Here is a 72,089-nt window from a genome sequence, read left to right on the forward strand (position 1 = left end):
CATTCAGTTAATCAATTGTAATGTTGGAAGTAGTGTACAATATAATCCTAATATGGAGAACATTATACATTTGTATGAGATAATAAATATACCCAGATTTCCCTCACTGATCATGGAACTGTGTGATGACAATGGCCACGTCTTGTGCCGTGCTTCAAGTTCAAACTAATGGTTTGCGCTCCGTAATGATTTAGTAAGCATGTCCCAATTTATTTTTACTACAATTTGTATTTGGCCTTCATTAAATATTATCCACTATTACTTGACCTTCCTGCAAAAACAAACAAGGACATGACAGTGTTCATAGAGGAAATAAAGAAAGGTAGGCTAAATCAAACGATAGAATGGAATGATACCAATGTAGGGTACACTACCAACTGAAGGGAACTAACACTAAATTGCCATACGTGGTTATTACTTTTGGTCGGAACTGAAAGTGGCTAATGATACTTAACATATAGCCGACAAATGAAAAGAATCAGGAAAAGTCAGGACATATGTTTATAACATTCTGGAGAGCAGAAAGTTTCAATTAGGCGCTACACATTTCGCTTGCATCTCCAAATATAATCCCTGCAAGTTATAAGGCCAGACAATTAAAATGATGCATAACAGCACAGCATTTCATACTTCACTGTGGTAAATTGGCATAAATACCTGTCATGTTGATATGCTTTTAAGTTTCCTACCATATGACTGGTTTCACATTGGTCTCCTGTGATAATAAGGTCAAATATATCTAAAACAATTGTAATTTAGCTCTTATCAAAACGAATTACTAATTTACCTAGCTCTTATCAATAGCTCTTATGAATTTATAAATTACAGTGCATGGATAATACTGTTATTTCTATTAGAAAAAAACTGTTTTTACACTTGGAACTGACAGGTTCCCTCAACCTTATTTCTGGTTTCCTTGCCTGTGAAGGTGGTAGAATTATTGGGGAATTAGGTCAAGGTCAGAATAGGCACATCTGTAGGCACACCTCTGCCACGCCTTCATTTCTGAGACTTCCACTCCAAATGCATGGCTGGCTGGCACATGCATTTCCCCATGCTTAAGTTCAAGGTTAGAATGTGAGCAGAGATAAAAGTGAGTGAAAAAGGAATAACGCACATCCAGTAAACTGCCAAAATAATGGAAACATTTGGGGAAATGAAGGACACAAAGTATATTGAAAGCAGATGATTCCTGAGTTAGTTAGCCCATACAAACACATTGAATATTGATTCATTGTAATTACTTAACTATTATTTCATTAACTAGGCAAGTCAGCTAAGAACAAATTCTTATTTACAATGACAGCCTACCAAAAGACAAAAGACCTTCTGCGAGGACGGGAGATTAAAAATAAAAATATAGAACAAAACACACATCACGACAACAGAGACACCACAACAACACATAAAGCAAGACCTAAGACAACAACATAGCATGGCATCAACACATGACAACACATCATGGTAGCAACACAACATGGCAGCAACACAACATGGTAGCAGCACAAAACATGGTACAAACATTATTGGGCACAGAACAGCACAAAGGGCAAGAAGGTCGAGACAATAATAAATCACACGAAGCAGCCACAACTGTCAGTAAGAGTGTCAATGATTGAGTCTTTGAATGAAGAGATGGAGATAAAACTGTCCAGTTTGAGTGTTTTTAGCAGCTCGTCCCAGTCGCTAGCTGCAGCGAACTGTAAAGAGGACCGACCCAGGGATGTGTGTGCTTTGGGGACCTTTAACAGAGATGATCAATTTACAGAGGATTATAGAATGCAGTGATGTGTCCTATAAGGAGCATTGGTGGCAAATCTGATAGCCGAATGGTAAAGAACATCTAGCCGCTCGAGAGCACCCTTACCTGCCGATCTATAAAATACATCTCCGTAATCTAGCATAGGTAGGATGGTCATCTGAATCAGGGTTACTTTGGCAGCTGGAGTGAAAGAGAAGTGATTACAGAGGAAACCAAGTCCAGATTTAACTTTAGGCCTGAGGCTTTGATTTGTGCTGAGAGAAGAACAGCGTACCGTCTAGCCATACTCCCAAGTACTTATATGAGGTAGAAACACCTCAAGCTCTAAACACTCAGAGGTAGTAATCACACCAGTGGGGAGAGGTGCATTCTTCTTACCAAACCACAGGAACTTTGTTTTGGACACGTGTTGGACACTAAGAAAGGTTTGTTGTAGAGTGTTTAACACAAAATCTGGGAAGGGGCCAGCTGAGTATTAGACTGTATCATCTGCATATAAATGGATGAGAGAGCTTCCCACTGCCTGAGCTATGTAGTTGATGTAAATTAAGAAGAGCGTGGGGCCTAGGATCAAGCCTTGGGGTACTCCCTTGGTGACAGGCAGTGGCTGTAGATGTTCTGACTTTATACACTGCACTCTTTGAGGGAGGTAGTTAGCAGCCCAGGTCAAACACCACTCAGAGACACCAATACTCCTTAGCTGGCCCACAAGAATGGAATGGTCTACTGTGTCAAAAGCTTTGGCCAAGTGAATAAAAATAGCAGCACAACATTGCTTAGAATCAAGGGCAATGGTGACATCAATTAGGACTTTTAAGGTTGCAGTGACACATCCATAACCTGAGTGGAAACAAGATTGCATGACAGAGAAAATACTATAGACATCAAGGAAGCCAGTCAGTTGATTATTGACTAGTTTTTCCAACACTTTTGATACAGGGAAAATTTGAAATTTGCCTATAACAGTTAGGATCAGCTGATCTCCCCATTTTGTCACACCCTGATTTGGTTCACCTGTCCTTGTGATTGTCTCCACCCCCTCCAGCCCCTCCAGCTGTCACTTATTATCCCTGGTGTATATATCCCTGTGTTTCCTGTCTCTCTGTGCCAGTTCGTCTTGTTTGTCAAGTCAACCAGCGTTTTTCCTTGCTCCTATTTTTCCCAGTCTCTGTTTCTAGTCCTCCAGGTTTCAACCCGGGCCTGTACTGACTCCGAATTCGCCTGCCTGACCACTCTGCCTGTTCTGACTACCAGCCTGCCTATCCCCTTTTACTGTTTTTGGACTCGGATCTGGTTTCTCACCCCTGCCTGGCCTAACCTCAAGACTGCCTATCGTCTGGTACTGTTTGGACTCTGACCTGGTTTATGAACTCTCGACTGTCTCCGACCTGCCTTTGCCTACTCCCTTTGCTATAATAAATATCGGAGCTCTACCATCTGCCTCCTGAGTCTGCATTTGGGTCTTGCCTTGTGCCCTTATGCCTTTAAATAAAGGACGAACCGTGGCTGCCTTCCAAGCAATGAGAACCTCCCCAGAGAGGAGAGACAGGCTAAAAGGGTCAGAGACAGGCTTGGTGATGATAGGGGCTCCAACCTTAAAGAAAAAAGGATCTAAACCATCTGACCCAGATGTTTTTTTGAGGTCAAGTTTAAGGAGCTCCTTTTGCACCTCAGACTCACTGGCTGCCTGTAGGGAGAAACTTTGTAGCGGGGCAGAGGAAAAAGAGGGAGGAGCATCAGGGTTAGTCACCTTAGGAGTTGGAGATGAGGAAATGTTGGATGGGCAATGAGGCATGGCTGAGTCAAACATGAATCCTGACTTAATGAAGTGGTGATTAAAGAGCTCAGTCATGTACTCCTTGGCAGTAACAACCACGTCAACAATAAGGGACATGGGCAGCTGTGAGGGGGAGGATTTATTCTCCAGGTCTTTAACCGTTTTCCAGAAATTCTTGGGGTTAGACCCACAGAGAGAGAACTGCTCCTTAAAACCTGTTGAGGATAGAGGGCGCTATTTTCACTTTTGGGAAAAATCGTGCCCAAATGAAAAGGCCTCGTACTCTATTCTTGCTCGTACAATATGCTTATTATTATTACTATTGGATAGAAAACACTCTCAAGTTTCTAAAACCGTTTGAAATATATCTGTGAGTAAAACAGAACTCATTTTGCAGCAAACTTCCTGTCAGAAAGTGAAAAATCTGAAATCGAGGCTCTGTTCCAGGGCCTCCCTATCAATTTGCTTGAAGTTTATGACTATACATGCACTTCATACGCCTTCCACTAGATGTCAATAGGCTGTGAGAGGTGAAATGGAGTGTAATAGCTATATCTATGATCAAAAAAAGAGAAGTCTTGGAATGACAGGACCCCAATTTCCTTTGTTCAGGAAGACGCGGGATGGAGATCAGCTTTGGCTTCTGAAAAGCTTTCCTTATAGACTGCTAATATCTCCGGCTTTGATTTTATTTGATAAATGTGACAACATCATCGTAAAGTATGTTTTTTTCAATATAGTTTTATCAGATTATTGAATTTTTTTCGGGAGTTTTGGCATGTTCCGTTCTCTGCGTTTGTTCACGATGGACAGCTTCGCGCCACTTGGCAAGTTTTGCTTGCTAATTCGAGAGGGAAAAAGGACATTCTAAAACCAAACAACGATTGTTCTGGACTAAGGACCCCTTGTGCAAGATTCTGATGGAAGCTCAACAAAAGTAGGACCCATTTATGTTATTTCATATTTCTGTCGAAAATGTTTACTATTAGTTTCCGCCCAGATTTTGGGCGCTCTCTCGCTATAACGTAAGCTGCATGTCGTACAAAAGGTTTTTTTTTAATTCTAACATGGCGATTGCATTAAGAACTAGTGTATCTATCATTTGCTGTACAACAAGTATTTTTTAGTAACGTTTATGATTAGTTATTTGGTCAGAATAGGTGAGTGTCAGAAATATATCCGGAGATTCTGGAAAATAGTTGCTACATTTTCACAATGTATAACCACGGATTTCAGCTCTAAATGTGCACATTTTCGAACAAAACATATGTATTGTGTAATATGTTATAGGACTGTCATCTGATGAAGTTTATGAAGGTTAGTGAAATAATATCTTTTGCTGGTTTTGTCGCTATCGACTGTTGCCTTGAATCAATGCTGTTGTGTGGTAGGCTATTGTAGTAAGCTATTATAATGCTATATTGTGTTTTCGCTGTAAAACACTTAAAAAATCTGAAATATTGGCTGGATTCACAAGATGTTTGTCTTTCATTTGCTGTACACCATGTATTTTTCATAAATGTTTTATGATATGTATTTAGGTATTTCACGTTGGTCTCTATAATTACTCTGGCTGCTTCGGTGCTATTTGTGATGGTAGCGTTGATGGTATTTGCAATGTAAAACTGATTTATACCTCAAATATGCACATTTTTCGAACAAAACATAGATTTATTATATAACATGTTATAAGACTGTCATCTGATGAAGTTGTTTCTTGGTTAGTTTGGTTGGTTCTTGGTTAGTTTGGTTGGTTTTGTGCAAGCTACCTGGGCTGTGAAAGAAATGTCTGTGCTTTTTTGTATTTGGTGGTGAGCTAACATAAATATACGTGGTGTTTTCGCTGTAAAACTTTTTTAAAAATCAGACATGTTGACTGGATTCACAAGATGTTTATCCAGCCAACAGCAGGGAGCCCAGCTGTTGGCTGTGCCATTAAACCCCTACAACTCATCCAGAACGCTGCAGCCCGTCTGGTGTTCAACCTTCCCAAGTTCTCTCACGTCACCCCGCTCCTCCGCTCTCTCCACTGGCTTCCAGTTGAAGCTCGCATCCGCTACAAGACCATGGTGCTTGCCTACGGAGCTGTGAGGGGAACGGCACCTCCGTACCTTCAGGCTCTGATCAGGCCCTACACCCAAACAAGGGCACTGCGTTCATCCACCTCTGGCCTGCTCGCCTCCCTACCTCTGAGGAAGTACAGTTCCCGCTCAGCCCAGTCAAAACTGTTCGCTGCTCTGGCACCCCAATGGTGGAACAAACTCCCTCACGACGCCAGGACAGCGGAGTCAATCACCACCTTCCGGAGACACCTGAAACCCCACCTCTCTAAGGAATACCTAGGATAGGATAAAGTAATCCTTCTTTAATTTGGGCATGCATTTCATCCAAAATTCCGAATTCTGCCCCCTACCCTAGAGAAGTTTTAACTTAATGATATATATATATATATATACTGTATTTTTTTTAAACATTGTTTGCAAACTGATATGTGACACGTATTAATGCCAAGATAACATGCAAAATAGGAAAGCCCAAAACATTTTAATTTTATATTATTCTGAAAATGTGGGGCTCCACTTGTACCTTTCATGCGTAAAATATTGATAACGCATTTCGTTTTTTCTTACTGTAAAAAACAAACAATAAATGCCCTGTGTTAATTATAGGTTGGAAAATGATATACTGGTGCTTGCATAGCCATCTAGTGACGGCTGTGAGTATCTTAGCCGGTCCTCCGTTGGGACAGAAGTGGTACCAAAAGAGCGCGTGGGCAGAGGGAGGGTCCCAGCTTGCACAATTTGGTATGCTGTGCTTGAAGCACTGCATTAGACCTCATACATGCTACAAAGACATCGAGGGATGTGGACCAAAGCCCCTCTAGAAAATAATCTGTGCGCACTAGTTGCTGTGCATCACGTTGGAAAGGCTGTCTTTATAATATGGTAAGTACATGAATATTAATTATCGTATCTTAATGTTATAATTTTGATCATGATTAGTAAGTATGATTAGAATTATTATTTGTAAGATTATGGTGATTATTATAATTAGTATATTATTAGTAGCCTATTAATATGGTTGACATTGATTGCTGAATTGGTTAGTCTAGTAATTGCACATATCATACATTTATTTATTCATTTATCCATGTTTGATCTTTTAGCCACTGACTTGTAAAATGTAGGCTTCTTTTATTTGTTTTTACCTAGAACATATCTCCCAGAGTCTACGCCTAATTGGGACACCTTACTATTGGATTTTACTATGCCTTTGGTAAACCTACCGTCCAAGAGACAAACATGTAAACAGAAAAAAACATCTTAATAAACTTTGCAATAACGGGAAATGATAAACAAATAAACAAGGAACAGATGAGGAGCCAATCAGTCACTTCACCGATGTCTGGTACTCGATAATAGGCAGTGTTTTTGGGCTCCAGGTGAAACACACTATGCAAACAGAGCGACGGAGCATCGTATAGTTCCAAAAATTGTATTTCACAAAAGCACATAGAACTACGTAGAAAACGGAGCTTGTGTAAGGTGGCGAGTTTACGCATGAATGATGGAGGACCTTCTGCGAGACCAAGACTTGTGGGCGATTATAAATGATTCACGGACCAACTCGAGTCGCGGTGGAAACGATACCAGTACTAGGAACCAGTCCATCGTGAACCCCTTGAAGCGGAACGAGGAGGTGGCCAAAGTGGAGGTGACCGTTCTTATCCTAGTTCTGCTGCTCGCGATGGTTGGTAACATTTGCGTCCTTTTGGCTATCCATACGAGCAAGCACAGCCATTCTCGGATGTATTACTTCATGAAACACCTCAGTATTGCGGACCTGGTGGTGGCAATCTTTCAGGTCCTCCCGCAGCTTATATGGGACATTACATTCCGCTTCTACGGGCCGGACTTACTGTGCAGGCTGGTGAAGTACCTACAGGTTGTCGGGATGTTCGGGTCCACCTACATGCTTGTTCTAATGTCCATAGACAGATGCGTGGCGATATGTCAGCCGCTTCGCTCTCTGCACAAGAGGAAGGACCGTTTTTATGTGATTGCCTCTTGGATGCTTAGTCTGATTTTCAGTACCCCTCAAGTGTATATATTTTCGTTGAGGGATGTGGGCAACGGAGTTTATGACTGTTGGGGGGACTTCGTGCAACCCTGGGGCGCCAAGGCGTACATTACATGGATTAGTCTTACAATCTACATAATTCCAGTGGCTATCCTAAGTCTTTGCTATGGCCTGATAAGTTTTAAAATATGGCAAAACTTTAAAATGAAAACCAGACGGGATCAGTGTATGTCTCTGACGCCGCGGGCGTACAAAGGCGCAGCGCTCTCTCGAGTGAGCAGCGTGAGGCTCATATCAAAAGCGAAGATCCGAACTGTCAAAATGACTTTTGTCATAGTCCTAGCTTATATTGTTTGCTGGACTCCTTTTTTCTTCGTACAAATGTGGTCGGCATGGGATCCTGCTGCACCCAGAGAAGGTAATTGTAAAGAGCTTTATGCATGAATTACACACTGCTTTATGCATGAATTACACACTGCTTTATGCATGGATGGGTTTATCAGGAGCACGTATAAACATAGCAATACTGCATAATGTACATCAATTGTTGGCTCCATAAGCAGGGTTGTAGTGCTGCAGGAGGGCAGGAGAGCGGCGCTCCCTCACCTTTTTCAATTTGAGAATACACAGAGCTGGTAAAACTATTTCTGGAAAATTAATTCTGATTAATTATCACAAGAATGTCATGAAAAATAATTGAATGACAAACTAAATGGCGGTCTAGAGGTAGGTAAATTGTGGTTTCTTCCCTGTCTTCTCTCTGGCAGTGGCAATAATTATGAATAACTATTGGATACACGTATGCACTGCAGAGGACCGTCAGAACGTGAATTTAAAAAAAATCTAAATTCACCGTGTGTTTGCCTTGATTTTCAAAAAACTCCACGGACCCTCTCTTGCGCAGTGGAACCCAAAACATTATGTGACCGCTTGGTTACGTGACACCGTTCTGCCGAGGACACCCAAACCAGAAAGGGTACCGCAAAGCCCAAGGAGCCTTACCCTCTCTGGAAGTTGCTGTAGCCCTGCTTGGCACATTTAGCCTATTGGCTATTGGTTAAGACCCAGGCCGTTCGGGTTAAACGGTTTAAATGTGTCCAAAAAGGCACTAATATTTCTAACATCTCCTAGATATAGGACAGACACTTCAAAACCTTATTCCTTTTGATTTATTTTTTTACTATATTTTTTGCCATTTACTGCATAAATGTGTTATTCAATGTGTTTCCATAGGCTATAGCAGTAAAGGCCAAGTAAAGGTTTTTGTTATACCTAAAGGGGTCCTAAATTTCAAAATCAAATAGCTAAATCATTCATGGTATGACCATCTTAAAATATTTCCATGTTAGATATATCCTGGCACTGTCCTTTCAGAACAATGAAGGGTGCTACAATCATTTAAAATAACACTCATCAAGATCTGTGAAATGCCTAATAGTTCTACTCATCATTTATTATTATAAACATTTTTACAAAATTAAGATTATCACTTCTCATAACACCTCCAAAACAAAGGTCAGGTGGTTTGGTAAGAAGAATGCCCTTCCTCCCACAGGTGTGATTACTACCTCTGAGGGTTTAGAGCTTGAGGTAGTCACCTCATACGAGTACTTGGGAGTATGGCTAGACTGTGCACTGTCCTTCTCTCAGCACATATCAAAGCTGCAGGCTAAAGTTAAATCTAGACTTGGTTTCCTCTATCGTAATCCCTCTTTCACCTCAGCTGCCAAACTAACCCTGATTCAGATGACCATCCTACCCATGCTAGATTACGGAGACATCCTTTATAGATTGGCAGGTAAGGGTGCTCTCGAGCGGCTAGATGTTCTTTACCATTCGGCCATCAGATTTGCCACCAATGCTCCTTATCTTCTTATGGCTGAGATCCGGTTAACGGGATCGACTTGACAACAGCCAGTGAAAGTGCAGGGCGCCAAATTCAAACAACAGAAATCTCATAATTAAAAGTCTTCAAACATACAAGTATTTTACACCATTTTAACTTCTTTGGGACAGGGGGCAGTATTGAGTAGCTTGGATAAAAAGGTGCCCAGAGTAAACTGCCTGCTACTCAGTCCTAAAAGCTAGAATATGCATATTATTAGTAGAGTTGGATAGAAAACCCTCTGAAGTTTCTAAAACTGTTTTAATGATGTCTGTGAGTATAACAGAACTCATATGGCAGGCAAAAACCTGACAAAAAAATCCAACCAGGAAGTGGGAAATCTGAGGTTTGTAGGTTTGCCTATCCAATATACAGTGTCTTTAGGGTCATATTGCACTTCGTAAGGCTTCCACTAGATGTCAACAGTCTTTAGAACCTTGTTTGAGTATTCATTTTTTATTTTCATCCCAGGCCCCAGTTCTCATGCGCCAAAACTCAACAGAGTACACCAGGATATATATATATAGTTTTTTAACACCATCTGCTATAACTTGCTCACAAAACAGTTATTCAAGAAGATCAAAATGCATAGGCTATTCCAATGATGCAGTTTCACCAGTAAAACGTGAAGAATTCAAAATTGACATTGATGATTGCCTATGTTACAATTAGGTATGCCTAAATTGGTGTTTGAGGGTATTAAACATTGAAAAATGTCTTGAGACAATAATGTGTGGGTTTGCCAGATGTTGCAACTGTAGAATGCATATTATGCATATTCTATATAATGATAGGCTATTCAAAAACTATATATCTGTCTGTACAAACTTTGAGTGAGGAAATGATAACGTTTTACACTTTCTTTTGAGCTTCCACACCTTAGAAAATAGCACCACACCACTGTCCATCAGCCTGGTCTAATAGAGTAGACGTAACATAGTATATGCCAATCTGGGACACTCAAATTAGTGTGATATGTTACATTTGGTATGGTTACATAAGAGAGAAGTTTTACAGTAGACTTAAACAAATCTACTTTGAAACAAAAGTATAGACCTCACACACATGGTTATGGGAATAAAATAAGAAGACCCATGTACCATGTCAAATATACAGTTGAAATGTATAACATTTTGAGTTTGCATCCCAATATTACACTTCATATACAACACAGAAAACTGAAATATAAACAAACCCGTTTGACATAGAGAGCGTTTAAAAAAAAGTATGTTTATTAAATATTAAATTATGAAATATATTAATAACATTCCACCCATGAGGCCACTAGAGGGACATCTGGTCATTTGACTGCAGGAACTATGGCAAAAACGAAAGTATGGTGATTGGGGGGGTGTATAAGGCAAACATCTAGCAACCCAAAGGATGCGTATTTGATTCTATCACGGACAAGTTTTGCGTTTGCAAACTTTTAAACTACTTAGCATGTTAGCTGGGCCATTCAAGTATCTGGCGAAAGGTACAAAAAATGTCTGCATCATTGAAGGTCCCTAAGAACACAGTGGCCTCCGTCATTATAAAATGGAAGAAGTTTGGAACCACCAAAACTCTTCCTAGAGCTGGCCATCCGGCCAAACTGAGCAATTGGGGGAGAAGGGCCTTTGTCAAGGGGGTGACCAAGAACCCGATGGTCAAGCTGACAGAGCTCCAGAGTTCCTCTGTGGCGATGGGAGAACTTTTCAGAAGGACAACCATCTCTGCAGCACTCCATCAATCAGGCCATTTTGGTAGAGTGGCCAGGCGGAAGCCACTCTTGAGTAAAAGGCACATGACAGCCCGCTTGGAGTTTGCCAAAAGTCATCTAAAAGACTATCAGACCATGAGAAACAAGATTCTCTGGTCTGATGAAACCAGGTTTGAACTCTTTGGCTTGAATGCCAAGCGTCATGTCTGGAGCAAACCTGGCACCATCCCTTTGGTGAAGCATGGTGGTGGCAGCATCATGCTGTGTGGGTGTTTTTCAGCGGCAGGGACTGTGAGGCTAGACACGATTTGAGGGAAAGATGAACGGATTAAAGTACACAGCGATCCTTGATGAAAACCTGCTCCAGAGCACTCAGGATCTCAGACTGGGGAGAAGGTTCACCTTCCAACAGGACAACAACCCTAAGCAGACCTCCAAGACAACGCAGGAGTGGATTCAGGACAAGTATCTGAATGTCCTTGAATGGCCCAGCCAGTGCCCGGACTTGAACCCAATCAAACCTTTAAGTTTGCAGTGACACATCCATAACCTGAGCGGAAACCAGATTGCATACCAGAGAGAATACTATAGACATCAAAAAAGCCAGTCAGTTGATTATTGACAAGTCTTTCCAACACTTTTGATAAACAGGGCAAAATAGAAATAGGCCTATAACAGTTAGGATCAGCTTGATTTCCCCCTTTAAAAAATTTACGAACCGTGGCTGCCATCCAAGCAATGGGAACCTCCCCAGAGAGAAGAGGCAGGTTAAAAAGCTCAGAGATAGGCTTGGCAATTAGTGGCAGCAACGTTAAAGAAGAAAGGGTATAAACCATCTGACCCAGATGTTTTTTGGGGATCAAGTTTAAGGAGCTCCTTTAGCACCTCAGACTCAGTGACCGCCTGCAGGGAGAAACTTTGTAGTGGGGCAGGGGGAAAAGAGGGAGGAGCGTCAGGGCTAGTCGCATTAGAAGGGGTGGGAGATACAATTTTGCAGTCAAATAGGAATCCTGACTAATGAAGTGGTGATTAAAAAGCTCAACCATGTGCTTCTTGTCAGTAACAACCACATCATCAACTTCAAGGGACATGGGCAGCTGTGAGGAGGAGGGTTTATTCTCCAGGTCTTTAACCATTTTCCAAAACCTCTTGGGTTTAGACCCACAGAGAGAGAACTGCTCCTTAAACTAACTAACTTTGGCCTTCCGGATAGCCTGAGTGCACGTATTTCTCATTTGCCTGAATGAGAGCCAGTCACCTGAGTATGCGTGTGCCGAGCCTTTCGACAAATGCAATTCTTGAGGTGTAGTAACTCTGCAAGATCATGGTCAAACCAGGGGCTGAACCTGTTTTTAATTCTCATTTTCTTTATGGGGGCATGTTTGTTAACAATATCACTGAAAATATCAAAAAAGAAGGCCCAAGCGTCTTCGACAGAGTGGATCAAGGTAATTCTATACCAATTTACAGAGGCCAGGTCATGAAGGAAGGCTTACTCATTAAAGTTTTTTAGTAAGGGTCTATGACAAATCAGGGCAGGTCGTTTCACTGAGCGGCATTACAAACACAGGCTGTTAAACAGTGATCACTAAGGTCATTACAGAAAACATTAGACTGATACCGATCAGGATTATTTGTGAGGATAACATTGATGAGAGTATCATTTTCTGAGTGCTTGGAGTCATATCTTGTGGGGTTGGTAATATTCTGAGAAAGATTTAGTGAGTCCCATTGCTTTAGGACTTGGTCAGGTGGTTTAAGCATGTCCTCGTTTAGGTCATCTAGCAGGACGAATTCAGACAGTGTAAGGGGCCAGGAGAGTACTAACTGAACAGTTCTCTAAGTGTGATAGGACCAGGAATTGAATCACCAGATTCAGAGTGCTAGATGTTACATACTCTGACGCCTTGTAGTTTGTTTTTTTTCACTCACAAATGAGTCCTGATTGAAACCCTCTGTAGGACTTCGGTAGATTACCTTAGGGACAGCTTTTGTTTTTTTAGTTATCCTAGTGAGTGCAACCAAGTTATGATCACTACAACCTCGTGCCACTGATACAGCTTTAGAACAATGTTCAGCCATGTTAGTAAAAATGTGATTGATTCAAGTTGATGATGTGATACCGGATCTATTAGTGAACGTTCTGGTTGGTAATATCGTAACTTGGGTCAGGTTATATACATTGACAACATAAATACGTTTCTTTCTCATTGGACAGTGGTGTTTCAAAAATCTATATTCATAGCTCCCTGTCTATTGCTCCTCCTAACTCCTAGGGAGGGAGGGTGAACAATCAGTTTGTCAATCCTCAAGTATGCTATGTCACCTTGTTCTCTTGCAGCCTTCATGGCTGGTATTAGTTCCTTCTTTCTTTGTCAGACTGCATAGAGAAGTCCTCATTGATGAAGATGTAGGACCCTTTAAGGCATTTGGCTTTTTCAAGGACTGCAAGCTTATCCTTGAACCTGAGGAATCTCACTCAAATTGGCCTGGGTCTGGTTTCATTGGCACCACCATTGGCACCACCAGTGCCCCCTGGTTTTCCCAGAACAATGAGCACGTTCCAGATCAATCTGTTGATCCAATTGTAGCTCTTCAGAAAACAGCTTTCGAACTATGATATTTGTGTGTCTAACTTTCTCACTCATCCTTTTTCACAAAGGTTGTCAAATAATATTGGTCTTTTAAATTGTTCCTGTTCTGGCCCTTCACGTGATGTGCTATAGGCCGAGTGTCAAGGCTCAGGAGTAGACCCAAGTGCAGACAGTTTTGAAATATCAAAAGTTTATTACAAAAACAGGGGGGCAGGCAAACAACAGGTCACGGGCAGGCAGAGGTCAGTAATCCAGAGCAGAGTCCAAAAGGTACAGAACGGCAAGCAGGCTCAGGGTCAGGGCATTTAGAGGTCAGTAATCCAGGGTGGTATGGCAAGGTACAGAACGACAGGCAGGCTCAGGGTTAGGGCAGGCAGAATGGTCAAAACTGGAAAAGCTAGAAAACAGCAACTGGAGCCAGACAAGAGCACGGGAAAAACCTCTGGTATGCTTGACGAAACAAAGCGAACTGGCAACGGACAAACAGAGAACGCATGTATAAGTACAATGGGGAAGATGGGCGACACCTGGAGGGGGGTGGAGACAAGAACAAAGACAGGTGAAACAGATCAGGGTGTGACACCAGAATACATTTTTGTGAAAGCCAATTTTTGTTAATAATTTACTGTGTTACGTCTACCCCTGAGTCCAGGTTGGTTCCATACATGCATGTATGTGTTGCCCATCTATCTGATGCTGTCAGGTCAAAAAGAGAATGCCATTTTTGATGCCGGTAGCATTGATTAATACATTTATTTTAATAATAGCCAATCAGCGTTGAGCTAAACTGAGCGAGCCCAACTGTGAATGGTCCAGGCACACCAAAAAAAAGAGAAGCCAGTTTGGATTGGTTTCACGCCAATCACACAGTAGTGTGGTGTTGGTAAAATCATTGGTGAAGCCCAGACATAAAAAAAGCCATATTACAACCTATGTGTTGTGATAATTGTGTTGTTTGCTCTATAACCTGTTAGTTCATATGCCTTGCCACTGTGATATTATATAGGCCTGAGGCCCAAAATAATTTAACCTGTCTAGGACTGGGGTGCTGCTAGCGGCACACCCCCCCCACCCCCACTGAAAAGGCAGAGCCGCGAAATTCAATTATTATTTTTTTTTTAATATTTAACTTTCACACATTAAAGTCCAATACAGCTAATGAAAGACACAGATCTTGTGAATCCAGCCAACATGTCCAATTTTTAAAATGTTTTACAGGGAAGACACAATATGTAAAGATGTAAATCTATTAGCTAAAAACACATTAGCATAATCCATCATCTTTTATTTGTCCACCAACACCAGTAGCTATCACCAATTCGGCTAAACTAAGATATTTATAGCCCCTAACCAAGAAAAAAACTAATCAGATGACAGTCTGATAACATATTTATGGTATAGGATAGGTTGTTAGAAAAATGTGCATATTTCAGGTAGATGGCATAGTTTACAATTGCACCCACCGTCACAAATGGACTAGAATAATTACAATGAGCAACGTGTTTACCTAACTACTAATCATCAAACATTTCGTAAAAATACACAGCATACACTAATCGAAAGACACAGATCCTGTGAATACAGACAATATTTCAGATTTTCTAAGTGTCTTACAGCGAAAACACAATAAATCGTTATATTAGCATAGCACATGTGCAAACATTACCCCAGCATTGATTCTAGCCAAAGAGAGCGATAACGTAAACATCGCCAAAATATATTATTTTTTTCACTAACCTTCTCAGAATTCTTCAGATGACACCCCTGTAACATCGCATTACAACATACATATACAGTTTGATCGAAAATGTGCATATTTAGCCACCAAAATCATGGTTAGACAATGGGAAAAGTAGCCCAGCTGGTGAGAAAATATTGGTGCGCCATATTAGACAGTGATCTACTCGTATACATAAATACTCATAAACGTGACTAAAAAATATAGGGTGGACAGCGATTGATAGACAATTTAATTCTTAATACAATCGCGGAATTACATTTTTTAAATTATCCTTACTTTTCAATACAGTTTGCGCCAAGCGAAGCTACGTCAAAAAAGATGGCGTCCTAAGCCACTAACATTTTTCGACAGAAACACGATTTATCATAATAAATTGTTCCTACTTTGAGCTGTTCTTCCATCAGTATCTTGGGCAAAGGATCCTTTCTTGGGTCTAATCGTCTTTTGGTGGAAAGCTGTCCTCTTGCCATGTGGAAATGCCAACTGCGTTCGACATGAACTGGAAGCGTGCCCAGAGATTCACAGCGTCTCAGAAATAAATGTCCCAAAATCGCACTAAACGGATATAAATTGCTATAAAACGCTTTAAATTAACTACCTTATGATGTTTTTAACTCCTATAACGAGTAGAAACATGACCAGAGTAATATTACTCCCTACACTAATGCTTGGAACAAGTGCGGGTCGGTGGCCGCCGCGCGCGTGACGCAGCAAGAAAAGAGTTCCTAGCTACAGGTTTTTTTTATTTATAATGCCTGTGATTGTGCAATCGACACCATTCAAATCGTCATCACGTAAAGGCATCCAGGGGAAGACGTAAGCAGTGTCCATATACTCATAGGAATAACAGTGGCCTTAAAACTGACTCCAGAACAGAGGCCAAAATTTCTGAAATCTGACTCCATGTCAGGGAAATTGCTGTAGAATGAGTTCTGTTCCACTTAGAGACAAAATGTCAACTCCTATAGAAACTATAGACTGTTTTCTATCCAATAACAATAATAATATGCATATTGTACGATCAAGAATTTTGTAGGAAGCCGTTTCAAAAATTACACGATTACCATAAATAGTGACAACAGCACCCCCTAGCCTTATTAAACCCCACCTTTGTTACATCACAAAACCGGAGAGCAAACTCTGTACGGTGAAGTCACAAAACCGGAGAGCAAACTCTGTACGGTGAAGTCACAAAACCGGAGAGCAAACTCTGTCTGGTGAAGTTCACAAAGCATATTGCATGTAAAAAAAAAAAACAGTTACATTACCTACAGCATGGTCAAGCAAGTTAATTTTGGTGACTTTTTCAGACAACTAAACAACTATTGATTTAGAACCACAGAGAGTAACTGCAAGTCGCAAAGAAAACAGGAACTGCCGTCACTATTCCAGCTCCATTTCAACTTCAACATTTCAGAATCATCAAATCACCTATGCTTAGTCTAATACAGTGACAAATAAAAAATACCAAAAACAATCAATGTAAGCTAAATACAATTTCGCTGTTCTGATTTACAGTTGAAGTCGGAAGTTTACATACACTTAGGTTGGAGTCATTATAACTAGTTTTTCCACTATAATTTTGGCAAGTCGGTTAGGATATCTACTTTGTGCATGACACAAGTAATTTTTCCAACAATTGTTTACAGACAGATTATTTCACTTATACTTCACTGTATCACAATTCCAGTGGGTCAGAAGTTTACAATACAGACTGTGCCTTTAAACAGCTTGAAAAATTCCAGAAAATGATGTCACTGCTTTGGAAGCTTCTGTTAGGCTAATTGACATCATTTGAGTAAATTGGAGGTGTACCTGTGGATGTATTTCAAGGCCTACCTTCAAACTCCGTGCCTCTTTGTTTGACATCATGGGGAAATCAAAAGAATTCTGCCAAGACCTCCAAAAAAAGAATTTGGTCCTCCACACGTCTGGTTCATCCTTGGGAGCAATTTCCAAATGCCTGAATGTACCACGTTCATCTGTACAAACAATAGTACGCAAGTATAAACACCATGGGACCACGCAGCCGTCATACCGTTCAGGAAGGAGACGCGTTCTCTCTCCTAGAGATGAACGTTCTTTGGTGCGAAAAGTGCAAATCAATCCCATAACAACAGCAAAGGACCTTGTGAAGATGCTGGAGGAAACAAGTACAAAAATATCTATATCCACAGTTAAACGAGTCCTATATCGACATAACCTGAAAGCTCGCTCAGCAAGGAAGAAGCCACCTCTTCAAAACCGCCATAAAAAAGCCAGACTACGGTTTGTAACTGCAAATGGGAACAAAGATCATACTTTTTGGAGAAATGTCCTCTGGTCTGATTAAACAAAAATAGAAATGTTTGGCCATAATGACCATCGTTATGTTTGGAGGAAAAAGGGGGAGGCTTGCAAGCCGAAGAACACCATCCCAACCGTGAAGCACAGGGGTGGCAACATCATGTTGTGTGGTGCTTTGATGCAGGAGGGACTGGTGCACTTCACAAAATAGATGGCATCATGAGGGAGGACAATTTTATGGATATATTGAAGCAACATCTCAAGACATCAGTCAGGAAGTTAAAGCTTGGTCGCAAATGGTTCTTCCAAATGGACAATGACCCCAAGCATACTTCCAAAGTTGTGGCAAAATGGCAACAAAGGCAAGGTATTGGAGTGGCCATCACAAAGCCCTGACCTCAATCCTATAGAACATTTGTGGACGGAACTGAAAAAGTGTGTGCGAGCAAGGTGGCCTACAAACCTGACTCAGTTACACCAGCTCTGTCAGGAGGAATGGGCCAAAATTCACCCAACTGATTGTGGGAAGCTTGTGCAAGGCTACCTGAAACATTTGACCCAAGTTAAACAATTTAAAGGCAATACTACCAAATACTAATTGAGTGTATGTAAACTTCTGACCCACTGGGAATGTGATGAAAGAAATAAAAGCTGAAATAAATCATTCTCTCTACTATTATTCTGACATTGCAGATTCTTAAAATAAAGTGGTCATCCTAACTGACCTAAGACAGGGAATTTTTACTAGGATTAAATGTCAGGAATTGTGAAAAACTGAGTTTAAATGTATTTGGCTAAGGTGAATGTGTAACAGTATAACTTTTGTCCGTCCCCCCTTTCCGACCCGGGCGCGAACCAGGGACCCTCTGCACACATCAACAACAGTCACCCACAAAGCATCGTTACCCATCGCTCCAAAAAAGCCACGGCCCTTGGAGAGCAAGGGGAACCACTACTTCAAGGTCTCAAAGCGAGTGACGTCACCGATTGAAACGCTATTAGCGCGCACCACCGCTAACTACCTAGCCATTTCACATCGGTTACATATGTAAACTTCCGACTTCAACTGTATGTGTCTGTGCATGTGTAGAAAAAACATGTTCACTCCCCCTACTTGTAAAGAAACACAAATGCCGTCCTCCTCTCTTTCGCGTTGACAAAGTGGTCTATGACTCTGTCACATAGTATATGATTTTAGTTTTTGTTGTCCTAGACTACTTGGCTAAAATGCTTGCTCACTAGCCTAACTTCCTTTCATGGGCAACGATGAGCCAGCTAATTAACATTAGCCTACTACATCTATCTACATTTTGAACTTACATTCTCTCATGCCAGGGGCAGAATATAAGAGTTTATGGTTGGATCAGAATCACCCTTATAATCATTAACTAGTACGGAGAATTAAGTAAAACCACAAGTCCAAATCCCTATCTCCATCCATGGCCAATTTAGGATAGGCAAATTTTAGCTAGCTAGCCACCGGAGGACAACGTCACAACGACACATGTATATACACTTTAAGTATGTTCACTTCACCTGCTCTGCAAAAAAATGCAGTATATAGTACAGTTGTTGTATATACAAAAAGTCCAAATACAGTCAGTATTTTGATACAGATATCGTATATACCCAAAAACATATCACATACACTACATGACCAGATGTCTGTGGACACCTGCTCGTTGAACATCTCATTCCAAAATCATGGGCATTAATATGGAGTTGGTCCCCGCTTTGGTGCTATAACAGCCTCCACTCTTCTGTGAAGGCTTTCCACTAGATGTTGGAGCATTGCTGCGGGGACTTGCTTTCATTCAACCACAAGAGCATTAGTGAGGTTGGGCTCTTACAGTTGGCAGTATGCATTCTGGCAGAAATTTGACGAACTGACTTGTTGGAAAGGTGGCATCCTATGACAGTGCCACGTTGAAAGTCACTAAGCTCTTCATTGAGGCCATTCTCCCACCAAGGTTTGTCTATGGAGATTGCATGGCTGTGTGCTCAATTTTATACACCTCTCAGCAACGGGTGGGGCTGAAATAGCCGAATCCATTCATTTGAAGCGGTGTCCACATACTTTTGTATATATAGTACATCACTGGAATGGCCCAAACAAAAACCATCAAGCTCAAAGTTGATATATGACGTTGTTACAATCCATAAATACACCTCAAAATGGAAACAACCAAATGAGGCGAAGAGTAGGAGAAAGTAGCAGTTATACATTTCAAAGCCCTGCAGGGCCTTTCTAGAGCTAGGGAGGGTAAATGTACTGTGACATCAAAGTGTTCCTTCCACTCTCTCACCTTATGGGGTCCTGTGTCCTGATTTGTGTCTTTTCTGTATAATAACATAATTTGTCAGGAGATTTGCTCCTCTTATCTTAAGCATTCCTCCTTTAAAGGGGAGCTCAGGGGAGTCCATCTGCTCCAGACCACCTTTCAACCATCGCTTTGTGTTGCTAGCTACTGCAGCAGGAGCCAGCCATTGAGCAATGGATCCCAATGGAGCTATATCATCAAATACTCAGAAAAATTACATTTCAAAAGCCTTATGGACTTGGAAGGAAGTCAGCATTGGGACCTCTGGGTATGGGGAAGGCTAGGAGCAACTCAGGTTTTGAATCAGCAACAAAAGAGTGTTTGAAAGTTTTATCCCCCTCTTTTGTTCACCCACTCATCATTAAGATGGGATTTCATAATATTTGAAATAATTTCACATACTTCGACTGTGATATGTGGTTATCTCACCTAGCTATTTTAAGGTGAATTCACTAACCATAAGGCACTCTGGATAAGAGCATATCTGCTAAATGACGAAAAAAGTGAAAGTATGCTTGATTGAGCTTGCATGTTATAATGAACCAATAGTAAAATCCCAAAATGCGAACCCAGCCCACTTGGCACTCCAGGCAGGCTAAAGCAAACCCTCAACGTTTCAAAACATTTTTGAACATCTTGTGGTTATTATGGCCATACCTTAGGCCTTCAATCCATAAGTGATATAGATGGCGTCTGTGGCAATGAATTGCACCAGTCTGCCTGAGCTGTTACCGTGAGCCTATTTGACAGCTTAACTCTGAACGCCTGTCAGGGCGTGGAGGAGGGCAGTGGATATATGACTCTGTCGTTTGGCGTGTGATTCATTCTCTGGATGGTGAGACAACACCATGAGCTAATCCACGCTTCATAATGGCCATGGACTTCTGTGCTAGACTATGCTGCAATACAAGGCCGGTGTCTTTGCACAAATTAAGATCCATGAACTGTCTTTTTTTCTTTTTCTGTCTCTCTCTCTCTCTCTCTCTCCCTCGCTCTGTATCTCACACACACACACAAACACACACACCCACACTGCAGATTCATTATCTCAAGTCATGCGGAGGTGGCACAACGCAATATTAATTGGCTGAAGGAATAACACTGACACACCGAGAGTAATTGAATTAGATCAAAACATTAGAGAAACCTGACAAGTGCCTCTCACTGTGCATATTAATATATGATTAGGAGAAACCTATTAAGACATGGGTACATGCATGTCTTACCATGCTGACTTATAATTGACATCTGGCTGTTCAGCTCTCAACTGTCCTATCAGATTGTCAGTTCATTGAGTCCTATTCATAGAAATAAACACTCTTAGAAAAAAGGGTTCCCAAAAGAGTTCTTCAGCTGTCCCCATAAGATAACCATTTTTGGTTCCAGGTAGAACCCTTTTGGAATCCATGTAGAACCCATGGAACCCAAAACGGTTCTCTGTGGAACCAAAAAGGTTCTACCTGGAATCAAAAACGGTTCTTCAAAGGGTTCTCCTATGGGGAGAGTAATGTAGGCATTCTATTTATCAAGTTGTACTGTAGGATAGGTACTGCTGCAATCTTCTTTAGAATCAAATCCCTTCAATACCAGATATAGTTTTCCTTTGAGGCCTTGTGTCCTATATGTCTTTATAGCATAATGTATATTCAACAGTCTGTAAAATGAAGGAGAGGCTATAGAGAGAGAGACAGAAAGAGAGAGAGAGAGAGAGAAGCTGTTAGCAGGTCTCATCTTCAACCCAGGCTCTGATCATAACTCATGCAGACAGGGAGTGGAAGGGAAGATGTACACACTCACTTTATCACCCTCACATACAGTACTGTATAGGGAGTGGAAAACTGCCATTATTCTTTCAATAATTCCTTCGCTTATTTAGGCGTTATTTACGTTATATGCTGAGGAAACTAAAGAGTTGAAAGTTCTCTGATGATGGTGTGTTAAATTGCAAGCCCACTTGATGCATTTGCTAGGGTCCATTATTATGTTATTTAACTTCAATTTTATAAATGTATGCACTTTTCCCCCAGAGACCAAAAATGATTTATTACTTGCTGATCTTTTCATGAATTAAATAACACTCACTTCATCAGACTAGTTTATTGGTACGTACAACAGCTTACTGGTAAACACAGTGCCTTCGGAAAGTATTCAGACCCCTTGACTTTTTCCACATTTTGTTACGTTACAGCCTTATTCTAAAAAGGATTAAAGAAAACATTTTCCTCAGCAATCTACACACAATACCTCATAATGACAAAGCAAAAACTTGTTTTTATAATTTTTTTATAATTAATAAAAAATACAAAATAAAAACAGCCTCTAAAAACGGAAACGGCGACAGTCACTTGTTTTATTCTTGATTATGATTGATTTGTTTGATTGATTAATTGATAAATTAAAAACAGAAATACCTTAACTTAATTAAGGCTAGCGGAACCCCTCGACAACATCCGCTGAAATGGCAGAGCGCAAAATTAAAAAATATTTTTTTTAAATATTTAACTTTCATTCATTCACAAGGGCAATAAACCAAATGAAAGCTTAACTTGTTAATCTAGCCATCGTGTTCGATTAAAAAAAATCCTTACAGCGAAAGCACACCATTCGATTATGTTAGGTCAGCGCCTAGTCACAGAAAAACATACAGCCATTTTCCAGCCAAAGAGAGGAGTCACAAAAAGCAGAAATAGAGATAAAATGAATCACTAACCTTTGATGATCTTCATCAGATGGCACTCATAGGACTTCAAGTTACACAATACATGTATGTTTTGTTCGATAAAGTTCATATAATTTATCCAAAAATCTCAGTTCACATTGGTGCATTATGTTCAGTAATGTTGTGCCTCGAAAACATCCGGCGAATTTGCAGAGAGCCACATCAATTTACAGAAATACTCATCATAAACTTTGATAAAAGATACAAGTGTTATGCATAGAATTAAAGATATACTTCTCCTTAATGCAACCGCTATGTCAGATTTCAAAAAAGCTTTACGGAAAAAAGCACACCATGCAATAATCTGAGTACAGCGCCAAGCCACAAAAACAAGCCATACAGATAGCCGCCATGTTGTGGAGTCAGTAAAAGTCAGAAATAGCCTTATAAATATTCACTTACCTTTGATGATCTTCATCAGAATGCAGTCCCAGGAATCCCAGTTCCACAATAAATGTTAGTTTTGTTCGATAAAGTTCATCTTTATGTCCAAATACCTCTTTTTTGTTAGGGCGTTTAGTTCACCAATCAAAATTCACAAGGCGCGGGCAAGTCCAGACGAAAATCCAGACTAAAAGTCCAAAAAGTTCTATTACTGTTCGTAGAAACATGTCAAACGATGTATAGAATCAATCTTTAGGATAATTTTATCATAAATCTTCAGTAATGTTTCAACCGGGCAATTCCTTTGTCTTTAGAAATGAAAAGGAATGGCAGCTATGTCTCACGGCTGCGCGCGAGACATAGCTCATGGCATTCTGCCAAACACCTGGTTCAAACGGCTCTTATTCGCTCCCCCTTCATAGTAGATGCCTGAAACAAGGTTCTGAAGACGGTTGACATCAAGTGGAAGCCTTAGGAAGTGCAATATGACCCCATAGACACTGTATATTCGAATGGCAATGACTTGAAAAACTACAAACCTCAGATTTCCCACTTCCTGGTTGGATTTTTCTCAGGTTTTCGCCTGTCATATGAGTTCTGTTATACTCACAGACATCATTCAAACAGTTTTAGAAACTTCAGCGTGTTTTCTATCCAAAATCTACTAATAATATGCATATATTAGATTCTGGGCCTCAGTAGCAGGCAGTTTACTCTGGGCACGCTTTTCATCCGAACGTGAAAATGCTGCCCCCTATCCCAAACAGGTTTTAAGTCTCTGAAAACGGAAATAGCGACAGTGACTTGTTTATTCTTGATTATGATTGATAAGTATTCAGACCATTTGCTATGAGACTCGAAATTGAACTCAGGTGCATCCTGTTCCCATTGGTCATCCTTGAGATGTTTCTAAAACTTGATTGGAGTCCACATGTGGTAAATTAAATTGATTGGAAATTATTTGGAAAGGCACACACTTGTCTATATAAGGTCCCACAGTTGACAGTGCATATCAGAGCAAAAACCAAGCCATGAGTTCAAAGGAATTGTCCGTAGAGCTTTGAGACAGGATTGTGTTCAGGCACAGATCTTGGGAAGTGTACCAAATTATTTCTGCAGCATTGAAGGTCCCTAAGAACACAGTGGCCTCCATCATTCTTAAATGGATGAAGTTTGGAACCACCTGGACTCCACCTAGAGCTGGCTACCCGGCCTAACTGAACAATCGGGGGAGAAGGGCCTTAGTCAGGGAGGTGACCAAGAACCCGATGGTCACTCTGACAGAGCTCTAGAGTTCTTCTGTGGAGATGGGAGAACCTTCCAGAATGACAACCATATCTGCAGCTCTCCACTAATCAGACCTTTATGGTAGAGTGGCCAGACGGAAGCCACTCCTCAGTAAACGCACAACAGCCCACTTGGAGTCTGCCCAAAGGTACCTAAAGACACTCAGACCATAAGAAAGAAGATTCTCTGGTCTGATGAAACCAAGATTGAGCTCTTTGGCCTGAATGCCAAGTGTCATGTCTGGAGGAAACCTGGCACCATCTCTACGGTGAAGCATGCTGGTGGCAGCATAACGGCTTTGGGGATGTTTTCAGCGGCAGGGACTGGGAGACTAGTCAGGATCGAGGGAAAGATGAACGGATTAAAGTACAGAGAGATCCTTGATGAAAACCTGCTCCAGAGCGCTCAGGACATCAGACTGGGGCGAAGCTTCACCTTACAACAAGACAACAACCCTGAGCAAACAGCCAAGATAACACAGGATTCGCTTCGGGACAAGTCTCTGAATGTCCTTGAGTGGCCTAGCCAGAGCCCGGACTTGAACCCGATTGAACATCTCTGAAGAGAATTAAAAAAATAGCTGTGCAGCAACACTCCCCATCCAACGTGACAGAGCTTGAGAGGATCTGCAGAGAAGAATTGAAGAAACTCCTCAAATACAGGTGTGCAAGCTTGTAGCGTCATACCCAAGAAGACTCGAGGCTGTAATTGCTGCCAAAGGTGCTTCAACAAAGTCCTGTCTGAATACTTATGTAAATGTGATATTTCAATTGTTGCTTTGTCATTATGGGGTATTGTGTGTAGATTGATGAGGGGGGAAAAACAATTTAATCAAATTTAGAATAAGGATGTAACGTAATGACATTTGGAAAAAGTCAAGGAGTCTGAATACTTTCCGAATGCTCTGTACAATTGAAGGCAATAGACAACTTCTCTGATAGGAAACGGCCTATGTGAAATCGATATTAGTCAAAATTGACTACAAAGGATAATATAGGATAATTTTGGTCATAAATTCAGTCTCATCCAAAACAGAGATTTGTTAGTGAGTTTATCATGATTTACTGTTGAGGGTTGGGTTTTGATTTGGACAATGCTCACCTGTCCACTTAGGGATACAAAGCTGCGTTGATTGTGATTTTCCATTCCTACCGCAGAACACACGATAGACCTGGCCATCAGAGCAGAGGATCTGACTTTGTTTTCATAAGACATTATGTTGCACATGTTTTAACTTGTAAATACTGCACCAAACTTGCGGAAGTAGTACTGGCTTTATTCCTATGGTGTCTCATGGGGGACAAACATCAGGAACTGCCATATCGAACAACCCCCCCCCCCCCCCAAGACCCAAGACTGAATTGAAATTAGCCTTTTTCTTTTTTTGTCCATCAACCTTCATGGTTCCATCTATATCTCTGTTCCCATATGTCAGTTGGGGTTTCCCTTTCCTTTCCTCCGTTCCACCAATATGTAAGACACACCACAGCCAGGCCAGGGATCACTATGATTTGTTGATTTGTTTTGTTCTAGAAAGCCAGCTGTTTTCAGCTGCTGCTCTCCGATAGGAGATTAAAGGGTCCCACCTTTCAGCAAGAATAGGAGCAAGACAAGTTTCATTGGGACATAGGACAGATGCAGGCCCAATTCATGGTCGGACAGTAGGCCAGAGACATTTAATATGTGGAAATGTACAACGTGTGCTAACTTTCCGGTTGTCTGTACTGCATGTAATATATTGTGTGTTTGTGTATTTGTATGCTGACGTCACAAAATAAATGTCCATGTAAATGGACAATAAAATATATATCATACTATATCTAAGAGCAGAGGCATATGGAAGGAGAGAGAGAGAGAGCTAGAGAGAGATGGAGGAGGTTCCATCTCAAACCTATGCCAATTCTGTTCACTTTAAACTCATTTAGTGAAATGTCAGATTGCCAGTAGGGATTCATCTAATGGCTTCAAAGGTCACAGTACATACACACACCGTCCTTCCCGGATCAGTGTCCTATTGAGTTTCTTTTGTTTCACACAGTAAACATTGCTTCGTTGGGTACTACATTCATATAGTGCAAGAAGAATGGTGTTTTTGACTAAACCGGAACTCTGGTTACCGGGTTTGGTTGAATAGTGCCCCAGATGCCTGGAGAGAAGAATGTCAGATGATAGTTTGCTGTTTGTGAATAATAAGATGATGATTGTTGTGCATGAATGCCTGCCAAAGTATAGCAGTTTATCGAAAACAGATTGTTATTGTTCCTTCAAGTTTGAAAGTTTGAATGCACGTCAAACTTGACAATCAATCAATTGCTATTGAAATGAACTACGGTGCAAAGATTGCACTGTACCAATTTGCAGTCAAGGCAACAAGTATATATTTCGGACAAGGAGAAATATTTGTACTTTCTATACTGTAGGTACCATATTGTGTTTTGGCGTTCGTTAAAGCTGTGATAGACTTAATGTATCTACAATGTATATTGGAAGTTGTCTGCAGTTGAAAATGACAGTATTCAGGAAGCTTTCTATATGACTTCAATGTCTCTTTCCTTCTCTCTCTCTATCCTAGACGTGGCATTTATCATTGCCATGCTACTGGCCAGCCTGAACAGCTGCTGTAACCCGTGGATCTATATGTTCTTCGCTGGCCACCTGTTTCATGACCTGATGAGGTGCTTTGTCTGCTGCTCCTCACAGTACCTGAAGGCCTCACGGTGCGGAGGATTTGACCACCAGCAGAGCCGCAGGAGCATTTCCACCTACGTCGTCAAGGACCATAGTAGTCAGAGGAGCGTCACTCAGACCTCCAGCACATGAGGAGTGAGGACCATGGAGGAGATGAGTTGGGGTGGGACAGGTTCTCCCTACCCCCGAAAGCCATTCTTTATACCAGTCAGAGGAGCATCACACAGCCCTTCAGTTCATGAGGACCATGGGAACACCAGAAGAGGCCTGGTGTGAGGTACTCTCTAACCTTCAATGACCTTCTCCATCACACAGACTCTAGAGGAGGACCATGAGAGGAGAGGGGGTTGGTCGGACTCAAGCCCTATTCACACTGGACTAGTATTACTATAGAACGTCAGTTATGTAATTATTACCCTAGAATGTCTGTTTTTCCAGTGGACGATTCAGACAGGATTAGTTTTACCATATGCCCCCTGTATTTTTTTTTCTCATTCAGATTTGAGCATTATGATGGAAGCCTGGAGGCTGTTCTAGGCATGAAGATATTTTAACTTGTCTAGGGATAGGTCTCTTTCAGGGTATCTGGCCACCCTCAGTTCGAAAGTCAAAATAATATCAATAAGAACCATGAACTGTGTGCAGATATACACTGCTCAAAAAAATAAAAGGAACGCTTAAACAACACAATGTAACTCCAAGTCCATCACACTTCTGTGAAATCAAACTGTCCACTTAGGAAGCAACACTGATTGACAATAAATTTCACATGCTGTTGTGCAAATGGAATAGACAAAAGGTGGAAATTATAGGCAATTAGTAAGACACCCCCCAAAAAGGAATGGTTCTGCGGGTGGTGACCACACACCACTTCTCAGTTCCTATGCTTCCTGGCTGATGTTTTGGTCACTTTTGAATGCTGGCGGTGCTTTCACTCTAGTGGTAGCATGAGACGGAGTCTACAACCCACACAAGTCGCTCCGGTAGTGCAGTTCATCCAGGATTGCACATCAATGCGAGCTGTGGCAAAAAGGTTTGTTGTGTCTGTCAGCGTAGTGTCCAGAGCATGGAGGCGCTACCGGGAAACAGGCCAGTACATCAGGAGACGTGGAGGAGGCCGTAGGAGGGCAACAACCCAGCAGCAGGACCGCTACCTCCGCCTTTGTGCAAGGAGGTGCACTGCCAAAGCCCTGCAAAATGACCTCCAGCAGGCCACAAATGTGCATGTGTCAGCATATGGTCTCACAAGGGGTCTGAGGATCTCATCTCGGTACCTAATGGCAGTCAGGCTACCTCTGGCGAGCACATGGAGGGCTGTGCGGCCCCACAAAGAAATGCCACCCCACACCATGACTGACCCACCGCCAAACCGGTCATGCTGGAGGATGTTGCAGGCAGCAGAACGTTCTCCACGGCGTCTCCAGACTCTGTCATGTCTGTCACATGTGCTCAGTGTGAACCTGCTTTCATCTGTGAAGAGCACAGGGCGCCAGTGGCGAATTTGCCAATCTTGGTGTTCTCTGGCAAATGCCAAACGTCCTGCACGGTGTTGGGCTGTAAGCACAACCCCCACCTGTGGACGTCGGGCCCTCATACCACCCTCATGGAGTCTGTTTCTAACCTTTTGAGCAGACACATGCACATTTGTGGCCTGCTGGAGGTCATTTTGCAGGGCTCTGGCAGTGCACCTCCTTGCACAAAGGCGGAGGTAGCGGTCCTGCTGCTGGGTTGTTGCCCTCCTACGGCCTCCTCCACGTCTCCTGATGTACTGGCCTGTCTCCTGGTAGCGCCTCCATGCTCTGGACACTACGCTGACAGACACAGCAAACCTTTTTGCCACAGCTCGCATTGATGTGCCATCCTGGATGAGCTGCACTACCTGAGCCACTTGTGTGGGTTGTAGACTCCGTCTCATGCTACCACTAGAGTGAAAGCACCGCCAGCATTCAAAAGTGACCAAAACATCAGCCAGGAAGCATAGGAACACCTGCAGAACCATTCCTTTTTTGGGGGTGTCTTACTAATTGCCTATAATTTCCACCTTTTGTCTATTCTATTTGCACAACAGCATGTGAAATTTATTGTCAATCAGTGTTGCTTCCTAAGTGGACAGTGTGATTGACTTGGAGTTACATTGTGTTGTTTAAGTGTTCCCTTTATTTTTTTGAGCAGTGTATAATTAACTAACATCTTTGACAATTTATTATTGTTGGCACAATATCATCTGGGCACAGGGAAAGTTGATATATGACAAAACAGGTCATTCATCTGTAGGCTACGTGCATAGCACTTTGTTTAAAGCATCAATTTGTTCCCATGTTCTTCCTAAACTGCGTGCAGCACTTATTAAACTCTGTAATATCCCTCAAACACAGGAATGTCGATTCACACGGGATAAGTAGATTTTTGGGGTTGGAATAATAACCTCCCCACCAAGTAAAAATGACTGGCATGGCAGATTCAGACGGGACTAAATGTATGTAGTTTTGTACTTGTGCATTTAATTACATTACTCTACCTCCCCCAGTGAAACGAATCCTGTCTGAATAGGGCTTTAGACCTTCACCACACAGACCTTCACTACACAGACCTTCACCAAACATACCTTCACCATCATCCAGGGAAGTGGTGGGCCTGGGCCAGGTACCAGCCAGAGGAGCATCACACAGACCTCCAGCACATGATGACCATGGAGAGAGGTTGAGTTGGGTATTCTATAAACCTAATAGACCTTCTTCATGTAAGGTTGGAGGTGGGACAGGTACTCTCTAATCCTGAAAGACCTTCATCCAAGGCTGCAGAGTTGGGTGGGACAGGTACCCTGTAAGCCCAAAAGAGACCTTCTGCGTGCAAAGATCTGCAGTGGGGTTGGCCAGGTACTCTCTACTCCTGACACAAACCTTCATTGTGTAAAGAACAGGAGTGGGTGGCCAGATAACCCTGTAAGAAACCTTCAAAGAGACCCTCAACATTTAAGGGACTGGGGTGGCCAGATACCCTGAAAGTAACATTAAAAGAGACCCTAAACATTTAAGGGACTGGGGTGGCCAGATAACCTGAAAGAGACCTTAAAGGAGACCCTAAACATTTAAGGGACAGGACTGGGGTGGCCAGAACCTGAAAGAGACCTTAAAGGAGACCCTCAACATTTAAGGGACAGGACTGGGGTGGCCAGATAACCTGAAAGAGACCTTAAAGGAGACCCTCAACATTTAAGGGACAGGACTGGGGTGGCCAGATAACCTGAAAGAGACCTTAAAGGAGACCCTCAACATTTAAGGGACAGGACTGGGGTGGCCAGATAACCTGAAAGAGACCTTAAAGGAGACCCTCAACATTTAAGGGACAGGACTGGGGTGGCCAGATGTCTTAAGAGACACTTACATCATGCAAGGCCCCACAGAAGGTTGTCCAGGATGTACCCTCTACCCCTCACATAGGTCACCATGTAACACCCAAAGGAGGAATCCATTACGTAACTCTCCACTCCACACAAAATACTCAAGCCCTGGAAGTGGGTTATCTTAACATGGTCATTTTGGGGGTGAACTTGTGTCTCTATCTCCATGGCACACGCTTTCACGACCACCCACTAGTGATTTCACTATATCCATCGTGTCCCTCTAGAATAGATTATCACCCCCTCCCTCACACACACTTAATTAAGCTCCTACTGTAGTCACACTCTCCAGCACTTTACCCGAAATCCCTCTCAAATGTAAATTGTATGTGGAATAGATTTATTTTGTCCTTAGGTTCTGTCAAGTTATGGTATACCTTTGAGGCATAGACATACATTTCCGGATTTATTTCAGTTTTACAGAATATACAGATGTGGATCAGGTTGTCAGTCAGTGTGTACCATAACTCAAATGATTTATTCTTTACCTGTATGTCTTTTTCAGGAAAAGACATACAGGCGCAACCTTTTCCCCTCCTGCCTCTTCCCCAGCAAAAATGTTGTATTGGATTCTTATTATGTTTTCTAACACTTGATATACAATTTGTTTGTACACACAGCTCTGTGACTCTGAATATTTCTCAGGTCTAGGTAGAGAGCAGAGTTTTTTTGCAGAGCTTGTTCACAACAAGCTGACCTTTCAGTCACCACAATAACAACATGGGAAATAGAAATAGAATGAAGTTTCACAAACCTATTATCTTGGTGACCTTACTGCTCAGTCAGGGATATTGCATTGTTATTGATCTCTACACAGAGAGATGTTAGATTATATTGCCTATATCTTCAAACCTTGGAGGGGATGTTAAAGACTTTATTGTTTATTGACTTTATTGTTATTTGTCTAAGGCTGTGTGTCCCAAATGGCACCCTATTCCCTACAGTGCACTACTTTTGACCAGGGCCTATAGGGTTCCGGTCAAAAGTAGTGCGCTATATAAGGAATAAAGTGCCATAAAGTGTCTTTGATAGACAAATAACAATTAAGTATCTTTGATATCCCCAAAGCTACAGACATACTGTAGCTTTGTAAAATAAGAACTTGTGGACTAAATTTGAAATGTGCTCCAACACTATTGACTGTGTCTTTCTTCTTTCTCGTTGTGTGGGGGATTAGATCAACGCAGATGTTCATTTGTGTACATATGTATCCTCTCATTCACATTCACCTTTCCGATTTATACCTTACTGTGTTCACAATATATTCAGTAAAGATTATCCCTTTGTATCAACAATTTCTTTGAATGTAAGTATATTAAATGTATCACTAATGTATGATAAAAAATAAAACATTTGTGTCTGCAAAATGTTCAGTTATGCATAGATAGAGGAGCTTGGTCCATCCATACTAAATTATTTAAGCAGTCAGATTGATGTCAGTATAATTATGAAAGGTGTCACATCTGTGAAGGTCTTGGATTACTCAAGTCCTCTCAATGTCTATGATTCAGATCAAGTCACTCCCTGTGAGGGAGCTGAGAACAACAAGCAGAGGATGGAAAACTTGCCCTGTAGTTCCTCCTAGTGGCCAGAAAGGTTTGTAGGTCTTTCAAAAAAGTGTGGTTACAGTCAGAAGGTATAACCCAGACACGTCACAGAGGCTATAAGCATCCATTGAAGCGTCAGTTTAGAATGTTTTCTCATCACCAAATATGATATTCGCAGGTAGTGGGAGAATATGGAACTAGGTGAAACTTTTTATGTTCCCAAAACTAGAATCTGTTACGAACACAGCGCAAGTTTTATAGACTTGACACTTTGCCAAAGTTGTAAAAAATGGCATTGTTTAGGAGTGCAAGGTCGAATTGAGTTTGTGCACACACGCACTTCACGATGAGGCGTTCCCTAACGGAAATATGCAAATATATGGTACAACGCAGCAATAGGATCTCGCTAACTCGTGCTTGGCTTTGCCCCCACCCCCTTGCTTGTTCTGCCCACTATGCATTATTTTATCCTACTACAAACGACACAGACAAACTATCTTGGGTTAATTATAAATATCTTTCAGTGGGCTTTCTCTGTAGCTGGTACGTGTTCGCCAGGGCACGTAACGGAACATGCTTTAAAGCATTTTGCAATGTAAATCTAAAATTAAGGTTTCCTATTGGACAAGGTTAGGTAGTCACTCCCTTTTTCAATCCATTTTCTTCCATTTGATGCCTAATGAACACGACCCTGGTGTCGGTTATAACCTTTGTTTACAGACCCATGTCTGGAGTGTACCTTGGAGAGATGACACTTTTTTTATGTTTAACGTAGAGGATTTAATGGTGTATCTTTAGATCAGATAACAGAATATTCCTCCTCTTTTGTTGATACGTTAGTTGGGTTGAATAAAACCAAACTTGGCATCTTTATACAAGTAATCTCTAGATCATCAGATTCTTCTTTGACTTGGATAAACATGCTGTAAATTCCTATATATTGCAATTCCATATCACACACACATGCAGTTGAAGTCGGAGGTTTACATACAGTACACCTTAGCCAAATACATTTAAACTCAGTTTTTCACAATTCCTGACATTTAATCCAAGTAAAAATTCTCTGTCTTTGGCCAGTTAGGATCACCACTTCAATTTAAGAATGTGAAATGTCAGAATAATCATAGAGATTTATTTGTTTCAGCTATTATTTCTTTAATCACATTCCCAGTGGGTCAGAAGTTTACATACACTCAATTAGTATTTGGTAGCATTGCTGTTAAATTGTTTAACTTGGGTCAAACGTTTCGGGTAGCTTTCCACAAGCTTCCCACAATAAGTTGGGTGAAATTTGGCCCATTCCTCCTGACAGAGCTGGTGTAACTGAATCAGGTTTGTAGGCCTCCTTGCTCGCACATGCTTCTTCAGTTCTGCCCACACATTGAGTTTAGGGCTTTGTGATGGCCACTCCAATACCTTGAATTTGTTGTCCTTAAGCCATTTTGCCACAACTTTGGAAGTGTGCTTGGGGTCATTGTCCATTTGGATGAACCTGACTGATGTCTTGAGATGTTGCTTCAATATATCCATATAATTTTCCTACCTCATGATGCCATCTATTTTGTGAAGTGCACCAGTCCCTCCCGCAGCAAATCACACCCACAACATAATGCTGCCACCCCCGTCCTTCACGGTTGGGATGGTGTTCTTCGGCTTGCAAGCCTCCCCCTTTTTCCTCCAAACATTACGCTGGTCATTATGGCCAAACAGTTCTATTTTTGTTTAATCAGATCAGAGGACAAAAAGTACGATCTTTGTCCCCATGTGCAGTTGCAAAACGTAGTCTGGCTTTTTTATGTCGGTTTTGGAGCAGTGGCTTCTTCCTTGCTGAGCGGCCTTTCAGGTTATGTCGATATAGGACTCGTTTTAATGTGGATATAGATCCTTTTGTACCTGTTTCCTCCAGCATCTTCACAAGGTCCTTTGCTGTTGTTCTGAGATTGATTTGCACTTTTCACACAAAAGTACGTTCATCTCTAGGAAACAGAACACATCTTCTTCCTGAGCGGTATGACGGCTGCATGGTCCCATGGTGTTTATACTTGCATACTATTGTTTGTACAGGTGAACGTGGTAGCTTCAGGCGTTTGGAAATTGCTCCCAAGGATAAACCAGACTTGTGGAGGGTCTACAATGTACTTTCTGAGGTCTTGGCTGATTTCTTTTGATTTTCCCATGATGTCAAGCAAAGAGACACTGAGTTTGAAGGTAGGCCTTGAAATACATCCACAGGTACACCTCCAATTGACTCAATGTCAATTAGCCTAACAGAAGCTTCTAAAGCCATTACATCATATTCTGGAATTTTCCAAGCTGTTTAAAGGCACAGTCAACTTAGTGTATGTAAACTTCTGACCCACTGGAATTGTGATACAGTGAATTATAAGTGAAATAATCTGTCTGTAAACAATTGTTGGAAAAATGAGTGTGTCATGCACAAAGTAGATGTCCTAACCGACTTGCCAAAGCTATAGTTTGTTAACAATACATTTGTGGAGTGGATGAAAAACGAGTTTTAATGACTCCAACCTAAGTGTAGGTAAACTTCCGACTTCAACTGTAGATACTGTACATTACATATAACCTTCACTACTGGCACTGAGACATGTTTGTGTAGATCCATCTGGCCTCACCCTTGCCTGAGCATACCGGGAATTCTTTCACTGAATATTTCCATATCAGTTACATACATTACTGTAGGAAGATTCTATGTCACAACGAGCGCTAAAGACAGACATCACATATACCTGGAACAATAAACAAGTCATTTATTGTAGCATCAACATGTGAAAAATGACCATGGAATAGAGCATGGAATATACTTAAGTATCAAATCAATCAAGCATGGATGAGTGTTGTTTGTAGTGTACCATGTTGTATAGACCATGGATTACCCCCCATCTATGGCACCCAGATGTGAGCACTCTTCTTCTTGTCTTCTGATTGAACGCAATGATCTCTATCTATCACAAACTCCGTTTGAAAGATGGATCAGACCAAGACCCAGCATCAGCAGTCAGACAGGAGGCCAGGGAAGTAGCCTACGTGGCATACTGCAGAGCACTCCATTCTGGCACCTCTGGCCTCCTGTTCGTCTCACCCCACAGGAGGTCTGCTCCCGCTCAGCCAATGGTGGAACCAGCTTTCCCCTGATGCTAGGATAGCAAAGTCCCTGCCCATCTTCCGAAAAAATGTCTGAAACCCTTCCTCTACAAAGACCATATTAAATAAGACATCTCAGCCCCCCCCCCCCCAAAAAAAAACCATACAGTTGTATTTTCCTACGAGCACTGAATTTGCTGATAACTTCTTTATTGAGGAAAAATGTACTACGACTGTGATATGTGGTTGTCTCAGCTAGCTATCTTAAGATGAATGCACTAACTGTAAATTAATGTAGCTGAGAGCATCTGCTAAAAAATGGGTGGAGAGCAGCCACTTCCTCCCTGTTCCATTCCCATGCTTCTGAACCCTACACCTCCTTCCGTAGCACCACCCGAACACTTGAGAATATTTTCGCCAGGGCTTCGAACAGGGGGTCACAGAAGGTGTGGATGGCCAGGGAGTAGATACGGCTCAGACACTGGGACTCGATCAGACAGCTTTTAATGCATGGCACAACGGCCCAGATGTGGCAGAAGGAGAGGCAAGCGAATAGGAAGCCCCACAGCAGAGCCACTGGGATCCCCAAAATGGCTGATAGGATGCGGTAGCACCAGTACTTGGACACAGTGAAGGTGGTGTAACTGGCCTTCCACACCCCGTCCAGGCTATGAGTCCCATCAGGCTCAGCGATCACATCCTCAAAGTCCACCTGCAGGGGGAGACAGAGAGGCCATTGTACTGTAATTGATAAAAGGGTCCAGCTTCTGACACCAACTGCAATGAGACAGGACACCATTATGTTAGCTTCAGGAATATCTCTACTAAGTTATAACCTAATATCTTATGCAACGCATTATGGGTATTGTAGTACATTATGCTACAACCATCAGCAGCTGGACTTTCTTTTAGCTCAGTTAAAAACTGCTATATTATATTGCCTGAAACCTCTCACTGTCCCAAGCAAATACTGTATAAGGCAATTGGATACATTCCTACAACATGAACAGATAAACGTTCTCTTTCTAACAACCCGCCTGTTTTGAAGTCACAGATCTAATTAAAGGAACATAATTTGTAAGCAGCAGTCCATCTGACACCACTACCAATAAATATAAATACAGTTACTGTATATATACAGAGGGCAATAAAATCCATAGAAAACATAAAAGCCATAAAAACCATAAAAACCATTAAAACCGTAAAAGCCTAATTATTCATTAGCAAATCAAAGAATACCATAGAAAACCATCAAAGACATTATGTAAAAACATGTATTAGAACAAATTCCATGATGGCAGTTTTGGCAGATAAACATTCCGTTCCACTGCCATTCATACCCTTGCGTTTGCCTTCCCAGAAATAGAACCACTATCTGTAGCTGGGTTAGTAAAGAGCTACAGGGATACAGGCTGTTTCAGGGAACATTTGATGGTCACATTAGTAACCCAAAGGATAGCACTTCTGGTGCATGTGCGAGCGCACGCACGCACGCACGCACGCACGCACGCACACACACACACACACACACACACACACACACACACACACACACACACACGCACACTTAAATGTAATATAGCCTACCTTCACTACATCCTCGTTGACTTGCTTGGGGTCTCTGTTGATCAGGTCAATCTCTTTATGATGTCCGTTTGCCTGAAACCTCTGTTCATAACCATTGTTGATGTCAGCCATGGTTGTGGTCATATGCTAATCAAAGGAGAGGGGCAGAGAGGTACGAGGCAGAGTAGAGGGGTCCGAGAAGAGCGGTCTCAGTAAGGCTGGTAGTTATCCTTATCCACCAGCTGTAGTGGTCAAAGAAGCAGTGTGGGGAGTGGGACAGGGAGTGGCTGTACCCAGGCTTCTGGATTTCCCCTCACTGTGATGTCACTCCTGGAATGCCAGCAGCACCCAGCAGGCAGCTGCCCCTAGTTGTCCTGTCAAACTGTAACCACTGTAGCCATAGCATAGCACAAACACACAAACACATAGCCTACAGTTACACACATGCTTTGTTGACTACAACACATTCGTGTTAATTATCGCTTATAAACATCTTGTAAACACACCAATGAATGAACACACACACACACACACGTTATTTTACTATCCTTGTGGGGACCAAACAATTGATTCCCATTCAAAATCCTATTTTCTCTAACCTCAAACCCTAAACCTTAACCCCTAACCTAACACTAATTGTAACCTTAACCCTCAACCTAACCCCTAAGCCTTAAAGATAATTTTTCCTTGTGGGGACTGGCAAAATGTTCCCACTTGTCCTAATTTTCCTTATTTTACTATTCTTGTGAGGACTTCTGTTCCCCACAATGATAGTAAAACCAAACCACCCACACACACCAGTAAGGCCCATTCTCTATCAACACTCATGCCATACCTCACACTGGGACCCTAAGCATTTCTTAAAGGAAAAAGCAGACCTATGTTGCATTACACACATCCCTGATGGGTCACCACAGTAATTACTGTAGCCCAATATAGTGTGAAGATCACAGAAGTCTGCTAAGGGTATAATAATAGCCGGATTCAGAGCAAATTAAAAGGCATCAAACATATTTGATGAATTTGATTCCATTCCACTTGTTCTGGTCCAGCCATTTCCACTAGCCTGTTCTCCCCAATTAAGGTGCCACCAACCATATAGCAATGTTCAGATATAGACAAGTGAGGTCCGTACAGAGAATTGGATGACACTTGCCATGATGCAGCTATATATAATGCCTTATGTATGATAAACTACAAAGATATGTTCTGGTTAGTCCCTCCATGGAGAGACTTGTCATATATGATTGAGCAGGTGGATCTGCTGATGGGACAGAGAACTGTGCAAAGATCTGAGACTGACATGTAGACCTAAGCATTTTGAGTTTGTGATACATTTACTACCACACGTTAAGTTGAGAGTGGACGGTGGTGATAAACAGCATCAAAATGATTTCTCTTCTAGCGTTAACCCCATAAAACCTGAGACTCACCTAAAATAACGCAACTTGGCAGGAGATGTAGCATGCTGATGACATTGGAATATATCATACATGGCTACCTTTTTTTTCTTGTCACAAACCTGTATTTCCATAGCAACCACAAATGGAAAGTACAATGGAAACCTGTGTGTCCATAGCAACCACAAAATACTGCAATGCATATACGGTATATAGTAAGTAATCATCATGATATTAAATTCCCCACCTCCCAACTATTGGCTTAAAAACCTCTTAAGGATCCAAGCCTTTTTCCCAATTTTCGCCTAAAATGACATACCTAAATCTAACTGCCTGTAGCTCAAGACCTGAAGCAATGATATGCATATTCTTGATACCATTTGAAAGGAAACACTTTGAAGTTTGTGGAAATGTGAAATTAATGGAGGAGAATATAACCAATTAGATCTGGTAGAAGATAATACAAAGAAAAAAACATGCATAAAAAAAAAAAAAATGTACCATCATCTTTGAAATGCAAGAGAAATGCCATAATGTATTATTCCAGCCCAGGCACAATTTAGATTTTGGCCACCTTGATTTAGGAACAATAATCACATTCAGCCATTTTAGGCCAATATTAGTTTTCTTTAATTTAACACTTTTTATCTCCAAATTCATTGTAAGTATTGTGCAATATACAGTTATCAAATGGTAGAATGACTTTACTTATGAAATGGTTTAAAACAACAAAAAAATTCAACCATAGTTTCCTCTGGTTCTTTATCATGTCCATGGGGTTGGGTAAGAGGATATTTTGTTTTTTTAAAGTCGTACATTAAAATCTAAACGTTTGATATATTCCTTCTCACCCATGGTGACCTGATTATGTAAAATCAGCTTTTCTCATGATAACATTCAGTACAGGACAAACTCCTCGCCTCATAGAAGAGGTCTTGAGTGGTACCACTGAGTACTGTCAAGCAAATCACATTCAGACCAGTTGTGTGTGTGAAACACGATTCACTTCAAATACAGGGAGTTTGCCTGTGCTTGTTTAATTAATTGAAGTGCCCCATTTCCTATTCTGGGAAGGCAGGGGCCTTTCCAGGGAGGAAGAGAGCAGCGTCCAGACCCTGAGCTGTGAAGTGAAGATGAAATGAGGTACTAGATGTTAGCATAAGAATTGGCGATGACATAATCAGGTCACAATACAATAACAAGAACCCATCTATTTGAAACGTATTACTGTACTGAGTACAACATTGATATTGAGAAAAGTTGTGTCTCTTAGAAGAATAGGGGATATTTCAATTGAATGGTTTTGTATATGAAAACAAGTCTGATATTGCTGCATATTGATCAAAATCTTTAACACTTTATTTTAGATATCGTACAATCCAATTTTCATCAGAATATATATGATAAAAGTACAGGTATAGTAAACTTTAATGTTCTACTATACCACAAAAAATTGTGGAGGCACATTTTGAACTGTGTGGTCAGGTTTTATTGAAATAACACTATACACCAGTGCTGTCTGAATAATACTGAATGTGCTCATCAAACATGGGAATCATCTGAGACTATCACATGAGAAAAGGACAACTCAAAGCACAGTTCAAGTGCATACCAGATACATCATTACCCTAAATGAGTGTGAATCTTTTACACATTCCCCTTTTCACCTTCACTTCTGACGACATCTTAGATAAGTAACCAATCACCTTGTTGGAGATTGTTTAAAAAAAGTATCCAGTCTTGATCAATCACACTGATCTCAGTTCAGTTGTAAGATCCCATGATCCACCAAAAAGCCTGTAGTTGTGCCCCTGATCTGATCCTAGAGCATCCTACAAATACTTTGCCCAGGCCTGATAGTCTCCCAAGAGGACATTCCATAGTAGGGTAACATTGGGAACAATCCCATTTTCCAAATCCTGATTTTGTGTGAAGGTCCAATATTCTGTCATTCCTGAGTCAGGCGAAGTCTGATTCCATCATAGCACCTTGCTGCACTAGTGAGGAGTGGGCGGACACCAATGTCCAGTACGATGCTCCATAGGCTCTGCAGCCAGTATGTGATTATAAGGATATGATGCACGAATGGGCTAAAGAACCTTTCAGGATTAGATAGACAATACAGGGAGTAAGAGAAGAAAAGAGTTTCAAGATGGTATCTTATGGTTCACCCACTGGGCACAGATGTCATTTCAACGTCTATTTCATGTTGGTTCAACGTCATTTCGTTGAAATGACGTGTAAACGACGTTGATTCAACAGTGTATGCTCAGCTGGCACGTATTGTATTCAGTGAACAGTGAACTGATATTATAGACGTACCATATGTGTAGGAAGCTGAGGATGGCGAAGATCAGTCCAGTGATGATGGACACAGGGACGGCCAGCAGGACGGTCACTATGCGGTAGATCCAGACCCTGGTGACCTCGAACAGGGCGTTGCTCCAGATCCACACTTTGTCTCCGCTACGTACTGATGCCGGCTCTGCTATCACATCCTCAAAGCTCACCTAGAGGCAGAGACATAATCTTGGGGTGATTGTTTACAGACAGTTTGTTTTTGACACTCAAAGGAAAATATAGATAAACTGCAGTCAATAACATGACCACAAGAGGGCAGTGCAAGTATACCAAAAACAACTGGGACATGCCACATGTCTATAGAAATATAACACTCTTCAGATTTGTTTGATCGTTTTAGTAATTATGTTTGACTAATTGTGTTAAGACAGATAATCTGCTTGAAAAAACAGCACCTAATATCAAGCTTGTGACAGTGTTACCCATTTCAGGGTACAATCCTGAAAGCACAAAGAACTAATTCATGAAGTCATTCAAATTGACAAAAATGTATAAACTCAAAAAATGTCGTCTGGTTAGCAGATAGCTCCTGTTTTTATGGGTTGATGCATTGATGTGAGGTTGTGTGAAATACCTTCAAAAACTCGTTGACTCCTCGAGGGTCTCTCTCATTCAGGAGAGGCTTGGTGTCACTAAGATCCACTAACGGGGACACAGCTTCCACCTCATCCATCCTGTCCCCCAGTTCAGCCTTCCATAGCAGCTGAGGCTCCTCATGGTCCTCATACAGGTCTGCATCAAGGTCTTCATCATCAGTGTCTCCCAGGTCAATCTTTGTCTCCACTGGATCTGTCTTCCTCATCATGGTGCCTTTTCAAGGGAACAAATAATGTTTTTAGAATGGATTTCAATTAAATACAAAAATGATTCAAATATGGGAGTGTAGAGAGTAACAGGACCAGAAAGACTCACTCTGCCTACACACATACCTACACACTCACACCACACTGTAAAACTGTGACACTTTCAGACAGAGGGTGGCCATCAAGCTGTTCACATGGGTGTGGCTAGCAGCAATGGGTTATATTGGGAAAGTGAGACTGGCCTAGTTGGAATTTTCAAAGGAACTTTGGTGTGTGGATCACTTCCCCAAACCCAGGGAGAGAGGAGAGGGGAGAAGGTAAGGGGAGAGGGGAGAGACCCTCCCTGCTGCAGGATATACATACCTAGAGAGAAGACTATATACAGACTGCTCCTATGATCATACAGTTATCTACCCTGCCCATCTGATCCAATAGAGACAACTCAGATTGGGAACTCTACAGGATACTTTTTTTAAACTCTCCACTTGATATGAAAAGGAGAATGTGAAACGTTTCCTACAGTGGGCCTAAACTGTGATATGAATGTCATAGTGATATGGCAACATGACCTCACAAACACACTTCAATACGGACACCTAAAATAGATAGGTTCCTCATTGTTGTGAGTAATTGACTTGGTGAGGATTAGCCTGCCGTGCACTCTGTGGCTTATTAGAAGTAGTAACTTTACCTGGCCCAGGTCCCACAGGAACGTAATGCAAACCAGTCCAGGGTAGTATTCATTAGTGCACACTGTAAAAAAATGCTTTGCAACGGAAAATGAAAACAATTATTCTTAATTTACAAGTTCAGATATTTCCTCCCTGTTTCAGCCCGTTTGCTCCCATTTTGTCCCTAATGAACAGCCACTAAACCAACATGTGCGCAACTATGGGGCAAAAATTTGATTGTTGACAAAATGTTAACTAGATTTAGTCTCCAATGTTTATTGAAAACATATATGCATTTGCACAATGAGCACTTGTTGTCTCTCAAATACATCATTTTTGTCATGCCCTGACCATAGAGAGTCTCTTTATTCTCTATTTGGTTAGGTCAGGGTGTGACTAGGGTGGGCAATCTATTTTGTATTTCTATGTTGGCCTGGTATGGTTCCCATTCAGAGGCAGCTGTCTATCGTTGTCTCTGATTGGGGATCATACTTAGGCAGTCTTTTTTCCACCTTAGTTTGTGGGATCTTGATTTTGTAAAGTTGCTGTGTCGCCTGCAGAACTTTACGTTCGTTTTGTATTTTGTTGTTTTTCGGTGTTCATTTTACTAAAAGTAAGATGTTCGCCTACCATGCTGCACCTTGGTCTCCTCATTCAAATGACGAACGTAACAGAAGATCCCACCACCAAATGACCAAACAGCGTGGCCAGGAGGAGCAGGGATCCTGGGCCCGGGAGAAAAGGAAGTGGAGGACATCATGGACATGGGAGGAGGTTATGGCAGGGGACAAGACCCTGCATGGAAGCAGGCGGAGGCAGCGAAGGAGGATCAATGACGACTCCGGGGTTCGCAACCACGACGGAAGCCCGAGAGGCAGCCCCCCAAAAAATGTTTGGGGGGCACACGGAGTGGTCGGCGGAGCCGAGGAGTGAACCAGAGCCAGTCAGGGAGTCGAGTGAGGAACTCGATGAAAGATTCCGGAGAGAGGTGTTGGCGTTGAGAGCACTGCAGAGCGCTGCAGAGCAGGCGTGCTGAGGAGCGTGACACCAGTCCGGTGTAATATGCACCAATTTCACCCATCTGGCCTCCAGTGCGCCTCCCCAGTCCGGTACGTCCTGTGTCTCCTTCATGGACACGCCCTGAGGTGTGTGTCACCGTTCCGGTACAAGGTGTGCCAGCTCTACGCACCGTGTCTCCAGTGTGCCTTCACAGCCCAGTGCGTCCTGTGCCAGCTTCCCGCACTTGCCATGCGAAGGTGGTCCTTTGTCCAGGACGCGCTGTGCCAGCTCTACGCTCCAGACCTCCAGTGCGCCTCCACGGTCCAGTATATCCTGCGCCAGTTCCATGCACCCGGCCTCCAGTGCGTGTCTCCAGCCTGGTACGTCCTATGCCTGCACCATGCATGAAGCCTCCAGTGATGATCCATGGCACGAAGCCTCCAGTGATGATCCATGGCCCGAAGCCTCCGGTGATGATCCATGGCCCGAAGCCTCCAGTGATGATCCATGGCCCGGAGCCTCCAGTGATGATCCATGGCCCGGAGCCTCCAGTGATGATCCAAGGCCCGGAGCCTCCAGAGACGATCCACGTTCCGGAGCCTCCAGCAGCGGTTCCCAGTCTGAAGCCCTCTGCGCCGATCTACGGTCCGGAGTCCCCGGCGACGATCTACGGTCCGGTTCCTCCGGTGACAATCCACGGTCCGTTTCTTCCGGCGACGATCCACGGTCCGGAGTCCCCGGCCACGATCTACGGTCCGGTGTGACTAGGGTGGGCAATCTATGTTGTATTTCTATGTTGGCCTGGTATGGTTCCCAATCAGAGGCAGCTGTCTATTGTCTCTGATTGGGGATCATACTTAGGCAGCCTTTTTTCCACATTAGTTTGTGGGATCTTGATTTTGTATAGTTGCTGTGTCGCCTGCAGAACTTTACGTTCGTTTTGTATTTTGTTGTTTTTTGGTGTTCATTTTACTAAAAGTAAGATGTTCGCCTACCACGCTGCACCTTGGTCTCCTCATTCAAACGACGAGTGTAACAATTTTATTTGATGCTTGGCAAGCTTTGGAATTTTTGCCATATTAGCATTGACATGAAATCAGTCAAAACACCTCAAAACAAAAGCAAGATAACTTCTTCTTAATAGGGGGGCGCTGTTTTCACTTTGGGAAAAAATCGTGCCCAAATTAAACGACCTCGTACTCTGTTCTAGATCATACAATATGCATATTATTATTACTATTGGATAGAAAACACTCTGAAGTTTCTAAAACTGTGAATTATATCTGTAAGTAGAACAGAACTCATTTGGCAGCAAACTTCCAGACAGGAAGTGAAAATTCTGAAAAAGGGGCTCTGTGTCAGGGCCTGCCTATTCAACTGGCTTATATTTATGGATCTGTATGCACTTCATACGTCTTCCACTAGATGTCAACAGGCAGTAGAAGGTTGAATGGGGTGTCTAGCTTGATGTGAGGCCGAATGAGAGCTTTTGGAGTGACAGGTCCGCTCTTTTGTCAGTAGTCAGCTGCGCACAAGGGAACCTAACATTGTCTTCTGAAATGCGTTCGGTTTACACAACGAAATGCTCCGGCTCTGATTTTATTGGATACATATGAGAAAAACATCATAAAGTAGCATTTTTCAACCGAGTTTGACCAGTTTATTCAATGTTTATTGGGACTTTTGGAATTTTTCGTTCCAGGCGCAAACATTTCTTGGACACGTGAGCTCCACATGGCTAGACAAAATTGCTAATTCGACAGAAGAAATGGACATTCTAAAACCAAACAACGATTTATTCTGGAACTAGGACTCCTTGCACAACATTCTGATGGAAGAACATCAAAAGTAAGAGAATATTTATGATGTTATTTCGTATTTTTGTGTTTTATGTTGGCTCCAACAAGGCGGAGAATTGTAGGGCGCTGTCGCACAATATTGCATGCTGTATGTTGTAGTAAAGTTATTTTATTTTAAAAATCCAGTGTATCTTTCATTTGCTGTACAACATGTATTTTTTAGTAAAGTTTATGATGAGTTCTTTGGTTAGATTAGGTGACTGTCCAAAATATCTCCGGACATTTTGGTGCATTGTGGCTACGTATTCACAATGTAAAACCCCGATGTGCAGTTCTAAATATGCAACATTTTCGAACAAAACATAAATGTATTGTATAACATGATGTTATAAGACTGTCATCTGAGGAAGTTGTCCAAAGGTTAGTGATGAATTTTATCTCTATTTCTGGGTTTTGTGAAAGCTACCTTGGCGGTGAATAAATGGCGTTGTGTGTTTGGCTATTGTGGTGAGCTAACATAAATATATATTGTGTTTTCGCTGTAAAACACTTAAAAAATCGGAAATATTGGCTGGATTCACAAGATGTTTATCTTTCATTTGCTGTACACCATGTATTTTTCATAAATGTTTTATGATGAGTATTTATGTATTTCACGTTGCCCTCTGTAATTATTCTGGCTGTTTTCGTGCTATTTGTGATGGTGGCTGCAATGTAAAACTACGATTTATACCTCAAATATGCACATTTTCGAACAAAACATAAATGTATTGTATAACATGATGTTATAAGAGTGTCATCTGATGAAGTTGTTCAAGGTTAGTGATTAATTTTATCTCTATTTGTGGGTTTTGTGAAAGCTACCTATGCGGTGGAAACATGGTGAAAACATGGCGTTGTGTGTTTGGCTATTGTGGTGAGCTAATATAAATACATATTGTGTTTTCGCTGTAAAACATTAAAAAAATCGGAAATGATGGCTGGATTCACAAGATGTTTATCTTTCATTTGCTGTATTGGACTTGTGATTTCATGAAATTATATTATATGATATCCCTGTCGCGTTAGGCTAGGCTATGCTAGTCAGCTTTTTTGATGAGGAGGATCCCGGATCCGGGAGGGTGACTCGTTAGAGGATAACTTACGATTCCCCACATGGCAGTTTCTTGTCATTGTTGCTAGCTATCTGGCCATTCAGAAAAAAATCAAATTTTATTGGTCACATACATATTTAGCAGATGTTATTGCAGATGTAGTGAAATGCTTGAATCACAACAATACATGGACTTCTGCCCCATTGAAGCATGCGCATCATTTTTGAGATGTCAGTTAATCCATCTATAACACTCATCATAGGACATTGGTGGCACCTTAATTGCGGAGGACGAGCTTGTGGGAATGGCTGGAGTGGAATTAATGGAACGGTATCAAATGCTGTACTTCAAACACATGGTTTCCATGTGTTTGAAGTACAGCATTTGATACCATTCCATTAACCATTATTATGGGCTGTCCTCTCCTCAGCAGCCTCCTATGCCACCCATACTCAGAAGAAGAGGGTCAACTAAGCTGTGTAAACGCTGCATAAATAGAAGCAAGTGGAAAGGGGAGAAGGTAAGGAACTTGTCTGTCTGCCCTGCATTAAAGACCAACATTGGCTAAAGAAAATTGTGATAAATAAAGAAGTATACCAGGACCAAAAAATTGACATCTGCACCATACAGGTTACAAAATAATTGGGAGGAGATTTCGATGTACTGATTCCATGGCACATGATTTATGAACTGGTACACAAAACATAGCCGGATTCAAAATGTTGAGTTTTTCAATTTAAATTATAATATCAAATTCTTGCAACCAATAAAATGTTATATATACAGTGGGGAGAACAAGTATTTGATACACTGCCGATCAAAAAAGCATAAATTAATATTTGGTACAGAAACCTTTGTTTGCAATTACAGAGATCATACGTTTCCTGTAGTTCTTGACCAGGTTTGCACACACTGCAGCAGGGATTTTGTACCACTCCTCCATACAGGCCTCGGGGCTGTCGCTGGGCAATACGGACTTTCAGCTCCCTCCAAAGATTTTCTATTGGGTTCAGGTCTGGAGACTGGCTAGACCACTCCAGGACCTTGAGATGCTTCTTACGGAGCCACTCCTTAGTTGCCTTGGCTGTGTGTTTCGGGTCGTTGTCATGCTGGAAGACCCAGCCACGACCCATCTTCAATGCTCTTACTGAGGGAAGGAGGTTGTTGGCCAAGATCTCGCGATACATGGCCCCATCCATCCTCCCCTCGATACGGTGCAGTCGTCCTGTCCCCTTTACCGAAAGGCATCCCCAAAGAATGATGTTTCCACCTCCATGCTTCACGGTTGGGATGGTGTTCTTGAGGTTGTACTCATCCTTCTTCTTCCTCCAAACACGGCGAGTGGAGTTTAGACCAAAAAGCTTTATTTTTGTCTCATCAGACCACATGACCTCTCCCATTCCTCCTCTGGATCATCCAGATGGTCATTGGCAAATTTCAGACGGGCCTGGACATGCGCTGGCTTTAACAGGGGGACCTTGCGTGCGCTGCAGGATTTTAATCCATGACGGCGTAGTGTGTTACTAATGGTTTTCATTGAGACTGTGGTCCCAGCTCTCTTCAGGTCATTGACCAGGTCCTGCCGTGTAGTTCTGGGCTGATCCATGACCTTCCTCATGATCATTGATGCCCCACGAGGTGAGATCTTGCATGGAGCCCCAGATCGAGGGTGATTGACCGTAATCTTGAACTTTTCCATTTTCTAAAAATTGCGCCAACAGTTGTTGCCTTCTCACCAAGCGGCTTGCCTATTGTCCTGTAGCCCATCCCAGTCTTGTGCAGGTCTACAATTGGATCCCTGATGTCCTTACACAGCTCTCTGGTCTTGGCCATTGTGGAGATGTTGGAGTCTGTTTGATTGAGTGTGTGGACAGGTGTCTTTTATACAGGTAACGAGTTCAAGCAGGTGCAGTTAATACAGGTAATGAGTGGAGAACAGGAGGGTTTCTTAAAGAAAAACTAACAGGTCTGTGAGAGCCGGAATTCTTACTGGTTGGTAGGTGATCAAATACTTATGTCATGCAATAAAATGCAATGTGATTTTCTGTATTTTTGTTTTAGATTCCGTCTCTCACAGTTGAAGTGTACCTATTACAGACGTCTACATGCTTTGTAAGTAGGAAAACCTGCAAAATTGGCAGTGTATCAAATACTTGTTCTCCCCACTGTATTGGGGATACAACCATCTCAGCTCTGCAGATTTTGCTGTGAAGAGACAGAATTAGTAGATTACTTGTTTTGGTACTGCCCATATGTAGATTGTTTTTTGGTCGCTTACTCGTAGATAACTCTGCAAATAGCACTGCTGGGGGATTTGAAAAGTCATAGACAATTGATCAATAATATAGTAATACTCCGGGATGCGGGCCCTCTAGGCAGAGTTGCAAAGAAAAAGTGTTCTGGCAATTTTCTGTATTACCAAATGAGGAGAGTTACAAACCACACACCAGTCAGAGTTATACTTAAACGTAATCTTTAATGAGCTTTAAGCTTTAGCCTTTGACTTTCAACAATTCACTATCTATAATGTATTTTTGAGAGACCCAACATGATGGCAACTGAGATCTTTTATAGCAAAGATCCAGCCCCCTAGTCGACATAAGAAACCACAGATAATAGGAACTGTTCACAAAGAAATACTTTTACTGGAGAGAGGAGTATCCCATAGCCAGATAGCATTCGCTATAAATTATTGTTCAGTTTGGTCTCTAAGACGAGGTTCTAATCTCGTTCCTGGTACTTCATAGCACAGAACTATTACCTCATCCAATGGCATAACTCAGTTGTCAACTCTAGATACGCCCATCTCAAGTAAACCCCCTCTTGACCCCACTCCTGGACAAGCTCACTGAGGGGTGTGACTTTCCCACAGACATTGTGGAGATAAGTAATTGGTTCCCCCTTAATCACGCCATCCCTTCACATGGTTTAACAGATACATTCACATATGAAGACAATGTTCTATCCTGTCCTCTTCCCTTTCTGATAGTCTGCATAGCACTAGAGATAAGTAAAAGACAAGCCTGACCTCTCCCCTCTGGGCCCCAAATGACTGAGCCCCAGCTGAGGGAAGAAATGCAACTGCCAACACTAGAGTCTATTAGAAATACATTCTAATAAAAAGTATATCACATAAGAATATTATGCAGATATGACATCTTAATTACTTATGTTACCCAACTAATTCTGATTCATCCACCACAAAAGCCATATCTCAGACTGGCCAATAAAAATAAAAAACTAAGATGGGCAGAAGAACACAGACACTGGACAGAGGAACTCTGCCTAGAAGGCCAGCATCCTGGAGACGCCTCTTCACTGTTGACGTTGAGACTGGTGTTTTGCGGGTACTATTTAATGAAGCTGACAGTTGAGGACTTGTGAGGCGTCTGTTTCTCAAACTAGACACTCTAATGTACGAATGTACCTCTTGCTCAGTTGTCCACCGGGGCCTCCCATTCCTCTTTCTATTCTGGTTAGAGACAGTTTGCGCTGTTCTGTGAAGGGACTAGTACACAGCGTTGTATGAGATCTTCAGTTTCTTGGCAATTTCTCCCATGGAATAGCCGCAATTTCTCAGAAAAAGAATAGACTGACGAGTTTCAGAAGAAAGGTCTTTGTTTCTAGCCATTTTGAGCCTGTAATTGAACCCACAAATGCCGATGCTCCAGATACTCAACTAGTCTAAAGAAGGCCAGGTTATTGCTTCTTTAATGAGCACAACAGTTTTCAGCTGTTCTAACATAATTGCAAAAGGGTTATCTAATGATCAATTAGCCTTTTAAAATGATAAACTTGGATTAGCTAACACATTGTGCCATTGGAACACAGTGATGGTTGCTGATAATGTGTCTCTGTACGCCTATGTAGATATTCCATAAAAAAAATCTGCCATTTCCAGCTACAATAGTCAATTACAACATTAACAATGTCTACACTGTATTTCTTATCATTTTGATGTTATTTTAATGAACAAAAAATGTGCTTTTCTTTCAAAAACTTGGACATTTTGAATGGTACCAAACTTTTGAATGGTACTGTATATTTACAAAAATATATTTATGGGGGATTGGAAATGATGCAGACAATTACATTGATAAAAGCCACAATCTATCTGCAATATTACATCTGATCTACCCGCACCCCCCCAAAACAAAGATGTCTAAAGGCTGCAGCCCAATAGCGCCCCCAGCTCCTGACCAGATGTCCCATAGACATACTGTACATTGTGGAAGTGAGAGATTTTCTAGGTCTTATATTAGACTTACAGTAATACCCATTGCTGTAAGTGAGGTATTGTGTTATATGACCATCAGTATTGTATGAACATGCCCATGCTTTCCCAGCTGCCCATGGATACCATGCATATCTCTGGCTATTGATGTGGTGAGGAAATCACAAGTTAAGCAGGTGATGATGTGTGGTCAAGAGAAGACAAGAAAGGTCAAAACCTTTTCAGATTCCGAAGCCTCAGCATCATAAGTAGGCTATTGTGACCTGACCAGCAAAAACTCCATTGGCTATAATAAGGGCTTAGGGGACAGATTTATTCCTGTTCAGGTTACATGGCCACAGGAAACTCCTTGTCCTCAACATAACCCTAACCCTAGCTTCATGTCCACATGCCAGTTCAACACTAACCCTAACACTTACCCTAATCCTAACCCTTACCCTAGCTTGATATCCACAGCCAGGTTCAACCCTAACCCTAGACTCAACTCGGTTTGGTTTGCATTAAATTGTGTGACTTATTCTATTTCTGTACATTTGTGCAGCTATATATGTTGAAGGGTCTGAGACTAGAACAAATGCTTTAATTGAGAAGTAGACTTTGGTCTGAAGCCAAAAGTGAAAGAAAATTCATATGTGCACCTCGATGCCTACTTCACCCATGCTCTACCAAGGTTTTCCAGCAAACAGCTTTGACCTACTACAGAAGCTATGTTGGTATATTGTACTTCAAACAACGCGTAGGCACATTGCTTAGGATTCAAACCTTCTCAAACAGCCTAATTCGTACTCTCAGAGGAGGTGCTGCCACAATAATGTCATTTGTACTGCATACAAGGTAAGGTATTGGACTCTTCACACACCACACTAAGACATTAACCCATTCCACTACCATTTCAAGCTTTTTTTATTATATGAAATCAAGCTTTGCTTATATACTTACAAGACCATCAGGCTTAATTTAGTAAGTAGTTTTGTCTTGTAGTAATGTGGTGCCTGCCTGTATTTCCTTAATGATTTATTGTAGCAATACATTTCAAAATATTTGATGATATATTTTTGGGGTCAGTAGTTGCCCAACATAACAACAGGTGGTGGAGTGTTAAACGCAGTCACTCAAATAGAGCATGTCTGCGTTCCTGATTTCTGTCATCGTTAGCTTACCTGTGTAAAATTGACATAAGCCCAGAACAACATGTATTATAAATTGCTGTGCTGATCAATGGCAGTTCATTACCTCTGAATATGTAGTCCAAAGTTATGTTTGTATTTGTATTTATTTTCGCAATGAAGATGGTGACGCTACAATTACAATTGTGTGCTTATGGTTATCTGAGCGCTCTGGAGCAGGTTTTCACCAAGGATCTCTCTGTACTTTCCTCCATTCATCTTTCCCTCGATACTGACTAGTCTCCCAGTCCCTGCCGCTGTAAAAACATCCCCACAGCATGTTGGTGCCACCACCATGCTTCACCATAGGGATGGTGCCAGGTTTCCTCCAGATGTGACACTTGATATTCAGGCCAAAGTGTTATATCTTGGTTTCATCAGACCGGAGAATCTTGTTTTTCAAGGTCTGAGAGGCTCCATGTAGGCTGTCATGTGCCTTTTACTGAGGAGTGGCAGAGATGGTTGTCTTTCTGGAAGGTTCTCCCATCTCAACAGAAGAACTCTGGAGCTCTGTCAGAGTGACTATCGGGTTCTTGGTCACCTCCCTGACCAAAGGCCCTTCTCCCCCTATTGCTCAGTTTGGTCGGGCGGCAAGCTCTAGGAAGAGTCTTGGTGGTTCCAAACATCTTCTATTGAAGAATGAGGGAGGCCACTGTGTTCTTGAGGAACTTCAATGCTGCAGACATTTTTTGGTACCCTTCCCCGATCTGTGCCTCGACACAATCCTGTCTTGGAGCTCAATTCCTTCGACCTCATGGCTTGGTTTTTGCTCTGACATGCACTGTCAACTGTGGGACCTTGTATAGACAGGTGTGTGCCTTTCCAAATCATATCCAATTAATTGAATTTACCACAGGTGGACTCCAATCAAGTTGTAGAAACATCTCAAGGATGATCAATGGAAACAGGATGCATCTAAGCTCAATTTCTCAATGTCTAATAGCAAAGGGTCTGAATACTTATGTAAATAAGGTTTTTCTGTTTTTATTTTTAATAGATTTGCAAAAATGTCTCTAAACCTGCTTTTGCTTTGTCGTTATGGGATGTTGTGTGTAGATTGTTGAGTTTTGAGTTTTTTTAAAATCCATTTTAGAGTAAGGCTGTAACATAACAAAATGTGGAAAAAGTCAAGGGGTCTAAATACTTTCCGAATGCACTGTATGTTGGTAACCAGTCTATAATAGCAATAAAGCACCTCAGGTTTTGTGATATATGGCCAATATACCACAGCTAAGGGCTGTATCCAGTCATGCGTTAGGTAAGAACAGCCATTAGCCACACCACCTTTGGCCTTATTGCTTGAATATAATATAACGCAACAGTAAATTTAAAAACCTGACATTCTACAGTATGATTTTATGGATAGTAGCATTCACTGACTGCACACAAAATGTTAACATCAGACTGAAGTCCATTCACAGACTAATCTCATTGATTTTCCACATCTGATCAATGCAGCAGCCTAGTCAGACGCCAATTAACCATCACTAGTCACCATGGTGTCCAAGGTTCACTGATGATGACAATAACAATCAGAAGCTGAGGAGCAAATATATACCATGTTAAGTACTGCTCCTAGAAATGTTGCATCTAAGAGGCACTATATTTATTTAGAAACTGCATTGCTCCGTTTTTAGGAATGTGAACTTGAGATGGTTGTTTCAAAACTGTAGAGAAACTGTACCAAAAGATGGTGGTTGGAATGTGTAATTGTGTCTGACCTGTGCTTCATGTTATGTCAAACTGTATTTCAAACTCCCTTCACCAAATAAATATCACATCTCTTTTCCACAATTATTCAGTAATGACTGAGTAAGTTAAATCAGTGGAGAGGAGGGTAGGGTTTTTCGTCCATTAAAAGTTAAAATTGTACAGAGTGTCTTTGAGTTAACATTTCGGACTGCTCCAGACTCTGGGTTACTATGGCAACTCGAGAGCTTTCTTTTCAGGAACCGGCTCCTCTCTGACTGTGATCAAGTACTGTATGTCATCTTTTCTTCACATCTCAAACATTAATATACCACCTGGTATATAGAGAGACTGGAATAACTACAGTTAATGAGAACATTGCCATGGTGTGGGATTACATGAAAGTTCAGCTATATAATGGTAGGATGACTTTGGAAACAAGAGTTGCACCCTTGCACCTATAAAATAAAATAATATGCAATTCAGCTTATTGATATTGCATTTAGAGGGTTAGGTAGAGCTCAAAGTACTGGAACAATGCAATAATGACCTTATTACCAACCATCTTTCCTCCCAGCATGATGTCTTCCCAGCTGGGCTTCAGCGGAAGTGGAGACCAGGGCTCATTTGTCGTCTACTAATTACACTTATCATGATGTTGGACCGCCCATATGACCAAAAAAATACTTAAAAATGAACTTGATGTTAACTGGGTCATAGTAAAAAGGGTAGTGGGTGTGTCATATAGTCCACTATCAAGGTTCTATAGAAGGGGACTATACGGGGCCTCCCGGGTGGCACAGTGGTCTAGGGCACTGCATCGCAGTGCTAGCTGCGCCACCAGAGTCTCTGGGTTCGCGCCCAGGCTCTGTCGCAGCCGGCCGCGACCGGGAGGTTCGTGGGGCGACGCACAATTGGCATAGCGTCGCCCGGGTTAGGGAGGGTTTGGCCGGTAGGGATATCCTTGTCTCATCGCGCTCCAGCGACTCCTGTGGCGGGCCGGGTGCAGTGCGTGCTAACCAAGGGGGCCAGGTACACGGTGTTTCCTCCGACACATTGGTGCGGCTGGCTTCCGGGTTGGAGGCGCGCTGTGTTAAGAAGCAGTGCGGCTTGGTTGGGTTGTGCTTCGGAGGACGCATGGCTTTCGACCTTCGTCTCTCCCGAGCCCGTACGGGAGTTGTAGCGATGAGACAAGATAGTAATTACTAGCGATTAGATACCACGAAAATTGGGGAGAAAATGGGATAATATTTAAAAAATATATATATATAAAAAAAAAAGGGGACTATAGAACTAGATAGAGATAGAGACACAGTATGTATGTATGTTTGTATTTATGTATGCATCTCTATCTCTATGATACTAGAGACATTCATTAGATTCAAGGACTCCAACCCAAGGAACCATAGTATTGTCCACTATCAGGTTTATAAAGGAGGTACTACACTTAGAGATTTAAAAAGATTTGACAGATAATACAGATAATATGCATCTATCACTTTGATACCAGAAACACTCATTAAATTCAAGGACTCCAACCCTTGATATTCTGCACAAGGCTTCTCTCCCTCTGTGCTGAGAGTCAGACCCTGCCAGACACTGTCATCTATTATCTATTGTCATCTATTATCTGGGTCCAAGCATCTGAGAGCCTTTCATCTTTAATTTACATCTCCCCGCTTGTTTATCTCTGGACTGGAGTTAGATACTTACCAGTTTAAATAAGCTTTTATCTGATTCCCTGTCATGGACAGCTCCCCAACTTCAACAGGGTAATAGTGATGATCAGTCTGGCTGTACAACTGTAAGCAGTTCAGGTGTTATCCTATGGTTCACCGTATCCATATTATCTTACTACCTTGTTGATTTTTTACTTTGAAAAAATAAGTATGAAATAAAATAATAGGCACTGAAAGCTTTAGCTTTGTAATTGGTTTTTGTTAAATATTTGGTAAGTGTGTTTATGGGAAATGAAATTGATTTTCAGAATTCTGTGTTGCGTAATACAATGTCGGTATCTACACATTACATTTTAGTAATTTAGCATATGTTCTTATCCAGAGTGACTTACAATTAGTGCATTTATCTTAAGATAGATAACTAGGTGAGACAAAATACAACATCACAATTGTATCAGATATATTTTCCCTTAACAAAGTATTTATCAGCAAAGTCAGTGCTAATAGGAAAAGACAAGTGGCTTTTTTAAATGTATTTTCTTTAAATCTAAAACACAAATTAGCTTTCATCATGATCATGATTAGGTAAAACATTGTAAAGTTGGACCTGTAGTTGAGCAGGTTGAGCGATTCAAGTTCCCTGGTGTCCACATCACCAACAAACTGTCATGGTCCAAACACACCAAGACAGTGCTCTCTCGCGAAGAGGGCACGACAACGTCTATTCAGGAGACTGAAAAGATTTGGCATGGGTCCTCAGATCCTCAAAAAGTTCTACAGCTGCACCATCGAGAGCATCTTGACTGGTTGCATCAACGCCTGGTTTGGCAACTGCTCAACCTCTGACCACAAGGCACTACAGAGGGTAGTGGGTACGGCCTAGTACACCACTTGAGCCAAGCTTCCTGTCATCCAAGACCTCGGCAAGTGGTGCAGGAGCGCTAAGTCTAGGTCCAATAGGCCTCTTCACAGCTTCTACCCCCAATCCATAAGACTCCTGAAAAAGCTAACCCCCCCCACATTTTTACACTGTTACTACTCTCTGTTTATTATCTATAAATAGTCACTTTACCTCTACCTACATGTACATATTACCTCAATTACATCGACTAACCTGTGCCCGTGCACATTGACTCTGTACTGGTACCCCCTGTATATACAGTTGAAGTCAGAAGTTTACATACACCTTAGCCAAATACATTTAAACTCAGTTTTTCACAATTCCTGACATTTATTCCTAGTAAAAATTCCCTGTCGTAGGTCAATTAGGATCACCACTTTATTTTAAGAATATGAAATGTCAGAACAATAGTAGAGAGAATGATTTATTTCAGCTTTTATTAGTTTCAACACATTCCCAGTGGGTCAGAAGTTTGCATACACTCAATTCATATTTGGTAGCATTGCCTTTAAATTGTTTAACTTGGGTCAAACGTTTCGGACAGCATTCCACAAGCTTCCCACAATAAGTTGGGTGAATTATGGCCCATTCCTCCTGACAGAGCTGGTGTAACTGAGTCAGGTTTGTAGGCCTCCTTGCTCGCACATGCTTTTTCAGTTCTGCCCACACATTGAGGTCAGGGATTTGTTATGACAACTCCAATACCTTGACTTTGTTGTCCTTAAGCCATTTTGCCACAACTTTGGAAGTGTGCTTGGGGTCATTGTCCGTTTGCAAGACCCATTTGCAACCAAGATTTAAAATCCTGACTGATGTATTGAGATGTTGTTTCAATATATCCACATCATTTTCCTACTTCATGATGCCATCTATTTTGTGAAGTGCACCAGTCCCACCTGCAGCAAAGCACCCACACAACATGAAACTGCCACCCCCGTGCTTCATGGTTGGGATGGTGTTCTTCGGCTTGCAAGCGTCCCCCTTTTTCCTCCAAACATAACGATGTTGATTATGGCCAAACAGTTCTATTTTTGTTTCATCAGACCAGAGGACATTTCTCCAAAAAGTATGATCTTTGTCCCCATGTACAGTTGCAAACCATAGTCCAGCTTTTTTATGGCGGTTTTGGAGCAGTGTCTTCTTCCTTGCTGAGCGGCCTTTCAGGTTATGTCAATATAGGGCTAGTTTTAATGTGGATATAGATACTTTTGTACCTATTACCTCCAGCATCTTCACAAGGTCCTTTGCTGTTGTTCTGGGATTGATTTGCACTTTTCGCACCAAAGTATGTTCATCACTAGGAGACAGAACGCATCTCGTTCCTGAGCGGTATGGCTGCTGCGTGGTCCCATGGTGTTTATACTTGCGTACTATTGTTTGTACAGATGAACGTGGTACTTCAGGCGTTTGGAAATTGCTCCCAGGGATAAACCAGACTTGTGGAGGGTCTACAATGTATTTTCTTAGGTCTTGGCTGATTTCTTTTGATTTTCCCATGATGTCAAGCATAGAGGCACTGAGTTTGAAGGTATGCCTTGAAATACATCCACAGATACACCTCCAATTGACTCAAATGATGTCAATTAGCCTATCAGAAGCTTCTCAAGCTATGACGTCATTTTACGGAATTTGTTTAAAGGCACAGTCAACGAAAACTGTTTAAAGGCACAGTCAACTTAGTGTATGTAAACTTCTGACCCACTGGAATTGTGAATCATGAGTGAAATCGTATGTCTGTAAACAATTGTTGGAAAAATGACTTGTGTTATGCACAAAGTAGATGTCCTAAACCGACTTGCCAAAACTGTAGTTTGTTAACAAGAAATTTGTACAGTGGTTGAAAAACGAGTTTTAATGACTCCAACCTAGGTGTTTTAAACTTCCGACTTCAACTGTAGGCTTACTTTTATTTTATTGTTGCTCTTGAACTATTATTTTTTATTTTTTAATATATATTTTTTCATTTTATTTATTGTTTACTTCAGTTTATTTATTATATACTTTCTTAACAATAATTTTATCTTAAAACTGCTTTGTTGGTTAAGGGCTTTCACTGTAAGGGCTACACCTGTTGTTTTCGGCGCGTGACAAATATAATTTGACTTGACTTTGATTTGATTACCCAGTGGAAAGTATGTCTGAAGAATCTTGTCATAGACACGTGTGTGGTGCATGGTAAATGACCTGTCTCTGTTTCTCTGGGGAATCCTCATAGTTCTGTTAATCTGTTCTCCACCGTAGTGTCTGGTACTGTAGGTAGGTCTGTCCTCAAAGAGAGGAGCAGAGCCACACAGTTATACTAGAGAGGAGCTCTGCACTACAGTACATCCTTTTCCTTACCCTACTCCCTAACGCCCACCCCAACCCCAGATAGTTCCCTCTGCTCTTTCCTCTCCTCCCTTCAGATATCTTGTCGCCCCCCCCCCCCCCCCCCCCCTTCAGGCAACCTCCGCACTCTGTACTCTCTGTTCTCTCTGTCTCTCTCTTGCGCGCTCTGTCTTGTTCTCTCTCTCTCTCTGTCTCGCTCTCTGTCTCTGTCTCTCTCTGTCTCTCTCTCTACCTCTCTCTCTGCTATCTGTCTTTGAACCATCTACATTAGTGACAGTTCATTAGTATGCGCTCTCTCTCTTTTTCTCTTTCTGTCTCTGCTCTCTGTCTCCCTCTTTGTCTCTCTCTCTCTCCCTCTCTCTGCTCTCTGTCTTTGAATCATCTACATTAGTGACAGTGCATTAGTATGAGGAGAAAGCTGCTAACAGCCTTTTGTGGAGTAGAACTTGTTCACTGTGCTTTTTAAATGTGTATGGTTATATTTGCTCCGGTAAGTAGTTGTTTCTTTCATATTTGGACTTTAGGTAAGTACATTCCTCATTAAACCAGCATTATAATTCTTTAGTTATGAAGCAGGGGTGTGTTCTATAGGCTATTGTATGTGATACATGTGTTTTTAAAATACTTTATTTTTCAATTTGGTTTGTAAGGTATATTATTTATGTTTGATGGGTGAATTTTGTCAACTGTTTTTCCCAGGGCAGTCCTTTGGGATGTGTGTGTGTGTTTGTGTGTGTGTGTGTGTGTGTGTGTTTGTGCGTGCATGCATGCATGCATGCGTATGCCTGTGTGTTTGTGTGTGGCATGTACAGTATTCCAACAGGTTCAGTCACTCTCTGAGGCTCTGCCCACCCTCTAACCCACAGTAGGTGGCTCACTGTTTGCAGTCAGCCCATTTCTAAATTATTCAGTTGTTTCCATAATGTGTTCTCAAGAAAATCAATCCCAAACCTTGATCATCAGTCTGCCTAATAGATATGGTGCCGAGATTAGCTTTCCTCTACCACCTCTCTCTCTCTCTCTCTCTCTCTCTCTCTCTCTCTCTTTCCTTCTCTCTCTTTCTTTCTGGCTCTCTCTCTCTTTCTCTATCTGTGTCTCTTTCTCCCTCTCTCTCTCTTTCTGTTCGTCTTTTAACACAGAAACCAAAAAGCCTTTGTATTTAGAGGAGACTTTGTTAACAGCTGTGTTTTAGTCTAGAATTCAATGGCGTATTAGTGATTATACTAGTTATAATGTGTCATTAATGATTGTAACAATTTAGAATGCATCCTTTTACCATTTGAATATGAATGAGTGAATTAACAGGATGTTTGCAGACAACAGACGTATTCATCATTTTTTGGTAAATACATTTAATCAATGACTTTTAGTTATAATTATAGCCACACACACTCAATTAGATGTGGTCTTAAACACTTTGGATCTGATCAGATTAAACAACAACTGTCTGGCTGTATGTATACCTTTTAGAAACAATCTGAGAGAAACAATCTCTCTGTCTCTGTCTCTGTCTGTCTCTGTCTGTCTCTGTCTCTCTCTCCCTGTCCCTGTCCCTGTATCTGTCCCTGTCCCTGTCCCTGTCTCTGTCCCTGTCTCTCTCTCTCTCTGTGTCCCTGTCTCTGTCTTTGTCTCTCTCTCTCTCTCTGTCCCTGTCTATCTCTCTGTCCCTGTCCCTGTCTCTGTCTCTGCCTCTCTCTCTGTCCCTGTCCCTGTCTCTGTCTCTCTCTCTGTCCCTGCCCCTGTCCCTGTCCCTGTCTCTGTCCCTGTCTCTGTCTGTACTTGTCCCTGTCCCTGTCTCTGTCTCTGTCCCTGTCTCTGTCTCTGTCTCTGTCTCTGTCTCTGTCCTTGTCCCTGTCCCTGTCCCTTGTTCCAAAAAAGTAATGTCTTGGCACAATTTACACTGGGTATGGGGTAAATTGAGCGGCGGGACAGGGTAAGTTAAGCCGCCTACACATTTCTGTACTGAATTAAATATTACCACTACCTTTTTAAACCATGTCTATTTCCCAAACATAATTCAACAGAATCACAATCGCTTTTTTGTCTTTTAATCATTTTAAGTATGATTAAAAGCCCGTTCATAGCCCATTCTGATTTGCTTCTAACAGTACCAAAATATTAGAACAGGTCATGGTAGAAATAGTTTTAGTTACTTAGCACCGTGGTCCTGGAATTCTCTCCTGAACATTTTAAAATGTGATGATCTAGTTTCGTTGGTGGAGTTTAAATACTTGATCGATGTATATATCATAGAAGAGTGTAATTGTTTTTAGGCCAGCTGTTTTTAGACAAGATGTTTGTGTTTTTAATGTAAAATGTTTGTTGTACTGTATGTGTGTTTATAGTTTTGTTTAATGTTGTGTTAGTGTATGTAAGTTGTTTTGTCTGAAACGTTGTCCCCCCTGCTGCTATTGGACCAGGTCTCTCTTGGAAAATAGATATTATCTCAATGAGAAAAAACCTGTATAAATAAAGGTAAAAAAATAAATAAATAAATAAATAAAAAAGTATATTTTAACACAGGCTGAAAATTAAAACTTCTTAGGGATAGGTGCCCCATCAACGGGACAGTTGTAAATCATGCAGCGCCTTGTGTCACGATCACAGATTTTAGAGAAACAAAAAATGTCGGTACATATAAGTCTTATATCGCCTGAAAGCTTAAATTCTTGTTAATATAACTGCACTGTCCAATTTACAGTAGCTATTACTGTGGAAAAATGCCATGCTATTGTTTGAGGAGAGCTCCTAACAACAAAACAATTTTTTCACCTCGATAGGTTTGATAAATTAACCTCTGAAGGTGAAATGTGTACTTACATTCTGAAATCTTGCTCTGATTTATCATCCAAAGGATCCCAGAGATAACAGGAGTGCCGTTTTGTTAGATAAAATTATTTTTCATATCCTAAAAAGGTCCATATAGCATGTACAATCGAATTTGTATTTCCACTCGTTCAATTTGCAAAGAAAGGAATCTGTGAAAATCTAACCCTAAACATTGTTTCAACCAGTCAAATTACATTCATATTTATTCAGAGATCCTAGAACGTAACCAGACTTCACTATATCATTAGGGGTGTAGTATATCCTATAGGACACCAAATTTGGTCAAAGAGCGATACCTTCATGGCACGCAGATGATGCGGGCGGTCTTCACTTGATTGACTGTAACATTGTCAAATTAGCACCAATCGGGGTCAAACAAAGCTAGCTAGATAGCCAACGAGCTGGGCTTTATGCAAACCCCGTATTTGTTGCAAAATGTAGCTGCTAACCTTGTGAGATAGCAAGCTTTTTTCCTTTTGGACAACATTTATAAGAATATGGAGAGTTATGAAGTTATGAAAACTGGGTGTTTTGCAAATGTTGAACTTATAATATGACTACTAATACTGGAAAAGCTACATCAAAATCAAGGTATACATATTTGACGATATTCTTGCAGAAAAATGTAATGTGAATGTAAATGTCTCATTCACGATTTGCTCAAATGTACCTGGGTGACTTCACATTAAATGTCATGTAGTTTGCTCATACTTCAAGTTATCCATCTGAAACTTTGCACATACACCGCTGCCATCTTTTGGACACCATCGGAATTAGAACCAGAGTGATGGCTCAATGTGGGACCCTTCTGTTCCATTTCAAAGATGGTGGTAGAAGATGGTGTATTTTCTTCTCCCAGATCTATTGTGTTATATACACCTGCATTCAATTCACTTTTCCACAAACTTCAAAGTGATTCCTTTCAAATGGTACCAAGAATATGCATTTCCTTGCTCAGGTCCTGAGCTACAGGCAGTTGGATTTGGGTATGTCATTTTAGGTGAAAATTGAAAAAAAGGGGGCTATCCCTAAAACATTGCCTAACAAACACTTTGTAACACAGTCCCTGTTGTTGCCTCATATCCCAGCGATAATGCTTTGCATTACGTCTGGGAATAAAACACTTCAATTTGCTCAACTGACCCCAAGGCAAACATTTTTACTATTTTAGCCCACACAGCTACAAGGCTGCACTTTCATGCTAAGTGTAGGACCTCCTATTGAAGCTTATAGAGACCCCAACTGATGTAGAACAATCTTAAAATGATTTACTTTGGCTTAGGTACAAGCATCATGAAACATCTAACACAATACATGTATTTGACTTGTTGAAAATCTGTTTTTTGGACCTAATTGCCTACCACTTTTTCCATGTAGTTTCCACACATGACCTCTTCCTAAATATTTGGTCAAATGATTCATTTTGTGTATGGTTTCCTTGAAACAAGGCTGGCTCAACTTACCATTTTGGCACAACTTACCACACTCTCCACTACTGGCAAGAGCAGTTTTTATTTGATTTTAGGATCCATCAACAGTCTCACGCTCATTCCACCATATATCCACACCATACAGCATACATCATACACATGATAACTTTCCCAAAGGCAGCATCTGTCAGGGTGTTGATATAGACGCTCCTTTGGGGCTCATTAGGTCCAGCTGTTGCTTTAGCAGTTTTGTAAAGGACCAGACAGGAAAGGAGGGACCAGGAGCAACTATTAACTGCATTCCAAATGCACCCTATTCCCTGTGTAGTGCACTACTTTTTACTTTTGGTGAAAAGTAGCTTGCCAACTATAAAGGGAATAGGGAATCATTTGGAACACAGTCGCTGTCTAGCATGCTCAATGAGTAGGAGTTTAATAATATATTTATTTTCCAGATCTTTGCCATCTGTGCATTTTCAACATGTGGAGGGTACTCTGGTCACCTGCGGGTTAGAGTGGAATGTCTGGACAAGAGCCAGAGCAACCTTAGCATCACAGTAAACTTTGCCTATCCCTTCAGGTAATACATGCTGTTATTTGCAAAAATGTGCAAAATTAAGTAAAAGGATCATGTCAATGTTACATGTCACATGCATGGGTATATCACGTTGAGAGACAAGTAACATTATCCAGATAAACACTCAACAACACTTCACTAAGTAACTCTGTATTGTAATCTACTGTGCATGTGGGGATATAGCCTTGGTGAGACAATGACAGTGTTGTCCATCTGTAAATGTGTTTTGACAGATAGGGTGGAGGTTTGGAGGCTGAGTTTGATTTTCCATCTATAAAAAAATGTAATCTATGTTTTGATTGAAAGATGATGGAATATGGAGCTGGAGCTGTCAGACAGACAATTGTGTCGGAGCCTGTGTCTGATCCCCAGAAATCATTCATTTGTTTCCACATTCAGTATCTCACATGTATCTACTTGTTCCCTTGAAGACCTTAAACCTTTCAGCTCAGGTTTAGAGTAATGTGGAAAGACTCTTGATGATCAGGAGAGAGATTCATAATTGAGACTCCTGAGCATCATACAGTGATTCTGAGGAATATATATACCTCTACCTCTCTCCCTCCTCTCTCCCTCCTCTCTCTTCTCTCTGTCTCTCTGAAGATCGCAGGTTCATGCAGATCAGTGGGAGGAACTTATTTCACTCAGTTTAACAATCGCTACCTTTAAAGCCTGTCAGATTCCATTCGTAATGGAAGGGTTCCTTACCAAGACAGACTTTTGTTCTTTAAAATAGATTGTTTGTATTTTTTTGAATGAATCGAGAAGCAGCAGGGTCTATCTCTACTTTCTGTAAATGATCGTGTTCAAACACTCTGCTCATACCTTACTTTTACCTGGACATACCCTAACATTATGCAGGACTTTGTTATTTTATAGGTCAGATGGCATAACTGCAGATCTCTCTTGTAAACAAAATTTGTATTCAATGACTAACCTGTATAATTAAAGGTTAAATAAAATAAATTGAAACTACTGTAACAGGTGATTAGGATTCTAACACATTGAGCTTTGATGAGAGACATTTTACTGACGACATAGCTACAGCAAGACATCTGTCTTCATGTAGCTGTTTTTACTATGATAATGACTTGCATGATGATGGTCATGACATTCTCCACCTCATTCTCACCCACCTGTGATCAGAGCCTCACTCTTCTCAATAAAAGGCTCCAACTGTGACCATGTCCTTGTTCTTGTCATCTGATAGATTACAGCAGGTCCATTTCCAACCCACGCTGTGTGAGAGGAACAGACAGGAGAGCATCTTCCTAGTAGGAGACTATTCCTCCTCAGCTCAGTTTTTTGTGACCGTGGCTGTCTTTGCCTTCCTCTATTCCCTGATGGCCACCGTAGTGTACATCTACTACCAGAACAAGTATCGCGAGGGTAACAGAGGACCGTTGGTGGTGAGTTTATTTGTATAATGTGTCTATTAATTGAGATACATTGAATTAAATAATTTACAAGGCAGCGGTAGCTTAACATATAGAGAAATGTGTTTCACAAGATTATTACCTGAAAGGTGTGGTATATTGTGGCATTTTATAAATTGCAGTTAGCTGTACGTTGTTGTTACTCCTGCTCTTTTCTTCCATATTCCTAAGGATTGGACCCTAAAATGACATACCCAAATCTAACTGCCTGTAGCTCAGGACATGAAGCAAGGATATGCATATTCTTGATACTGTCACGTGTGCTCCCTCTCCGGCTTCTTGGTCACCAGCCTGCTCGTTATGGCGCACACCTGTCACCAGCGTAATGCGCATCTGTGCATAATAACACTCACCTGGACTCCATCACCTCCTTGATTACCTGCCCTTTATATGTCACTCCCTTTGGTTTCTTACCCAGTCATCATTGTTTCTGTTTCTGTATCATGTTGGTGCGCTGTTCCTGTTTCTTGTTGTGTTCATTTATTTATTAAATGTATTCATTCCCTTAACTTTTCTGCGCTACGGATACCGAATACGGGTTCACTTTCCTAAACAACCGCTGAATTGCAGGGCGCCAAATTCAAAAATATTTCTAAAAATATTTATAATCATGCAATCACAAGTGAAATATACCAAAACACAGCTTAGCTTGTTGTTAATCCACCTATGGTGTCAGATTTTGAAAATATTTTTTACAGCGAAAGAAATCCAAGCTTTTGTGAGTGTAGCTTTCAATGCTACATCAGCTAGCCCCAAATTAGCATGGTCACGAAAGTGTGAAAAGCAATAAAATTAATCGCTTACCTTAGATAATCTTCGGACGTTTCCACTCACAAGACTCCCAGTTACACAACAAATCTTCTTTTGTTCGATAAATATTACCTTTATCACAATAAAATGCCATTTTGGTTGCGCGTTATGATGAGAAAAACTACAGACTCGTTCCGGTCCTGAAAGGAAGATGAAAATTTCCAAACGTATCAGATTAAAAAATATTACCAAAAATATTTATAATCATGCAATCACAGGTGAAATATACCAAAACACAGTTTAGCTTGTTGTTAATCTACCTATCGTGTCAGATTTTGAAAATATATTTTACAGCGAAAGAAATCCAAGCTTTTGTGAGTGTAGCTTTCAATGCTATAACATCTTAGCCTTATATTAGCTTGGATTGCTTGGTCACGAAAGTAAGAAAAGCAATCAAATTAATCGCTTACCTTTGATAATCTTCGGGTGTTCCCACTCACGAGACTCTCAGTTACACAACAAATGTTCGTTTTGTTCGATAAATATTACATTTATCACAAAAAAAACGCCATTTGGGTTGCGCGTTATGATGAAAAAACAAAAGCCGTGTTCCGTTCGACAAATCCCAAAAAGTATCCGAAATGGTCGTAGAAACATTTAAAATGTTTTATATAATCAAACCTCAGGTTGTCTTTAACAAACATAATCGATAATATTTCAACCGGAGCATAACTTAATTAACCTGTCTAGGATGAGCGTGCCGCTAGCGGCACTCCCCCCCCACCCCCACTGAAAAGGCAGAGCCGCGAAATTCAAAAAAAATATTTTTTTAAAATATTTAACTTTCACACATTAAAGTCCAATACAGCAAGTGAAAGACACAGATCTTGTGAATCCAGCCAACATGTCCGATTTTTAAAATGTTTTACAGGGAAGACACAATATGTAAAGATGTAAATCTATTACCTAAAAACACATTAGCATAATCCACCATCTTTTATTTGTCCACCAACACCAGTAGCTATCACCAATTCGGCTAAACTAAGATATTTATAGCCCCTAACCAAGAAAAAAACTCATCAGATGACAGTCTGATAACATATTTATGGTATGGGATAGGTTTTGTTAGAAAAATGTGCATATTTCAGGTAGATGGCATAGGTTACAATTGCACCCACCGTCACAAATGGACTAGAATAACTACATAGAGCGACGTGTTTACCTACTTACTAATCATCAAACATTTCGTAAAAATACACAGCATACACTAATTGAAAGACACAGATCCTGTGAATACAGACAATATTTCAGATTTTCTAAGTGTCTTACAGCGAAAACACAATAAATCGTTATATTAGCATAGCACATGTGCAAACATTACCCCAGCATTAATTCTAGCCAAAGTGAGCGATAACGTAAACATCGCCAAAATATATTATTTTTTTCACTAACCTTCTCAGAATTCTTCAGATGACACCCCTGTAACATCACATTACAACATGCATATACAGTTTGTTCGAAAATGTGCATATTTAGCCACCAAAATCATGGTTAGACAATGGGGAAAGTAGCCCAGCTGGTGAGAAAATGTCCGTGCGCCATATTAGACAGTGATCTACTCGTATACATAAATACTCATAAACGTGACTAAAAACTATAGGGTGGACAGCGATTGATAGACAATTTAATTCTTAATACAATCGCGGAATTACATTTTTTAAATTATCCTTACTTTTCAATACAGTTTGCGCCAAGCGAAGCTACGTCAAAAAACATGGCGTCCTAAGCCACTAACATTTTTCGACAGAAACACGATTTATCATAATAAATTGTTCCTACTTTGAGCTGTTCTTCCATCAGTATCTTGGGCAAAGGATCCTTTCTTGGGTCTAATCGTCTTTTGGTGGAAAGCTGTCCTCTTGCCATGTGGAAATGCCAACTGCGTTCAGCATGAACTGGAAGCGTGCCCAGCGATTCACAGCGTTTCAGAAATAAATGTCCCAAAATCGCACTAAACGGATATAAATTGCTATAAAACGCTTTAAATTAACTACCTTATGATATTTTTAACTCCTATAACGAGTCTTAACATGACCGGAGAAAGATTACTCCCAACACTAATGCTTGGAACAGGTGCGGGTCGGTGTCCTCCAGGCGCATGACGCAGCTCCAAAAGAGTGACTAGCTACAGGGTTTTTTAATTAATAGTGCCTGTGAACGCGCAATCGACCCCATTCAAATCGTCATCACGTAAAGGCATCCAGGGGAAGACGTAAGCAGTGTCCGTATACTCATAGGAATAACATTGGCTTTAAAACTGACTCCAGAACAGTGGCCAAAATTTCTGAAATCTGACTCCATGTCAGGGAAATTGCTGTAGAATGGGTTCTGTTCCACTTAGAGACAAAATTTAAACTCCTATAGAAACTATAGACTGTTTTCTATCCAATAATAATAATAATATGCCTATTGTACGATCAAGAATTTTGTAGGAAGCCGTTTCAAAAATTACACGATTACCATAAATAGTGACAACAGCGCCCCCAGCCTCAACAGGTTAACCTCTACAGGATTGGTGGGTCCCCCTAGGGATGGTTGCTAACGTTGGCTAATGCGATTAGCGTGAGGTTTTATTTAACAAGAACATTTACCAGAACATAGATATATGACAGAATATGACATATGACATATTCACAGAAAGATGAAATTCTTGTTAATCTAACTGCACTTTTCAAATTACAGTAGCTTTTACAGTGAAAGAATACCATGCTATTGTTTGAGGAGATTGCACAGTTATGAACTTGAAAAGTTACAGAAAAACAAGGCACATTTGGGCAGTCTCCATACAAAATTTTGAACAGAAATGTAATGGCTCATTGGATCAGTCTAAAACGTTGTACATACACTGCTGTCATCTAGTGGCCAAAATCTAAATTGTGCCTGGGCTGGAATAATACATTTCTCGCCTTTCTCTTGCATTTTAAAGATGATGGTACAAAACAATGCATGGTTTTTCTTTGTATTATCTTTTTTTTCTTTGTATTATCCAGATCTAATGTGTTATATTCTCCTAAATTCATTTCACATTTCCACAAACTTCAAAGTGTTTCCTTTCAAATGGTATTAGTAACGATGTACGCTGAGAGTCGGGAAGCAAGTTAAACCTCATTTATAACATCACCCTATCATGTTTTTCACACCTCAACTCTCACGATCGAATTGAACCTGATAATAACCTTCTCCATTTCTCCCTGTAAACCAGGACTTTGTAGTGACTGTGCTATTCGCCTTCATGTGGTTGGTGAGTTCCTGTGCTTGGGCCAAATCTCTGTCTGATGTAAAGTCAGCCACTGATCCCACCCAGGTCCTCCTGCTCATCTCTGCCTGCAGATACCCGGCCAACCGGTGTTCAGCTTCCCACCACCCAGTCTGGTCTGAGCTCAACACATCTGTGGTGAGTCATTGGTGACGTCCATAATGGCACCCTATTTTCCATGAAGTGCACTACCTTTGACCAGACCTCTATGAGCCCTAGTTAAAAGTAGTGCACTATATAGGGAATATGGTGCAATTTGGGACATAGCCCTTAATAAGCATGAAACACTAATGCTGATCAATGTCAGCTACATTGTCTTCAGACAGGTGGTGTTTACTCCTACGCAATGCTCGTCCTTCAAACGATTGTTGAGGATGTTTAAAATGTGCACAGCAACAAAAATTCTTAGCAACCATTTGTTTTATGTCAGTAACATTATCTGATTCTGAATCTGACAGTTTGATGTTTAGACCCAATTTCTAAATGCAGGATAGCATTTTTCATCATGAATCTTGTTCTGGAGGCAGCTCTGCAGAGTGGTCACTAACTGGCACAGCCATAAAGTCATCAAATCTGACTTTAAACCTAACCCTAACCTTAAAAATCACTGCTAACCCTAACACCCAACCCTAACCTGCAACGATGTTCGTCTGAGGAAGAAGGAGTAGACCAAAGCGCAGCGTAGTACGTGTTCATGATGTTTATTAATATCCTGAACACTGAAACAAAAGTGGAACAAAACGCAACAGTTCTGTCAGGCACTCACACAAAACAGAAAACAACTACCCACAAAACACAGGTGGGAAAAGGCTACCTAAGTATGGTTCTCAATCAGAGACAACGATAGACAGCTGCCTTTGATTGAGAACCACACCCGGCCAAACACATAGAAATAGAAAACATAGAACAAAAACATAGAATGCCCACCCCAACTCACACCCTGACCAACCAAAATAGAGACATAAAAATGATCTCTAAGGTCAGGGCATGACATAACCTTAAACTAAGACCAAAAAAGCTCATTTTTGTTTTCATACATTTTTACAATATAGCCAATTTTGGTTTTGCAGCTAGCCTATCTAAGGGGATATCTGTCTCAGTTTTGACTCCAGGACAAGAATTGTCAACGTACACTCTAAATATCCTCTTTCTGTACCTTCATACAGGTTTTTGGTTTTGTAAACTTTATCCTCTGGACCGGCAACATCTGGTTTGTCTTCAAAGAGACAGGCTGGTACAAGACTGGCCAGAGGTACCCAATGAGAAGCGCCTCTGGGAGACAGGCCAATGGGATGAGCCAACGGCTCTACAGCCAAAGCAGTTTCAACCATTCAGGGGACAGCTTCTATCAACATCCATACAGGCAGGCTAGTTTTGATCAATCACGGGAGAGCTTTGGCCAGCAGCACTACAGCCAAGGTAGCTTCAACCAATCAATAGGGAGCTTCCGCTTGCCACAGACCAGTCTAGGACAGCCAATCATCATTAGTCAGGGAGATGTCACCTCTAAAGGGCTTAATCCTATCATATTGGTCAATGATATTTAGATCACATTTCATATATATTTTCCCCTCATCTACTTACCCTCACAAACTTAACTAGATCTGAAAATACTTTTGTATATTGATACCTGACCATAAGCAGGGTTGGGTATGTTACTGTCTTAGTGAAATCCGTTGCAATTACTAGTTACCTGTCTTAAAATTGTAATCAGTAACATTACTTTTGGATTGCCCAAATTCAGTAACGTAATCTGATTATCTTCAGTTACTTTTGGATTACTCTGCCATTAAGAGGCATTTGAAGAAAATTAAAAGGATCCATCAAACGCATTTGGTGTGTCATCATAGGGGTCTCTGACTTGTGGTCAGACTCGCTCAGGTGGAACAAACTTAATTGAATGTCATTGAGAAACAGCAAGATGTCATAATGTATTTTCTTCTCAAACATCCTTTCTGAATTTAAAATTAGCCTAAACCAAAAAGTAATCATCTATTTTTTCAAAAGTATCTCTAACCTGATTACAATATTTTTGCTGTAACATAACTGATTACAGTTACAGTTTTTTTGTGATCAGATTACATGTAGCTGATTACATTTGACCACTAGGTCACCACTCCCATGTAGATTTCCAGATATGAAGTTTGCGAGGGCACGTGGACGAAGTTGTAATACCTACAGGGGTGGACTGTAAGAGAGAAAGATGACAAGAAGAAGGCATACTGAAGGGGAAGGAAGGATTTAGCAAGTGAGTTTTTAAGAGGACATAGGAGTAGACTGGAAAATGTATCAGAAATGGAAATAAAGTGAGAGAAGACTGTGTGAATAGTGTGAATGTGAGTGGTTTGGCTCCGCTCACATTCATGTACATTATTGTACAACCGTGAGCAAGGTGCTTAACCCTAGTTCCTCTGGATAACAGTGTCTTTAAAATGATTGATATTTTTAATGACAAATCGTTTCATGCTTGAGTAAGTTTGTCCTGTTGAATTGAAAACTGTGGACACACGTTTGTGAACCGCCTGTTATATATACTCTAATTATACCTCATCTGATTCTCAAATGGTTGCATTGAGTTTGATTGGTGGTGGCTGTGCTCTGCTGATAGTGTCATGCAGTGATGTTCCACAGTGAGTCGTTCCACACATTTTGTATACGTGTTGTAATTTCTCAATGGTTTTAAAGTGATGGTGATATTTCACAGGGATCTAAATAATACTGACATTTGAAGATGCACAAATAAAGCCTTACATTCGCATTGTCCAAGTGGTTTGCCTCTGTGCGAATACTGTATGTTCTTAACCTCTAACGAGCACCTACCCCGGGTCCGGGAGCACCCCCCCCCCCCCCACCCCCCACCCCCACCCCACCCCACACTGATTAGCATCGCTAGCATAGCGTCACAATTAAATAGTAGCATCTAAATATCATTAAATCACAAGTCCAAGACACCTAATGAAAGATACAGATCCTGTGAATAAAGCCACCATTTCAGATTTTTTAAATGTTTTACAGGGAAGACACAATATGTAAATCTATTAGCTAAACACGTTAGCAAAAATCACCATTTTTCTTGTCCACCATTTTCTCTCAACACCAGTAGCTATCACCAATTCGGCTAAACTAAGATATTGATAGCCACTAACCAAGAAAAAACCTCATCAGATGACAGTCTGATAACATATTTATGGTATGGGTTAGGTTTTGTTAGAAAAATGTGCATATTTCAGGTAGATATCATAGTTTACAATTGCACCCACCGTCACAAATGGACTAGAATAAATAAATAGAGCAACGTGTATTACCTAATTACTAATCATCAAACATTTCGTAAAAATACACAGCATACACTAATCGAAAGACACAGATCCTGTGAATACAGACAATATTTCAGATTTTCTAAGTGTCTTACAGCGAAAACACAATAAATCGTTATATTAGCATACCACATGTGCAAACGTTACCAGAGCATTGATTCTAGCCAAAGAGAGCGATAACGTCAACATTGCCAAAATATATTAATTTTTTCACTAACCTTCTCAGAATTCTTCCGATGACACTCCTGTAACATCATATTACACAATCCATATAGAGTTTGATCGAAAATGTGCATATTTAGCGGCACAAATCGTGCTTACACAATGGAAATACTGTCCAACTACTCAAGCAATCTGCCCGGCACCATCATGAAATTACAACTATTTTTATCGAAAACTATTCATAAACTTGACTAAAAAAATACAGGTTGGCCATGAAATGAAAGATGCATTAGTTATTAATGCAACC

At 41.2% G+C, this 72,089-nt stretch overlaps 4 protein-coding genes across 4 annotated transcripts; 2 read left to right on the top strand and 2 right to left on the bottom strand.

Annotated features, from left to right (window-relative positions):
- The first annotated feature begins 6,306 nt into the window (after positions 1–6,306).
- On the top strand, positions 6,307–28,184 carry LOC129815279 (isotocin receptor-like). The gene is made up of 3 exons (XM_055868948.1): positions 6,307–6,484; positions 6,752–8,037; positions 27,111–28,184. The coding sequence occupies exons 2-3, from the start codon at positions 7,104–7,106 to the stop codon at positions 27,356–27,358; spliced, it is 1,182 nt and encodes a 393-aa protein (XP_055724923.1). The 5' UTR covers positions 6,307–6,484; positions 6,752–7,103; the 3' UTR covers positions 27,359–28,184.
- A 6,737-nt stretch (positions 28,185–34,921) lies between these two features.
- On the bottom strand, positions 34,922–37,749 carry LOC129815280 (caveolin-3-like). Its single transcript, XM_055868949.1, has 2 exons — positions 36,863–37,749; positions 34,922–35,987 (listed from the first exon to the last, which is right to left on the bottom strand). The coding sequence occupies exons 1-2, from the start codon at positions 36,983–36,985 to the stop codon at positions 35,646–35,648; spliced, it is 465 nt and encodes a 154-aa protein (XP_055724924.1). The 5' UTR covers positions 36,986–37,749; the 3' UTR covers positions 34,922–35,645.
- A 1,697-nt stretch (positions 37,750–39,446) lies between these two features.
- LOC129815973 (caveolin-2-like) lies at positions 39,447–41,513 on the bottom strand. The gene is made up of 3 exons (XM_055870180.1): positions 41,177–41,513; positions 40,564–40,751; positions 39,447–40,340 (listed from the first exon to the last, which is right to left on the bottom strand). The coding sequence occupies exons 1-3, from the start codon at positions 41,405–41,407 to the stop codon at positions 40,190–40,192; spliced, it is 570 nt and encodes a 189-aa protein (XP_055726155.1). The 5' UTR covers positions 41,408–41,513; the 3' UTR covers positions 39,447–40,189.
- A 16,616-nt stretch (positions 41,514–58,129) lies between these two features.
- On the top strand, positions 58,130–71,069 carry LOC129815281 (synaptoporin-like). Its single transcript, XM_055868950.1, has 5 exons — positions 58,130–58,455; positions 62,680–62,804; positions 64,012–64,210; positions 68,250–68,441; positions 69,470–71,069. Exons 1-5 carry the CDS (start codon positions 58,432–58,434, stop codon positions 69,848–69,850), a joined length of 921 nt encoding a protein of 306 aa, XP_055724925.1. The 5' UTR covers positions 58,130–58,431; the 3' UTR covers positions 69,851–71,069.
- Positions 71,070–72,089: the final 1,020 nt, after the last annotated feature.

This window comes from Salvelinus fontinalis, chromosome 18 (assembly GCF_029448725.1).
Source record: "Salvelinus fontinalis isolate EN_2023a chromosome 18, ASM2944872v1, whole genome shotgun sequence".
NCBI lineage: Eukaryota > Metazoa > Chordata > Actinopteri > Salmoniformes > Salmonidae > Salvelinus > Salvelinus fontinalis.

Excerpts from the sequence above, each read along its gene's own strand:
- LOC129815279 (XM_055868948.1), top strand. The coding sequence starts at position 7,104 with ATGATGGAGGACCTTCTGCGAGACCAAGACTTGTGGGCGATTATAAAT. Across the intron at positions 8,038-27,110 it reads TCCTGCTGCACCCAGAGAAG|ACGTGGCATTTATCATTGCC; the intron begins GTAATTGTAAAG and ends TCTCTATCCTAG.
- LOC129815280 (XM_055868949.1), bottom strand. The coding sequence starts at position 36,985 with ATGACCACAACCATGGCTGACATCAACAATGGTTATGAACAGAGGTTT. Across the intron at positions 35,988-36,862 it reads TCAACGAGGATGTAGTGAAG|GTGGACTTTGAGGATGTGAT; the intron begins GTAGGCTATATT and ends CTCCCCCTGCAG.
- LOC129815973 (XM_055870180.1), bottom strand. The coding sequence starts at position 41,407 with ATGATGAGGAAGACAGATCCAGTGGAGACAAAGATTGACCTGGGAGAC. Across the intron at positions 40,752-41,176 it reads GAGTCAACGAGTTTTTGAAG|GTGAGCTTTGAGGATGTGAT; the intron begins GTATTTCACACA and ends CTCTGCCTCTAG. Across the intron at positions 40,341-40,563 it reads CTCAGCTTCCTACACATATG|GTTCTTTAGCCCATTCGTGC; the intron begins GTACGTCTATAA and ends TAATCCTGAAAG.
- LOC129815281 (XM_055868950.1), top strand. The coding sequence starts at position 58,432 with ATGTGTATGGTTATATTTGCTCCG. Across the intron at positions 58,456-62,679 it reads GTATGGTTATATTTGCTCCG|ATCTTTGCCATCTGTGCATT; the intron begins GTAAGTAGTTGT and ends TTTATTTTCCAG. Across the intron at positions 64,211-68,249 it reads GTAACAGAGGACCGTTGGTG|GACTTTGTAGTGACTGTGCT; the intron begins GTGAGTTTATTT and ends CCTGTAAACCAG.